Source organism: Terrapene carolina, unplaced genomic scaffold (assembly GCF_002925995.2).
Source record: "Terrapene carolina triunguis isolate 2854851 unplaced genomic scaffold, T_m_triunguis-2.0 Scaffold96, whole genome shotgun sequence".
Taxonomy (NCBI): Eukaryota; Metazoa; Chordata; order Testudines; family Emydidae; genus Terrapene; species Terrapene triunguis.
The window spans coordinates 45,173,896-45,245,984 of NW_020664447.1; the positions used below are offsets into that span (position 1 = coordinate 45,173,896).

The 72,089-nt window shown below is 40.7% G+C and overlaps 4 protein-coding genes across 4 annotated transcripts in view; 3 read left to right on the forward strand and 1 right to left on the reverse strand.

Annotated features, from left to right (window-relative positions):
- Nucleotides 1-12,759: 12,759 nt before the first annotated feature.
- On the forward strand, nucleotides 12,760-23,637 carry EMC7 (ER membrane protein complex subunit 7). The gene is made up of 5 exons (XM_024202051.3): nucleotides 12,760-13,084; nucleotides 14,121-14,240; nucleotides 17,740-17,878; nucleotides 20,625-20,705; nucleotides 23,194-23,637. Exons 1-5 carry the CDS (start codon nucleotides 12,849-12,851, stop codon nucleotides 23,344-23,346), a joined length of 729 nt encoding a protein of 242 aa, XP_024057819.1. The 5' UTR covers nucleotides 12,760-12,848; the 3' UTR covers nucleotides 23,347-23,637.
- A 19,235-nt stretch (nucleotides 23,638-42,872) lies between these two features.
- Nucleotides 42,873-46,771, forward strand: LOC112108078 (fibrinogen-like protein 1). Its single transcript, XM_024202063.1, has 3 exons — nucleotides 42,873-42,885; nucleotides 43,760-43,943; nucleotides 46,074-46,771. Exons 2-3 carry the CDS (start codon nucleotides 43,796-43,798, stop codon nucleotides 46,769-46,771), a joined length of 846 nt encoding a protein of 281 aa, XP_024057831.1. The 5' UTR covers nucleotides 42,873-42,885; nucleotides 43,760-43,795.
- A 14,751-nt stretch (nucleotides 46,772-61,522) lies between these two features.
- On the reverse strand, nucleotides 61,523-63,103 carry CHRM5 (cholinergic receptor muscarinic 5). The gene has a single exon (XM_024202048.2). It carries the CDS (start codon nucleotides 63,101-63,103, stop codon nucleotides 61,523-61,525), a length of 1,581 nt encoding a protein of 526 aa, XP_024057816.1.
- A 4,837-nt stretch (nucleotides 63,104-67,940) lies between these two features.
- The window catches only part of AVEN (apoptosis and caspase activation inhibitor), a 176,706-nt gene continuing 172,557 nt past the window's right edge, over nucleotides 67,941-72,089 (forward strand). Inside the window, exon 1 of the mRNA XM_026651294.2 lies at nucleotides 67,941-68,337. Within this exon, the coding sequence (XP_026507079.1) occupies nucleotides 68,095-68,337 (243 nt within the window). The 5' untranslated portion in view covers nucleotides 67,941-68,094. The remainder of the gene's footprint in view (nucleotides 68,338-72,089) is intronic.

Genomic DNA, 72,089 nt, shown 5'->3' on the forward strand with positions numbered 1-72,089 from the left:
TTGCACACATGATTTTCCTTCACAGAAGCTGTGCTAATTTTTCCTTGTCATATTATATTCACCTAAATCAATTACAAATCTATCTTTAATTTTTTTTCAACTGCTTTATCTGATACTGAAGTAAAGTCTGGTCTGTATTTCCCAGTACAACGTATGGAAACCTTTCTTTAAAAAAGAGGCACAGTATTGGTTACTCTCCAGCCCTCCAGTATAGTAGCTGGTTTTAATGATAGATTACATATTTTAATTAGCAGTACAGCCACTTTAATCTTTTTTTTTTTTTTTCAGAAATCTTGCATGAACACCATCCAGTCCTGACTACTGTAACTGGAATTATCAGTTTGTTCCAACATCTCTTCTTTTGACATCACAGTCTCTGACAGTGCCTCATCTTTATTACTTGCAAAGAATATCTCTGAAGTAGTTATCTCCCCATCCTTCTGTGGTGAAGACTGATATAAAGTTATCTTTTAGCTTCTCTGCAATGTCCTTATCCTGTTTGAATAATAACTCTTAGCACTTTAAAAAAATCTAAACTACTGTACAAACTAAAAATTAATTCTCACAACACCCTTGAACAATAGATAAGTATTATTAGACTAGACTAATTTAACAGCTGGGGAAACCGAAACAAAGAGAATTCAAATGAAGGTCTCATAGGAAGTCTGTGGCAGAACCAGAATTAAAACTCATGAATTCCTGGCCTATATGTAATTAGGCTGCACCATAAATTTACAAAGCAAGACTTTACAACAGACTGGTTTGTGACAAAAATTATCAAAATTAACAAAAATTAAATTCCAAAAGAGAGACTGAAGCTGAGTGCAAATACAAAGTTAGTAGTAACTACCCAGAGTTAAAATTGAAAACTGCTCATTTTGTACAGTCGGCACAAAATGAGCCCTCAGGGGAAAGCTACTTTGGTATGTCTGTATAAAGGCAGATACCACTTAATAAAGTTTGAAATAGTGAACAGGAAGGCTCTTGGGCTGAAGTCTCCAAATGCAGATGATCAAACAGATGTTACAGCTCTCAGGACTACCTACCATCTGGAAAATTATTATGAAATTGCAAAAGTTAAATGTGAAATACAGGAATGAAATCCTGTCCCCATTGAAGTCAATGGTAAAACTCTCACTGACTTTAATGGAACCAGGATTTTACCAGAGGACCACAAATAACTTCTTATGGTGAACCAGCTTTCAAGTACATTTATATATAGTGGAAACAAGAAGCTGAAAAAAGAGGAGTTTGAATACGACTCAAGCACTACTTATTTCTAAAACAAAATTTGACAAGCTCCTATTAAAAATATAGAGTGACCCAACTTTACAACAGCTTGAAAGAAAAATTCTAGATGGATGGCCAATTGAAAAAGTCCAGGTATCTCCAAGTATAAAATGTTATTGGGGCTCTGGAAATGAAACTGGTGCATATGATGGGATCCTGGAACACTGCATCTTAATACCACCCAACATAAAATCAGAAATGCTAAGATTAATCCACAGTGCCCATCTGGATATTGAGAAATACAAGAACACATCACAAGATGAACAATTCTGGCCAGGTATGTACACATCAACCACAGATAAAGTATCCAAGTGTGAAATCTGCAATAAATTAGAAGGAACAGAATGCAGAAGGAACCCTTGGTCCAAGTTTGTCACAGATGTCTATCTGAATTAAACAAGACAGATTACTAGTCACATTTTAAATTAAGCTGTTGCCCAACACATTGAGTAGCAATGTAATAATAACACACAGTAAATTAGTTCATTTGCCATTGGATTCCAGATGTATTAATAATAGATAATGGCCCAGAATACACAACAGTATCTCATTTCAGCAATTGTCTTCAACCTACCAGTTCAGGCACACCAAATCAAGCCCTTACTATTCGCAGACAAATTGGTTAGCAGAAAAGTCCACACTATAAATTGATTTTTACAAAACCCTGGCGATCCATACTTAGCATTGTTAGACTGTCACAACACACTTCACAATGCCACATTGAGAGCAACGGTTCAAAGACTTTATGGCCAGAACGATTAACAAAACCTTAGGGCCAAAATCTAACAAGCTTCTTTAGCCAAAGATAATTCACTTCACAGTAGTTGCAAAAGAACTATACATCAGGAAACTGGGACACAGAATATAACACGGAGACTGTCAAACAATTAGTCCTATTGCAAGAGTTAGATTCCAAGCAGAAAGTGGCTGATAAATTCCCACCACTAGCAGCTAGGTTGTATATCTCACATGTCTAAGAACCTGTCCTACAGGAGGAACAGAAGACATCTAAACAAAGCCAAGGAGAACAATGGGTCTATAGTTCTTGAGGACATCCAGAATGTTACTGACAATGCTTGTGCAAGGACAGAAGTAACTCATGCCCACCCAATCATTGATACTGAAAAGCTCTAGGAGCAGCTAACACAGGCTCTATGTGGTAGATTATTCAGTGGACAAACAGAATACTGAAAAAAGTACTGTTTTGCAAACAAGAAAGGGCTATGTGATCAGAGAGCCATTGAAGTGGCTTCATTTGCTCTGTTTTTGCCAGAGATTAAGTTTTCATCTGACATCATGTGATAAAAGTGACACACTGGCATCCTGGTAAGAACTTTATTTCTTCTCCCCAGTCATATGACATGAGCTAGAATTACATAAGGTGACACATCTTTCACATAGCAGGAATAAGTTTCTGACTCTGATGGTTACTGTAACAATGTAATTTAGGCCAATAAATAGCCTTTGCTGCTTCTCAAGAAAGTGACTGATCCATAATTCTAATATTATATTTCTGACTAAACCAAAGTACTGACTGAGTAAAGAATTAAACGGTGGGGGTCACAGTCTAACTTGTAGATGGCACAATTCCACTGACGCCCACTGATTTTAATAGCTTTTGGATTGAGCCTCCTAGGACAGAAGCAGCCCTTGGCATAATTTAGCATAGGGGTTCTCAACCTTTTTCTTTTTGAGTCCTTCCCTGCCCCCTCCTCCCCCCCCCCCCCATGCTATAAAAACTCCATGGCCTGCCAGTGCCACAACTGTTTTTCTGCATATAAAAGCCAGGACCCGCATTAGGGTGTAGCAAGCAGCGCAATTGCCCAGGGCCCCACGCTACAGGGTCCCTACAAAGTCAAGTTGCTCAGGCTTCAGCCCCAAGTGGCAGGGCTGGGAGCCCTGGGCTTCAGCCCCACATTGTGGGCTTCAGCTTTCTGCCCTGGGTCCCAGCAAGTCTAACACTGGCCCTGCATGGTGGCCCCCCTGAAACCTGCTCACGGCCCCCTAGGATTGAGAACTGCTGATTTAGACAACCCTAAAGGGGCTCTCCAAATTACAGCAGCCTGTGACTGGGTGCCTACTTGATGCTGACCTGAATCTATGCAATGTATAGTGCTACAGTCCCATATTCAAGATACCCCTGCCAGTCGCAGCCCGGACATGCCTCCTACTCCAGGGCTTGCAAAAGGATTTTCAGAAGAGTGACTGGGCCTGCTTTCCTCAGTTCCTTTGTGGGAAAATTCTCCCCTGGCCAAAACTGAGGCTTTTTGAGCCTCTGTAAGCTGTTCTGTCCTATTATGTAGCATACAAGAGCTGTAAGTGGTTTGAGACTCTCACCCAGGGTTTATAATTGAAACACAGACAAATCTTTTACTAGAGGTAGCACATGCAACACACCATAATAAAGCAACAGAGGGTCCTGTGGCACCTTTAAGACTAACAGAAGTATTGGAGCGTAAGCTTTCGTGAGTGAATGCCCACTTCATCAGGGTGTCTGATGAAGTGGGCATTCACCCACGAAAGCTTACGCTCCAATGCTTCTGTTAGTCTTAAAGGTGCCACAGGACCCTCTGTTGCTTTTTACAGATTCAGACTAACATGGCTACCCCTCTGATACTTGACATAATAAAGCAGAAAGGATTGCATTTTAATCATCCTGTTAGGATGTAATATATAGTATTATGGTGAGGCCACCTTGTGGCTAAAGACACAAAAGGTGTGTGTTATGTACTTTGAACTTGAATGGAACAGAAAATTAACATAGCATTTAACATACATATGATCAGATGAAAGTGTCAGATTTTTTATATTTTAGGAAATCCAAATTTTAATAGTGAATATATCATTCTAGCATTATGTGAATCATTATATGCTGTGTCTGTATGAGCAACAACAGAGCAATGTGTTTACATGTGCAGTGCACATGTACTTCCACACACTATGATTTCTTGCTTCATAACTGATGCATGATGCATGATGTATTTATTAAATTGCTGCATGTACAATCACTGTCTCTAATAGAGATAATTCTACAGTAGGTACAGGCACATGGGCTTCTCACTAAAGTAAAAAAAATGTCAATCATTTTTTCAAACATAGCAAGACACACAATACTTAGTGAGGACTATTTCCATGCCATGTTTCAAAATCTATCCATTTTGGCTGTAGTGTGGTTAGTATGTGATATGGGGTTGGTTTTTTTAAACAGAAGGAAAACATTTTTCCTTTCCCTCACCCATAACTCAAAAATTGCTAAGGGTATTTTGAAGTTGAATATTTCAGAAAATTGTGACCACCTCAGAACAGTCTTATAATAGAAAGCATTTTGCAATCTTAACTATAGCAATTGCTATTTGTTATGAAGAAAATATTAAAATATTCTCTTTTCTGGTTAAATATAGTTGTTTGTTTTCCAAGCATGTCCAATCAAAAGAGGGGAAACACTTCCCATCCTCAAAAACAGAGATGAAGTGAGAGGAAAAAATGGGGGCTGGTGAGGGAAGAGTAAATGTAGAAGACAAGAACGAAGAATGATCCCACTTTGGAAAGTGGGCATCAGACAAGGGAGGGATAAAGAATAGTCCTTTCAGAGAGAAATTACTCTGCTCTGAAACTTTTTTATGTGGTGCCTGTGTACTATGGTGATTGATGCATTAGAAATGCGAAGATTTGTTTGACTGATACAGAATTTACAAAGTGTCTAGGACTGGAAGTGGGTGTATTTTCACATCCTCAGTGAAGAGCTCCAACAGGCTTTGTACAGTATCTGAAACTGGTACGCCTACAGGAGCAAACAGGAGCACAGCCACTACACAGCCTTTGCAAAGATGAAGCATGCACTCGCTCTGCACCCACATAGGTGCTGGAACTACGGATTCTGGAGGTGCTGCCACACTTGAAGTGCTTTCCATTATATACAGGGTTTACGATTTGGTTCAATGGCTCTCTCAGCACCCCTGTGCACCCTAGCAGAAATAAAACTAGCTGGAAGAATCTGGTGTTCAGAAGAGCAAAAAGACTATAACTGTGTCTACACTCTGATATTAACTTGCTGTTCTGCTCATGTTCTTAATTTAAAAGAATGTTAGTGTTAAATGAACACTCATATAGCTGCCAGTAGATGGCACAATGATTTCTCTTAATAATAAGTTTAGAGAAATACTGTTAGTAGGCAACTTTTATTATTTCTTTTCTACTATCTGTGTAAACACCAGATCTACTTCTAGTAAAGCTGTTTGGTTGTGAGAACTGATGTAAATGAACACCATACCTTTTGTACTTCAGTGTCTAATTCTGGACTCATACCTCTATCCTCCATTTCAGACTTTACAAGTTCTTTTAAAATTGCCTGCTTGGAGCGGGGGAAAGAGAGTTGATTTGATCTCTTCACACATCTGATTAGTTCCACAAAAGAAATTACGTATTTTCTATAGTAAAAAATTGCCTGGTCCAAAACAATGTACAGTATAATGTACAGTGTATATTGCTATTATTACAATATTTGAGCTGTTATTGTAATATACTGTAGTCTTTAATAAAAGACTTCTTTCCTCCTACTACTCAACAATTTCCCGATTCCCTTCTTATCAAAGTAACCAACCATTGCTGAAAGTTTCCTTTTTGAAATAATCAATAATTGATGTTTACGGTGAGCTGTTTCCTTCACAATCTAGTCCTATCCCCTGGGAAATAGCTGTACGTGAGCTGCTCAAGAAATTAGATTTTCTACATGAGAGATTTGCCTGCATGCAAAAGTTCTTATCTCCCATATATAAAAAAAATCTGTGACTCTTTCAGAGAAATCCAGCAGTAGAATAGGAGATAAGAACAACACTTCCCCAAGGTTAGTGGGGATGACTACAACTTTAACAGTCAGTAGCTGTCTCATTGAGGATGGATAATTCAAAAGAAAAAACTGTATCAGGAAACTATAAGAGGTAGATACTATAAAACCCCTCTCACTGGTTGTATATACTGATTGTAAACAATTTTGCTGAGGAATCAGAATCATAGAATCATAGAAGATTAGGGTTGGAAGAGACCTCAGGAGGTCATCTAGTCCAACCCCCTGCTCAAAGCAGGACCAATCCCCAACTAAATCATCCCAGCCAGGGCTTGTCAAGCTGGGCCTTAAAACCCTCTAAGGATGGAGATTCCACCACCTCCCTAGGTAACCCATTCCAGTGCTTCACCACCCTCCTAGTGAAATAGTTTTTCCTAATATCCAACCTAGACCTCCCCCACTGCAACTTGAGACCATTGCTCCTTGTTCTGTCATCTGTCACCACTGAGAACAGCGGAGCTCCATTGTCTTTGGAACTCCCCTTCAGGTAGCTGAAGGCTGCTATCAAATCCCCCCCTCACTCTTCTCTTCTGCAGACTAAATAAGCCCAGTTCCTTCAGCCTCTCCTAGTAAGTCATGTGCCCCAGCCTCCTAATCATTTTCATTGCCCTCCACTGGACTCTCTCCAATTTGTCCACATCCTTTCTGTAGTGGGGGGCCCAAACTGGACACAATACTCCAGATGTGGCCTCCCCAGTGTCAAATAGAGGGGAATAATCACTTCCCTCGATTTGCTGGCAATGCTCATACTAATGCAGCCCAATATGCTGTTAGCCTTCTTGGCAACAAGGGCACACTGTTGACTCATATCCAGCTTCTAGTCCACTGTAATCCGCAGGTCCTTTTCTGCAGAACTGCCGCTTAGCCAGTCGGTCCCCAGTCTGTAGCAGTGCATGAAATTCTTCCGTCCTAAGTGCAGGATTCTGCACTTGTCCTTGTCGAACCTCATCAGATTTCTTTTAGCCCAATCCTCCAATTTGTCTAGGTCACTCTGGACCCGATCCCTACCCTCCAGCATATCTACCTCTCCGCCCAGCTTAGTGTCATCCGCAAACTTGATGAGGGTGCAATCCATCCCATCATCCAGATAATTAATGAAAATGTTGAACAAAACCAGCCCCAGGACAGACCTCTGGGACACTCTGCTTGATACCAGCTTCCAACTAGACATTAAGCCATTGATCACGACCCGTTGAGCCCGACGATCTAGCCAGCTTTCTAGCCACCTTATAGTCCACTCATTGAATCCATACTTTTTTAACTTGCTGGCAAGAGTACTGCTAAAAGAAAACCTGCTAAAAGAATGCATGCAAGAAAGAACTCTTTGGCCAAATTGCCCTCTACAGTCTCTAGCTTCTTCAATATATAACAAATGAGGAAGTAGATTTTCAGAGGAGAAACATCATCTGATGGTATCTTTCTCCATGGGCAAAAGATTGTTATCTCATTACACATCAACAATCAATGCTTGTGAAATGATGGAAACAAATTGTGGAGACCCAACAATATCTGTCTAACCTGGAATCTTTCTTGTTTCCAGTCAAGAGGCCTGGGGAGAGGGGATAGGACAAGTATACATATTTTTGTTTTCAGGTGAAGTGTTTTATTACCACAAGAAATATGAGAATGTATGAGATGACATGGACGCAGAACTGTATTTTAATTGTCAAAAAATCACAGTAACTACCCTTTTCCTGTGGTAGGATTTGAGCATTTAATGGACTGCCACTTTTACTTTCGATTAAGAGCCGATAGTTAATGTTTTAGTTTTTCTTCATATTTCTAGGGTGACTGTACATGAATTTCTATGCAAAAGTATGTCTGATCTGGTTTATCAGTCCTGGGTCATCATTTCTGATGAATATTCATGACCCAAAAGTGGTTACTTGGATTTCTTTGTCAAACAGCTTAGATGCTGTTTCTCGGTATAAACAAACTATTTGGGAGTCAACTCAAGGAGGGTTAGGCTGTTGGCTGCTTGTCCTTTCATAAAGAGGTATTTGGAGTTATTGCACTTAAAAGTCTGGAAGTGAATTAAAAAAATAACTGCTTGATTAAAGGTGAACTGCAAGCGACAAATGAAAATTAAGTCCAGATTTATGTGGCAAATGTTACTACTAACCAGGTTGCAAAGAACATTCAGCACAGAAATAAATTGTTTTTTGTATACTATTTTTCCCCTTGTGAAGGACTCTTGGGACTTCTTGGTTCATCAACAGTATCCCATAAATAATATGGATTTCATGACCTATAAAGACTATTTTGATGTTGCATTCTGGGATGTCCGAGTGATTAGGGGTACGAGGAGAGTTTAAAAAGTCTGGGACTAATAATCTTTGAAAAGAGACAATTGAGGGGAGATATGATAGAGGTCTATAAAATCATGAGTGGTGTAGAGAAAATGAATAAGGAAGTGTTATTTACCCCTTCACATAACACCAGAACCAGGGGTCACCCAATGAAATTAATAGGCAGGTTTAAAACAAACATCAGGAACTATTTCTTTACACAACACACAATCAACCTGTGGAACTGGTTGCCAGGGGATGTTGTGAAGGCCAAAGGTATAACTGGGTTTAAAAAGGAATTAGATAAGTTCATGGAAGATAGGTCCACCAATGACTATTAACCAAGATGGTCAGAGATGCAACCCCATTCTCCAGGTGTCCCTAAACCTGTACCTGCCAGAAGCTGGGACTGGGTGATGGGGTGGATCAATCGATAAAGGACCCTGTTCTGTTCATTCCTTCTGAAGCATCTGGCACCGGCCACTGTCAGAAAACAGGATACTGGGCTAGATAGACCATTGGTCTGACTCAGTATAGCCATTCTTACGTTTGTATATTTCATTAGTCCCTCTGCTGTTCAATCTGTGTATTAGACTGATAGAGGCAAAAATATGGAGATTCGGATTGCAGTATTGTCAGAATGCTAATATTACATTATTCTATGCCTCCTGATTATAGACTGTCAGATGATTATCAGACTTTCTAGCTGACAGTTTATTGAATGAGCAACAGCTGGTTGAAAAGACTCAATCAGACAAGACTGAGGATATACTGGTGAGTTGGAGAAGCCTTTGGAGCAGCTTGTTGGCAGTTTGTATGTCTGTTATCCAGAGAGTGCATCCCTCACTGATAAGACCAGGGTAGAATTTGGAGGTCACTCTTGACTGCTCTCAACATAAAGGCCCACAAAACAGTGATCAAGAGGAGTTAGAAACATTTCCAGTTTAATCAGGAAAAATTGATAATTTTTCTCACATGGAAACTCCAACATGGTCATTAATGTCTTTGTTACATCCTAGGCCACTGCAATGCACTCCTAAGTGGGTTTCTCTTTAAACTGATTCAGGGGCTATGAATAATGAAAAATGCAGCTGCACACTTTCTCCTCCGGAGAGAAGGATGGGTGTAAATTTGTGCCAGTTCTCATCAAACTACACTGCCTCCCAATACACCAAAAGATACAAATTAAAGTTATCAGTAGTACTTTATAAAGCCTTTCTTTATCTTGGCCTGGAGTCCCTCAGCCCATGTGCTTGCTTGACAGTTATAACTGGCTAAAATGGATCTGCCCTTATTTCCCAGGTTTGGTCAGCACTGAAGTTCTGGAGTGTTATCTTTTAAGAGTTTATCTGATGGAACAAAGTTGTCAGTCATTGGAATTACTAGTTCTTCCCACTTTTGTCTAAGTGTGCTAAATTTATAGAACCCACATCTCATAAACACTGCCTGTAGGACAATTCTGGGAGTCCCAAAATCAGTTGCATGGACCACACTGTGTCATCAGATTTCAAAATGATGCTTTAATGAAACATGGTGTTTTCATGTAATGTCAGATTTTGTCATTGACAGGTTAATCCTCTTTGAACAACATAATACTTGTATGCAGTGTTGTAGCTGTGTTGGCTACAAGATATTAGAGAGACAAGGTGAGTAAGGTAATATATTTTATTGGACCAACTTGGATTGATGACAGAGACAAGCTTTTTAGCTTACACAGAGCTCTTCTTCAGGTTTGAAGAAAAAATTTATATCCCAAGAGATAATGCATGTCTAGCCAGAGGCACATGGTGTAATAAATGCTCAAAATATGGACATTTTGCAGTTGTTTACCTCACCAAAGTAGTCAGCTAGTTGATTCATATTACAGACAATCAGGAGCCATTCTTTCTGGGATCTATCATTTGTGATGACAGAGAGCTTGCCTGGGGAGAGAGACTGAATATTCATGGCAAGACTATTGACTTTAAAACTGAGTCAGGAGCTGATGTCACAGTCATCTCAGAAGGGACTTACAACCATCTTCAACCTGTCCCAGAGCTGAAGTCACCTGACACAGCTCTGACTAGCCCTGGAGTTATTCTGATGTGCATTGGCCAGTTCACCACAGAAACAATGTACAAAGACAAAAGCTATGCATTCAGAGTGTATGTGATGAAAGGACCACAGACCAACATCTTTCTCTGATGCAGCATGACAGCCACGATAGACCTAGTGAGAAAAGTAAAAGAACTCGATTGACTATTTGGTGATATTGAACTTTTGAAAGGAGATCCAGTACAAATAACCTTAAGAGAGGTTTCAGAGTAGCAGCCGTGTTAGTCTGTATCCGCAAAAAGAACAGGAGTACTTGTGGCACCTTAGAGACGAACAAATTTATTAGAGCATAAGCTTTCGTGGGCTACAGCCCACTTCTTTGGATGCATATAGAGTGAAACATATATTGAGGAGATATATATACACACATACAGAGAGCATGAACAGGTGGGAATTGTCTTACCAACTCTGAGAGGCCAATTAAGTAAGAGAAAAAAACTTTTGAAGTGATAATCAAGATAGCTCAGTACAGACAGTTTGATAAGAAGTGTGAGAATACTTACAAGGGGAGATAGATTCAATGTTTGTAATGGCTCAGCCATTCCCAGTCCTTATTCAATCCTGAGTTGATTGTGTCTAGTTTGCATATCAATTCCAGCTCAGCAGTCTCTCGTTGGAGTCTGTTTTTGAAGTTTTTCTGTTGTAAGATAGCCACCCGCAGGTCTGTCATTGAATGGCCAGACAGGTTAAAGTGTTCTCCCACTGGTTTTTGAGTATTATGATTCCTGATGTCAGATTATTGTCCATTAATTCTTTTGCGTAGAGACTGTCCAGTTTGGCCAATGTACATGGCAGAGGGGCATTGCTGGCACATGATGGCATATATCACATTGGTAGATGTGCAGGTGAACGAGCCCCTGATGGTATGGCTGATGTGATTAGGCCCTATGATGATGTCACTTGAATAGATATGTGGACAGAGTTGGCATCGGGCTTTGTTACAAGGATAGGTTCCTGGGTCAGTGTTTTTGTTCAGCGATGTGTGGTTGCTGGTGAGTATTTGCTTTAGGTTGGGGGAATTTGTTAACCTTAAGAGAGAATGCTAAACCATATAGTGTACATACACTTCACAGGATTCCTATCCCATTACTTCATAAAGTGGAACCTTAGTTAAGGAGAATGGAGTGGATTTGCATAATCAAGAAAATCTCTGAGCCAACAACCACGTGGTGTGCCCCAGTGGTACCACTTACAAAGAAAAATGGAAAAATATGAATCTGTGTGGATAATAAAAGACATAATGAAGCAGTTGCGAGAGTCATACATATATCCTCCCAACACCTGAAAACTTCCTCCCCAAAGTGAAAGAAGCTACAGTATGCTCCAAACTGGATGCCTCGAGAGGATTCTGGCAAATTCCATTAGCCAAAGAAAATGTTTAACTGACTATGTTATGAACACTCTTACAAGAGACGTCACTCAGTTAGACAACTGCCAGGTCTAGAAACTGGTCTCTGTGCTCATGGCAAACTGAATGGAGAAAAAGGATGGGCCACTCCAGCTGTCAGAAAGAAAAGGAATTCAGTGCCCAGATCAGACATGATGGCGAGTTCAACATCGACATCCGCAGCGTGTTCAGTCAGAAAGAACCACCAACGACTCTACAGAGGGCAGATGCTGAACGGGAGAACTCAAGGATTCCAGCCTGACCCCAGCCAGGTAACCAAGCGTTATGCATTACGGCCGTGTAATACCCTTAACTGACCGAGCCTACTGAACTTCAGCCACAGCCTGATAGTGTAAACACTGTCAACGGTTGGGACACACCTGGGGGGGGGAGAGGTACTAGCGGGATGTGAAAAGTGGACTAGTATTGCGAGGTTCAGCCATTACGTGGCGCTGTCCGTGACGCACCCTATTTGAGCCACCCTGAGCATGCCTGGCCGAGCTTTAAAAGGGCCTGATGACGACACAAGTAGGGTCACGTCCACGCTCTGCGACCATCCATGTCTGATACAGGAACCCCACCCACCACAAACCCACCTCATGCCAGCACAGCAACGTCAACACTTCCGCCTCGGTAACCGTCACGGCCAATCGTTTCACCCCTCCAGAGCCTGTCCTCCGCCACGTGACTCGCAGGCTCGCTTCGTTCTCAACGGCGTTCCTCTGGCGCATGCGCTGTGAGTTTCAGTCTCTGGCAGCCGGTTAATCGGCTGTCCTTTTGTCTGCGCATGCTCTGCGCGGCCGCCCTCTTCCCCCTCCGCACTCTTTTGCGCATGCGTTGAACTCCATTGCCCTGTTCGGTGCATGCGCTGAGAGAGGCGGCCGTTGCGCTCCCACTTGCTCTAGCTCCGCCCTCGTTACTACCGGGAGCGGCGGCTGCTGCTGCGATGGCGGCCTGGCCGGGCCCGCTCCGCTCGGTGCTGCTGTTGCTGGTGGCGTCGGTGCTGCCCGGCGGCTCGTGGGGCTCAGAGGCGGCCGGGGCGGGGGAGTCTCCTGGCGGGCCGGGCCCTGGGGAGCGGTTTAAAATCGAGGGCCGGGCGGTGGTGCCCGGGGTGAAGCCGCAGGACTGGATCGCGGCGGCCCGGGTGCTGGTGGACGGGGAAGAGCACGTCGGCTTCCTCAAGTGAGCGGCGGAGGGGCTCAGGGAGAGGCCGGGCCGGGCCGGGGGTGCGCTGCCGCCGCTTGCCGGGGTCAGCAGGGCCGTTAGTCCCCGCCGGGTTGATCGCTCCTCCCGTGGTCTCTCCTGCCCTCTCCCTGCGCTGGCAGGGGGGGCTGGCGGGAGCCCCCCGCACACACAGCGGCGTCGCACCCCTTCGCGGGGAGGGGGCGATCTGGGGAGCAGGGGCTGGGCTGACGCTCGCCGGGCTCCTGCCGCAAACACCCCTCCCCGGCACGGGTCGCCTCACACCTCCGCACGGTACACTTGGCCGGCCTCCGGAGGCTGAGCGCGCCCTGCCGAGCCGCCTTCCCGGCTGGTCCTGTTGATGCTTTGGCGGCCTGGCCCGTGGCTGCGCCCCTCACTCAAGTCATACTACCCCCCCCCCCCGGGTTGATAGTGTAGGGTTCGTCGTGAGCGTTGGCTGGCTGGTATTCTTAATCTCTCTTCTCCCCCGCCCCCCGAATTATGGGTAGAGCGAGACCACATTTCTCACTTGTCCAGCCTTCCCAGTGCCCCACGAAGTCAGATAGGCTGTGCAGGCAAGGGACAAAGGGAGCTGCCTTCTGTTGTTCCACAGATGTTGTAATGTAGCTATCAAAAACAGGGTAGTACTAGTAGCTGGTGACAGTTGCAAAGCTTCCACCAATTTATTTCTGGCAACCTGATTGTGATGTCATCAGTGATTCCTTCGTTACTTTTTTTCCTAAACTCTTATAATATCTATTATCAGAGGGGTAGCCGTGTTAGTCTGAATCTGTAAAAAGCAACAGAGGGTCCTGTGGCACCTTTAAGACTAAGTCTTAATAGATATTATAAGAGTTAAGACTAAGTCTTAAAGGTGCCACAGGACCCTCTATTGCATAATATCTATTGAAATTTATAGTCTGCTCCTTAATGTCCCTGAATGACAATGATCAGGTGACACCACTTTTTAAAAACAGTCAGTTGTAATAGTCTCTTGTATATTGAAGCGTGATGAATCTTTATTTTCTTTCCTCAGGACAGATGGAAGTTTTGTGGTTCATGATATACCTTCTGGATCTTACGTCGTAGAAGTTATATCCCCAGCTTATAGGTTTGAACCAGTTCGAGTGGACATAACTTCAAAAGGCAAAATGAGGTGAGGCCTTCAGATTATTTCTGCATCGATCCATTTAAACCAATTTAATATGGCTGATAGTGCAGTATTAGTGTTGCTCGAACTCACTGTAGTTAGGACAGGGTTGGTACTTCCATTTTAGACCTTAGGTTTCAATTGTTTATCTCTTTTTTTCAAAAGTTATTTATAGATGGAAATTTAGGTTCAAAGGCTTAGCTTTATTTTGTTTTTGTTTTTTTTCCTCCCTATTCTTACAACTTTAACATGAGTGAATGGAAAAGATTTGGAAGAGTTTTGTTTCCTTTCACCACTTCAATAATTTATTGGGTTGATAGCAGGCAACGTGAAAGAAAATCTGCCCCTAAAACCTCTACTTCCTTTCTTTTTTGAGAGGCTTTCAGAGGTCTCCTGAGATTCTTTTCTTTCCATTTTTAGTCTGTAACCCCTTTCTCTTGGTTGGTTACTTTCTCTCTGAGTCAGGAAGATGGTCTCCGTCTCTCTGTCCCTGGAATCTCTCTGTGATATTTTGTTCATTCTCCTTCAGTCAGCCTAAAGTAAATGCACATCCTTATTCCAGGAGTGGAGCACGTTGCCATGTTAGTATGGAGAATGAAGGGCCGTACTTGTTCCTAAATTCTGAAGTGCTTTTACTAGACCATGGCACAGATCCCTGTACTGTTTGTCTGTGCTTGCCTCATCCACAGCAACTTTAGCTGTGTCCTTTGTGTGCATTACAGTAAGGCGGGGGTGGCCAGCCTGAGAAGGAGCCAGAATTTACCAATGTACATTGCCAAAGAGCCACAGTAATACACCTCTACCCCGATATAACGCGGTCCTCGGGAGCCAAAAAATCTCACCGCCTTATAGGTGAGACCGCGTTATATCCAGTTCGGGCTGGTGCGGCATGCCGGACTGGACCGGCTTCCCCAGGGAGCCCGGGCCCTTTAAATCACCACCGGAGCTCTGGCAGCGGGGCTCGGGTGGGGATTTAAAGGGCCCGGGGCTCCCCGCAGCGGCTGGAGCCTCTGGCCCTTTAAATCACAGCCCGAGCCCGGCTGCCGGAGCCCCGGCGGGGATTTAAAGGGCCTGGGGCTCCAGCTGCTGTGGGGAGCCCTGGTCCCTTTAAATCACCGCCGGAGCTCTGGCAGCGGGGCTCGGGCGGGGATTTAAAGGGCCCGGGGCTCCCTGCAGCGGCTGGAGCCTCTGGCCCGGGCTCAGGTGGTGATTTAAAGGGCATGGGGCTCCACACGAATTCGGATATAATGTGGTAAAGCAGCGGGGCTCAGGTAGCGCTTTAAAGGGCCCGGGGCTCCCCATTGCTTTACCGCATTATATCCGAATTCGTGTTATATCGGGTCGCGTTCTACGGGGTAGAGGTGTACGTCAGCAGCCCCTCATCAGCTTCCCCACTCCCAGCGCCTCCCACCCACCAGCAGCCCTGCTGATCAGCGCCTCCCCGTCCCTCCCTGCCTTCCCCTCCCTACCCAGCTGTTTCGATCAGCTGTTTCATGGCATGCAGGAGGCTGGGGGGGGGAGGGAGGGGGAAGAGTGAGGGCACGGCAGGCTATGGGGATCGGGCGGGAAGGGGTGGAGTGGGGGAAGGGCCCATGACAGAGCCAGGGCTTGAGCAGTGAGCACCCCCCCAGCACATTGGAAAGTTGGTGCGTGTAGCTCCAGCCCCGGAGTCGGTGCCTATACAAGGAGCCACATATTAACTTCTGAAGAGCCGCATGTGGCTTCGGAGCCACAGGTTGGCCACCCCTGCTGTAGGGTGTCTTAGTACACACTGGCAAGTGAAAGATAAAACTTTTGTTGTTCAGAGGTGTTGAAAAAACAACCCCCCAAAAGACAAAAGTTTTGTTGATGACAAGCACCGGTGTGAATAGCTTGCTCCTGCCGACAAACAGCGGCTACACTGCGCACCTTTTAGCTGCACAGTTGTGTCACTAAAAACTGTGTAGTGTAGACATAGCCTAATACACAGCTGTACATTATTGTACACTATTCAGCAAATAGTACAAAGAAATAGCTATCCTGTCCAATAAGAGGGATTTATTTGAACTAGTAAGATGAAATAAACGTGTTTAAATTGCACTTTTTCTTTAATTTATATGCATATGTAGCATCTTTAGCTTCACGTGTTAAGTGATCATACGATGGAAAATCCTGTTATAAGTGATAAGCACAAGAGGCGGAATAAAGGTGCCTATGGGAACTGAAATGCTTATTTTTCTGGTTCTGAAAGATTAACATTTCAAATTGAATATTGCATTAACTGAGTCTTTGCATTCAATTACTTAATGTTGTCTGTCTTATTGGAATAACGCCCCATAATAGTTCAAGATTTTGTTACCAAACTTTGAAGACTTAAACCTACAATCTCATTAGATGTCTCATCCTATTAACAACCATGACATATTTTACTTTTAAAAATGTAAAGTATTTTAAAAAAGGAATCCCGAGTTGAGGTGGGGCTATTTGTTTGTTAGATGTAATTAGAATCTGTGGTACTCAGACAGAGGCTCGGGCGCAAGTGGCTCTTTTAATGTGTCTCCTGTAGCTCTTTGCATTACATGATATTAAAACACTGTGTGATTTAACTATTAACCAATCAGGATGCTTTTATTATGTTATTAATCAGTTGTAGTTGGTAAAATAATACTTGGTCAATCATTTTGCTGTGAGAATAAAATACATATGATACAATATAAATATTTCCCCTGTCATACTGTTTCATTTACTATAGTACTGTACATTTATATTTAAACAATGAATTCACCCTACTGTGGCTCTTTTGGGTAATGTTGATTGCTAATTTGGCTCCTGAACCGCTGAGGTCTGAGTATCACTGAATTAGATTGTTCCAATATTTGTTCCTGTCGAATGCCAGACTTGAAAATGAGCTTTGGTGAATGTAATGTACTTGTTTCCCGGCACGGGGAGGGGGGTTAAGCAAACACTTCAGAAATTGTTAACATAATCCATATTTGACCTGATTATGATGAGTACCCAGAAGAATGTGTTCTTCCAGTTATACTTAACAAGCCAAGTTTACCAGTTAGCTGGTTACTGAGATCTCCATAACTGTATTGAAGAAGACCTTGGAATCAGAGCTGAATTTTTTCTGAAGCATTAATCAAATTGTCTCATGGTAAAGTTAGCTGACTAATTTTTTCTGACCAGCACTAATGTGTTAACACAAATAGTTCTTCATCAACCACTTTCCAACAAATGGTTCTACTGTTTCTGATCTTTTTTTTCCCCCTCTTACCTGCCTACTTTAAATTTTACATTTTACCGTAATTGATTAGAGGGGATATTCTTTGTGGATGGGATGATGGGTATTGCTTAAAGAGTAACATCTGGACAAATGTCTTCTGTGGTTCACACTTTCATGTAGCAGCTTGTTAAGTTTGTGGTCTTGTAACAAGCTTTGACTAGAGGGAATATTAAATAAGGATTTGTCAAGTTAGAGGGGAGGGTTTTAAAAATGCTTTAAAAATACTTATTTTTTCACTAGAGCAAGATATGTGAATTACATCAAAACGTCAGAAGTAGTCAGGCTGCCATACCCGCTTCAGATGAAATCTTCTGGACCCCCTTCTTACTTCATAAAGAGAGAGTCTTGGGGATGGACAGACTTTCTAATGAACCCTATGGTATGTATAGATGCAGCACACAAATCTATTTGCTGCTGATTTTACCTTAAAGCTTTTTAAGAGTGGATTTAGGGTAGCATCCATCCATTGCAGTTGGAACGCCAAGCAAAGAAAAAAATTAATTCTTGGTACTTGTGGAAATAGAGAAAATACATAATCAGTTTGCAAATCTCAGTAAAACAAACTTGTTTTCAGATATATTGTTGATAGGAAAAGAGGCATCTCTAGAGATGAATGGTTACACCAGCCGAACAGCAATTGCAGGCTTATGGTTGTTGGAAAATGCTTATTACTGGTAATTGGATGAAGCCAGTGGGGTGGTGATGCAACATTGACTTCAAGTGTCACCTTCTCAGCCAGCAGCAAGATTCTTTTGCTGCTTTTTTCATTAATAAGAGCAGGCATTGCAGCATTAAGCATAACTGTAATTGCAAATAACCAATACAGATGATGAGTTTTCACAGTAAAATATTAATCTCCTGTTGTATCAAGCAGTCTGCTGTTTTCCCAGTTCAAATCATGAAAGCATTATTTCTTTTCTTTACACTTTTTAAATTAGAATATGAGAACATATTAAAATCTAACATGCAGAGAACAAAATCACAATCTAGGGGGAGATCATAGGCAAATATATGAAAATATGATGCATCCTAAACACTGAATCATTCATTTTTGTATTAAAATAGGTTAAAGGAATGCTATGGCTCTCTAGGTACTAATCTTTTCTTGTCTTGGACAATGTTATAGTTGTAAATGTGATTATTTTAATTTCATAGCCTTGTTTTTTAAACAGTCTTCAAATCAGAAGAACCAAAATGCACACTACTCCTCTTAATGTTAGTCCCAAATATAAACAAAGCTGTGTATGTGCACTATGCTCAGGATGCTTAATAGAGTTTTAAAAGAATTAAGACTTGGAATAGTCTAAGATGGGAAAACCCATAGCTTAAGTATCTGCATCCATTGCAAAGCACATGTAACTGCAATATTAAATTTTGTACAACTAATTTGGTGACTAAACAGTGTCTTCAAGTTTCAAAACAAGACACTATATATGTATAGTGTGTCTATGTATAAATAAATAAATCTTTAGGTTATTGTGTTATATCCTGGGTTAATCATCATTAGTCTAGCAGGAAAAAGGACAAATCCCAACCAAAATCCTTTTAGATATTTTTAATGTCCCAGAGGGTTCCCATGCTTCAGCAGAATAGGAGGGTACTAAGGGAAATACAAGACACACCCACCATCACACACATGTTGCTGCTTTTGCTCCTCAAGGGATGTTGACTGTAGATTTAAATTTAAGCTAATTAGTACTGTCTGGATTACTTTTAGGCCTGCAGATCTTTTCATAAGCAGAGTTCTTTCTGAATTATGACAAACAGAACCTGGCAAAAGATGTGCTTCCAGTGTTTCAGGAATCCACTTCTCTTTTAAATTCAGTCTCTAAAGAATCTCAGAGCTCAACCATTTTATATACTTGGCATGCACTCTAACCTTGCTGTCTAAAGTTTATTTAAATTCTTTGCAGTTCTGCTGAGAATCCTTAGTTATGTACCTCCCTAGTGACCTGTAATGTGGCAGTGTACATATCAGTAAATCCGATTCTGTGACTGTCTTAAAACACTGAAATAACTTTTCAGGAAAATGAAGTCTTTTATTTGCTACAGAACTGCTGATGGGAATGAGCTGTGATTCCCTGAAACTCCATTTTGTTGGGTTTCTCTACCATGGAACAGGTCACAGATCCTAATGACCCCTTTTCTAGGAGGTGATGAGTTTTAAAAATTGACATGTTTCTCTCTTGTTTATTTCTTACCTTTTTACAGTCTCCCAACTACAGTCCGTTTATTAGCCAACTTTTCACTTATGTTAAAAACTTCACACCAAATGTGCACACACCCCAAAAAAGGTGTAGGTAGGATCCGAGTTGACATACATCCATCTCTTGGGCTTCCTGCTCAAGTGTATCTGAAAGATTAATCTGATAGAATTTTGGGGAAAAAACAACTATAGTTTCATTTCAGTTTTTGCCCTTTCAATAAATGAGTTTTTTTTGTAGCCTCCTCTTCCCCACACACGCATCCCTTCAGGCTATATCAGGGATTGGCAACCTTTGGCACGCGACTCGCCAGGGTAAGCACCCTGGCGGGCTGGGCCGGTTTGTTTACCTGTTGCGTCCGCAGGTTCGGCCGATCGCGGCTCCCACTGGGGGCTGCGGGAAGCGGCGCGAGCTGAGGGGTGGGAGCCGCGATCGGCCAAACCTGCGGATGCGGCAGGTAAACAAACCGGCCCGGCCCACCAGGGTGCTTACCCTGGCGAATCGCATGCCAAAGGTTGCCAATCCCTGGGCTATATCCACTGGAACTTCCCCATGGTCAGTTGCCTTTAAAATTCATGATGGTTTTTGTTGCCCTCCACACTCCAAGAGTACACTGCTTTATTGTAGCAATCAGGGTTGAAGGCTTTAGCAATATTCCATTTGAAACATTCCATTCTTTGCCAATGAATCACCAACTCCAGAATTTAAACTGAACTCTCCTACTTGGCCCCTTATAGAACTACTAGATTACTGAGCCAAATCTTCAGTAGTTTTGGAATATGGATTTCCAACTAAGACTGAATCTTCACTCTCAGGTGTTCAATGTCAGATGTCTTCCTGCTTACTGAAGTCTTTCTTAAAATATTTTGAGCAATGACTCAAACTAAGGAAATGTTCTTTGAATTTCTCTCTTTTGTTTAGGTTATGATGATGGTTCTTCCATTACTGATATTTGTATTGCTGCCTAAAGTTGTCAACACCAGTGATCCTGACATGAGACGGGTATGTATGCTCATTACGAGTGGATATCAAAAACATTAGTGGATTCCAAATTTGTAGCAAACAATGGTGATGAGATATTAAGTTACAAAAAAGAAACACAGTACAAACTGAAAGTTGCCTTATGGGACGCACTAATAGACAGCTGTCTTCATTCAGTGAAAACTGAGGCCATGTCTACACTTACCAAAGATCAATGCAGCTACCATCAATGCAGCGAGTATCGATTTAGCAGGTCTCGTGAAGACTTGCAAAATTGACCGCAGAGCACTCTCCGGTCAAATAAGACGGGAGAGCATCTCCCATTGACGCAGCACGGTGTAGACACCGCAGTAAGTCAACCCAAGCTACGTCGTCTCCAGCTACATTATTCATGTAGTTGGAGTAGCGTAACGTAAGTTGACTTACCCCAGTAGTGTAGACGAGGCCTGAGTTGCAAATATCATTATTGGGTTCTGGTATCAGTTCTATAAGCCTGCACTTGGGTCAGAACACAGAGTTTAATTTAATTATGTACTGCTATGAATTGTATTATGGTCTGATATTTTCCAGACTGCCTGCAAAAAGCAATTAATGCCCTAATCTCTCTCCACCTAGTTCTCTTGAAAATCTCCTAATTTTTACTCTTTACTGTTAAAATAAAGCATTGAAGACCCAACAGGGCTTGCTTTTGTATACTATTTATGGACTCCTCTAGGTGTGTTGTGAGGCATAAGACTTAGTGTTCTCTTCCCCTCCTGTGCCACCACTAAAAATGTATGGTTTACTGGGCTATTAACTACTCCTGGTGTCACAGTGGTGTTATGGAGCCTTAATGTAGCCATTTATTTTTAAATGATCCTAATTTATTGTCCTTTTACCATGCAAAATGCCAAATAGCGGAAAGCTAGGACAAAATGGAGATTCAAGGTGTTTACTAAATCTTTTCTACTATCTAGAAATGTTCATTGTCTGTCCTTGGGTGGCTGCTTCTTTTGGGATTCAGTTGGTTCCAACTCCTTTCTCAGAAACCACTGTCTTTAGTAGTACTTTGCAGGTGTCCAGCCCTCTTTAAAGTGGTACCTATTAAAAGCAAAAATCAGAAGGTGTTTAATGCCTCTGGTTTAACTTTGATAGAAGCTAAAACTTGAAAGTAGACCAACTACCTATGAAATGCTGTTGAAGTGGGTTAAATCCTAGAGGCTGTTTTAGAAAAAAGCCAAAACAGCAAAAAAAACAAACAAAAAAAACCCTGTTGTTCTTTATGAAGTGCATGCACTCATCCACTGCTCTGGACAGAGAAGCTACTCTCATCTTTTAGTTAACTGGGTGATTTGGCTTGTTAATAAAAAAATTCAAAGTTGAAAGAATCTTGATTGGCATTGAGATGATCTTGGAGGAATGGGAAAGAGTTAAAATCTAAGAGCTAGAATAAAATGGAAAATGACATTGCCTTAGGTGGCTACGTATTAAACCCTGCAGTATAAACCTAAAACTCATTCACTTATGAAAAAGGAGCTTTTACTACACTCTTCAACAGCTTGTTTTGTTTTCTTTGGGTGATCAGCATATTGATACCTAATATATAAAGCTGAGGTAATAGTTGTGCACTTGTATAAGTATTAAAGATAGTTATAATATCAATAGGCTACCCAGCTAACTTTTGGCTAGTTCTTACTTGAAAAACACTTGGAATTATAAGACAATTCTGAATGTTGGCATTGCCTTCCTGTCCCTCATGTATAATAAAAATATAACTAAAAAGTTATAGAACTTTGGAAAAGTAATTTAACTTTTATTAATAAAATACTTAATTTCCTTTTCTAAAAAGATAACTTGTTTGTCTTTCAAAATGAAAGGATATTTATGCTAAACTATCTAAAGCTATGGTAAGCATAGATGGATAGATGTCCTCACATTAAGATCCTTTTCTGCACATAGAAAAGGAAGACATTAAGGCAGTGGATCAGAGCTGTAAACTAGCTGTTCAGTAATTGGTAGCTATGTAAGAAATTCTAAACATTTCTGCTGGATGTGCAGTAAATACTAAACCTTTCTAAACCTTTGGGCCAAATCTGCAAAACTTAAAAATATGTAAAGTCTAGAAGAGGACATTGATCTTAAAATCTAAAGAGCTTAAATCTTAAGACAAGTCAAAATAGTATTGTGCAGAGGATCAGTGTATCTTAGCTACAGTTAGCTTTGAAAAATTGATAGTTTTTATATAATAAGTATCTGCCCTGTAAGGCTACTTGAGACATGGTTGCCTTGGCTATACTGAGTGCTTTTAGTATTTTTTTTTTTTTTTTAAGTTTCTTTGTGTAGTTTGGGGTTTGGCTGTGGTTGCACAAATAAATTATCTTAATAGTGATGTGCTCACTAGAGAACTAGTGCATAGCAACACAATCGAGGAAATTGCAAAGCTACTTAATGTGCCTGTTCAACTGATGTTACAGAAACAGCCTTAAATAGTCAATAGTTTACACTTAGATTGTCTGATTTTTGTGTGCAGGAAATGGAGCAGTCAATGAATATGCTAAATTCCAACCATGAACTGCCCGATGTCTCTGAATTCATGACAAGACTTTTCTCTTCAAAATCTTCCAGCAAGTCTGGCAGTGGGAGCAGTAAAACAGGGAAAAGTGGTGCTGGAAAAAGGAGGTAGTTTTTTCTTCCTCCTGCGCCTGAGTTTGCACAACTGTTTTTGTGTGGTATCATCTGTATGGGTCTTGCAAGTTCAAAACACCACTACTGTAAACTTGATCCAACATGAAAATTGATCTGCTACAACTGTTGTATGTGATTGTAGCTTTTTAGCCTATTTAAGCTGTTTTGTACTTGGCAGTAAGCAGAGGAGGACATGGCTTCAATCTTGTATGTGTATAAGGTCAATATCGATGATACTGAATTAACTATATTGCTCTGTAGAAAATGACATTAAAGTAATTAAATTATATGATGTGCTATACATTAATGAATAAGTTTTAATCCTTAGACAAAATCTCACTATATGTAACAACAACTTTTGGTTTCAAAGAAAGAGTTCTATTTTTAAAAATGAGCTTAATGTTTTTCTATCCTTCTATCCAGTTCTCAAGTGCATAAAGTTTCTCCCTTTAATGAAATTGAGTCATTTGAGTTTACCGAGGAAAGAACTGGCTCTGCCAGCTAGAAGTATTTGAACTGAATATACTATGTATTTGAGTTACTTTATTTTGTATGTACATTTGCTGGCTGCCAAAATCCTATTTAATAAGGTTAGTTTGAGTGGAATAGTAGTTCATGGGTTTTTCCATTTCATTTTACTTATCTAGCAGCTGCTACAAAACTTCAACACGAGCAGGCAAGCATCCTTTTCCAAAACTGCTCATGACCTCCGTCAAGTTACTTATGGATCTCCAATAGCCATACAGTAAGAGGAATGCAGCTCAGGTCCTTCCGCTTACACTGACCACACTGAATGCCTCATCTCTGAAACATACTTGATTCTTACCAGTTCTCTGACTGTATTTGCTACTAGTTTGTCTAGGAGGCAGACTTGAAGCCAAACACAGGGCAAATAATTTTACAAGTAGCTAGGTTGACTCCCACTTACATAAACTTTTAAAACTGTTTATATCAAACTCCATAATAGAACACGATTGCATTACAAGGTAAATGGAACTGCATGTGGTCGTTTATTGGCAACACTCTACTCTTCTTCATCCTGACTTGCTAGGCTGTTCTAGAATCCCTCATTCATTTGATATGAATGAAGAGAATCTTCTCAAGCTGCTCAGTGTTAAGCAAATTTTAAAGGTGATTTAAATTCAGATGCTGTAAACAGTTGACTATTCTCCACTCTACAAACATTTTGTAGAATTAAAATTATTGGAACACCTGCTTACTGCCATTAGTGGCTCTAGCTGTAATTCATTTTTAAGCTTTATAAGGAATAATTGTTTCAGGGTGAAGCAAACATTTGCAGGGACTTATGTCATGTCCCAAATATTTTAATTTAATGAAAGAGCTCAACAATGTAGCTATTCTTAAAATATCAGTTTCAGTTGCTTATTTCAGTTGCTTTTATAATTCATTTGTTTCTCATTGCCTGCTAATGTCATAAGCAGTAGGACCCATATACAATGGTTATGGTTGTTTGGTATCTAAAATGTATCTTTTCTGAGCTTTAATAACCATTTTCCAAATTGCTAGGCCAATAAATGTTTTATAACAAGACTTACCAGTGCAGCACCATACTATATACCTTGACGGGTGTTATAACATAGCCAAACTGAGGCTTAAAGTATTATGTAACTGAAAATCACTCTTTTCAACTGTACTTGGAATAAGAGGGGTGATTAAACATTAGGTTCACTCTTTTTCCATCTGTCCACACACACATTAAAGTGAGATTTTAATAAACTTGAAACTTAAGCAGTTGCAAGGCAGCATAACGTGAAAACATCAATTATCTTATTATGGTAGACCTTTATAGCTAGGAAACATAAAAGCTAGAAACTAATAAATATTTGTTCACTCTGTATATTTTGACCTACATCAGGGATCGGCAACCTTTGGCACGCGGCCCATCAGGGAAATCCGCTGGCGGGTCGGACCGGTTTGTTTACCTGCAGCAGCCGCAGGTTTGGCTGATCACAGCTCCCACTGGTGGCGGTTTGCCGTTCCAGGCCCATGGGGGCTGCAGGAAGTGGCCACCAGCACATCCCTTGGCCCACGCCACTTCCACCTTCTCAGAGACAGGCACCTGTCTCCATTTGGTGAGACTCCTGTTAGTTGCAGTTTCCTATTGAAGTCTGTTTCAGGCTCAATATGATAAAACAATAATGCTATTTGGCATGGTTTCCTCCTCCACATAAGTGAGGGCATCTGTCCCCAGTTCTGATGGTGGTATGCAGAGACATCTTTAGGGTGCTGCTGAGCTAGTCCCAAACACAAGTAGCAAATAATGCTTTTTTTTTTTTTCCCCCTCTGTCTCCAGTTGATCTGGAGATGGCATTGTTTACTGTCATATGGGGTTCTAGCCACAATGTCTGTTACCTCATGTTTTACTTGGAGCTGGCCATAAAGGTGATCTGACAGAAGCTCATTTCATAGCCATAGTACCTCCACCAAGAATGCCTTTCTCCTGCACAGTTACTGCTAGTATAATGTGTGATCTGTAGTTGTCTATTGACTGTCCAGTTTGGGGTCATATACAAATCCTTGAATAGGCCGTGAACCTGCCATTTCGGGGACTGTTTCTCACTCCATACCCCAGAATAATAGCTGCCTTTAATGAGGATATTTGAACTAACAGAAAACACCACCTGGCAACAGCAAGAGTGTTGGGGTGGAGAGTCAGTGGATATGGTACATGTTTCTACCGGAAATTATTCTGACATTCTTCAGAACAATTCCACCATCTCATTTATGGATCTTCTCAATGACCCTTTTGAGAAGTTGGATGGAAGGAGAGAAGGGAGAGCTGTTAGGGCTCATTCCATCTACTGGACATGTATGTAAGAAAATCTGGGTATTACTGTGATGGGTGATTTAGGCACTTATAAAATAATTTTGCCAAAGATGTCTTTCTGTTATCTAGCTGTGGGGGGAGAAATTTTATTTTCAAAACTGAGTTTTACATTTGTTGTGTGTTAATTTGTAATTGTCTCCTACCTAATCTGTAAAATGTGGATGATCATGCATACCTACCTCCCAAGGGTGTTCTGAAGATTAATTACTAATTTTATTAGAGGAAGGGCAGGCTGAGATTAAGACAGTGGTGAGAAGAGGACTGATATTCAGGAGATAAGGGTTCTTGATATTGCTACAGACTTTCTATGTGTTTGGGCCAGCCACTTAATATTTCTGTGTTTCAGATCCACACCTGTAAAATATAGATAATTTTTTTTCCTTATCAGGAGTATTGTGAGGATAAATTCATTAATGAATATGAAGTTCTCAATGAAAAAATAAATATAATCAGACAACATTTATATTAAACATTTATGTAGCATTTTACACATACCAAGTACTGTACAAACATTAACTAAATCAGCCCTTTACATAGTCATAGGTTGAGATTTCTAAAGCAGTCTAGCCAATTTAAACACACATCCTCCATTAACTGAAGGAAGATGCTTTGAAAATCTCAACCTCAATGGCTACTGGGTCTGTGATTGCATAAGGATTACATGTAGCAGACTGCTCATAAAAGCTACAGTGAACTCAATATCCAATTATTTCATGTTCAGTAGGACCTTTTAAGAAGGAAAATGGGGGGTTTCTTAAATTTGTGTAAAAATTTAATGTGTAAATTGTTGCTGGAGTACGCTTAATTTAGAAGTGGTTTTCCAAGAGTGAAGAGAGAGATTAGTAAGCAGTGAATATGCAGAAGCCAAAATATGTTTTTAATAGGGCTGCCGATTAATTGCAGTTAACTCACATGATTAAAATAAATTAATCACAATTTTAAAAATCATGATTAATTGCAGTTTTAATCGCACTGTTAAACAATAGAATACCGATTGAAATTTATTAAATATTTTGGATGTTTTTCTACATTCTCATATATTGTATTCTGCGTTGTAATTGAAGTTAGAAGTCCTGCTTCTTGTTCAGCCAATCCCTAAGCCAAACAAATTTGTTTACATCTACAGGATATAATGCTGCCCTCTTCTTCTTTACAATGTCACCAGAAAGTGAGAATAGGTATTTGCATGGCATTTTGCAAGTTATTTACATGCCAGATATGCTAAACATTCGTATGTCCCTTCATGCTTCGGCCACCATTCCAGAGGTCATGCTTCCATGCTGATGACGCTTGTTTAAAAAAAAAAAAAGCGTTAATTAAATTTGTGACTGAACTCCTTGGAGGAAAATTGTATGTCCCCTGCTCTGTTTTATCTTCATTTTGCCATGTATTTCGTGTTATAGCAATCTCTGATGATGACCCAGCACATGTTGTTCATTTTAAGAACACTTTCACTGCAGATTTGACAAAACACAAAAGATACCAATGTGAAATTTTGAAAGATAGCTACAGCACTCGACCTAAGGTTTAAGAATCTGAAGTGCCTTCCAAAATCTGAGAGGGACGAGGTGTGGAGCATGCTTTCAGAAGTCTTAAAAGAGCAACACTCAGATGTGGAAACTACAGAACCTGAACCACCAAAAAAGAAAATCAACCTGCTGGTGGCATCTGATTCAGATAATGAAAATGAACATGCGTCAGTCCACACTGCTTTGGATTGTTCTTGAGCACAACCCGTCATCCGCATAGACACGCCCCCTGGAATGGTGGTTGAAGCATGAAGGGACATATGAATCTTTAGTGCATCTGGCATGTAAATATTTTGCGATGCCAGCTAGGACAGTGCCATGAGAATGCCTGTTCTCACTTTCAGGTGACATTATAAACAAGAAGCAGGCAGCATTATCTCCTGCAAATAAACAAACTTGTTTGTCTGAGCCAGGGGTACTCAAACTGTGGGTTGGGACCCCATTTTAATGGGGTCGCCAGGGCCAGTATTAGACTCACTGGGACTCGGGGCTGAAGCCAAAACCTGAGTGCTTTAGCCTGGGGCAGCAGGGTTTGGGCTGGGCCCCCTCCCCTACTACCCCTGCCTAGGGTCACATAGTAATTTTTGTTGTCAGAAGGGGGTCATGGTTCAAGGAAGTTTGAGAACCCCTGGTCTGAGCGATTGGCTGAACAAGAAGTAGGACTGAGTGGACTTGCAGCCTTTAACATTTTGCAGTACTTGTATTAGGTGAATTGAAAAATACTATTTCATTTGTTTTTTTACAGTGCAAATACTTGTGATAAAAAATAAAGTGTGCACTGTACATTTTGTATTCTGTGTTGTAATTGAAATCAATATATTTGAAAATGTAGAAAACATCCACAAATATTTAAATACATGGTATTCTATTATTGTTTAACAGTGCGATTAATCACGATTAATTTTTTTAATTGCTTGACAGCCCTAGTTTTTAAAGATTGTATCACTCGCAGCTGCCGCTTTCTGTGGTGTTTTTGTGTGCGCTTGCATACTGGGACACTATCAGCTTAAAAAACAAGTTACAATTTTGTCTGAAAATTATTTAACAATTGTTATCAGAAGTAACACCTTCAGTTACTATAACTGAAATATTGAGAAAATTCTTCTGTTTATGCATGTGACAGTGAAACCCAACTATAAAAAGTCCTGATTCCCTTGTACAGTCAGTTTCCTCTTCTGTTTTTGTGGGATTTTTTAAACAGCAAGGGATCAGAGAAAAGTGTTTAAAAAACCAGCAAATGTGATTGTAAAACCACAAAAATAGACTGAGGACGTCTGGCCCATACATAATACCCAAGACTGCTTTTAATTCATTTTGTCTTAGTGGACTGGATTTCAAGTTGATTATGTCCTCTTAATTATCTTCTGCAAATTATATATAATGTATGAATCATTTATAAAATATGTATCCACCACATTTAAGAATATGTATATATAACTTTGGTGTATTTTATAAGTTTCCGAGGTCTGATTTTTTTTCAGAAGGTTAGTAAATAATGTCACTCTACACACACATTTGCAAAAGTACCTATGCCTTGAGGCTAAAATTACATCAGGACTTGATTCAGTAAAACCCTCTGTCTGGCTTCCATTCCATACTACATGAGCCATCAATTGATACATTTTTGGGTTAATGCATAGTCTTGGATGGGCCTCTGTGTGCAAGTCAGGAAAGTATTTTTTGGAGTTTTTGTTTGTTTGTTATTGAATCTGGTGCGCTGTCAGGTAGGAGCCTTGAGTTAAAATGAACTAAATTTCATATAGGCTTCAGTAGTGCTAGAGTTGCTTGTGACTTCATGGAAAAGAACTGGAACTCAGTGTTTTCACTAGAAATTAAAGGCAGTATCAGCATTTTTAAGGTACTAAAAAGGAGATTTCAGTGAGCAAGTGAATGTCTTGCCTGACCTTGATCTTATTGCTGTGGATACTTTGAAGCCCTAACGTGCAAAGGATTTTGAAATGATAAATGAGATTCCTTAATGTGTGGTGTGATATTTATCATCCTCAGCAATGTCCCAAGTATTTTGTGATTCTAACAGGTAAAAAACCTCTGCCTGAAAGATAGATAGCAATAAAACATCAATGATGTTGCCTCTCTCCTTCCATTCTCATGTATCAAGGTGGTCCCAAAAGGACTTGTACTGTGACTAGCACTGTTAAGTATATTTGTCAATGAACTGAAGGAGAGCATGGATCTGGAAATGATTAAATCCATAACTGACAGGTGTAGGGAGCATAGTAAATACAGAAAGAACAAAGTGTTTTTGAGCTTCAGGCAGACTAAGGTGAGGAGGTTTAATTTTTTTTTAAAGTTATTCAAAAATTATATACTTAGGGGAAAATTTGATTCTTGAGGCTGCTCTTCACACTAATAGGATATTGAAAGGCAAGAAAATTCAGACTGAGGCCACCAAGATGATATAAGGATTTAAGGAAGACTGAAAGAATGTAAAGGGTCTCTGATAAGTCAGATTTGGCTCAAATTTGGGTATTTAAAAACCTTAGAACAATAAAAGTATTCTCATGATTAAAGAAACATTAATTCCTGCAGGAACTAGTTTTAACAGTATTCACTGACAGTTGGTTACACTGTGTCTGGCCATTGTGCAAGTATGTGTGGGCAAGTCCCATGCATGACCTTGTCACAGTCATAGTTCCTGCACCTGGGCAAGCACATGCACTGTTACCTCTCTGTGTGCCTGGTGGTGCAAAACACCCAGATGGGGGAAGAGGGAGGCAGTGGCCATGCCTCCCCTTTTGTATGGGGTGAGGGTAAGTGGACTGTGGGTAGGACTCAGGAGATCTGGGTTCAATTTCCAGCATGGCTACTGAGTGATCTTGGGCAAATTGCTTCCCTCCTGGTGCCTCAGTTTCCCCATCTGTAAAAGGGGGATAACAGTACTCACCACCTTTTGGAAAGCATTTTAAGATCTGCTGGTGCAAAGCACTGCATACGAGCTAGGTATTGTTATACCATCCTAAAAGGCTGAGACAGCCTAACAGTCTCTGCACCTGTCACTCAGAAAAAGATTGTGCCTAAATGCAAGGCTCTACCTACATGGCACAATTTAGCCCAGTGTTTGCAACCATCCCTGCATCGTCATGCTAGTGCATGCTAATCTGAATGTGACTGTTTAGAAATGTACTTAACCAATGAAAAACTCGCAAGCCTTTTTACATTGTCAAAGCCAAGAGAAATGCAGAATGTAAGTAAACAGCATAAATGGTGAAAAGTTCATTAGACTTTTAAATGTTTTGTTTTAATAATCTAAGATGTTTATAGGGATCTGGGTAAGGATATTTGATTTTAATAAATATTTTTGTAACCTGTCATATTTTAAATCTCTTGAGCTTTAAAAAATGACATTTAAAGTGCAGTTCTACTCAGAAAAGTGATTGTAGAAATGGCATTGTAGTATTCCATGTTTATTCTGTCCTTGTGACTGCATCACAGGTATGCTGAGTTTCCAGGTAAAAAGAGGGAGGAGGCGGTTAACTTCCAATGCTGCAAAATCAATCTGGGATCCAAAGTCCTATTTTGTCATCAGTGTTACTGATTCTGCAGGCCAAATTCTGCCCACCTTTAAACTCTTGTAACACCTTTCTCTTCAAATTATGCCCTGAGTGATACTTGCACAATCTTTTGTTTTCAATACGGTTGTGAAGCTGCAATGACAGAATTTTTCCATGCAGTTGGAGCATACTTAATTCTGTTATAGATGCACAAAATAGAATCCAACCCAGCTCATCCCTCTGAAATGTGTTGATTGTGCACAGCTAACAGTAAAAATCAATAAAAACTTACTTTGCCACGCAGGTAGACCCAGATAACACTGAAGGATACACAAAAGGAATAGATTTCAAGTGTCATTTTTTTTTATCATAGCTGCATTTTGAACTGAAACTTTAAAGATGAGTGTAGAGAAGATAGGTGACTACAGGTATCAGAAGAGCAACAATATAAAAGGTGGCTGAAATTATTTATATTGAATGCTACTATGAAAACAAGTAATGGGAGAACGTTTAAAGGCACACACTTCACCTAGATACAGACGCTCCCCGACTTACGCGCCAAAAAAACCAACAACCCTATTGCTAGCATACGGAACTTTTTCCGTACGTGCAGATTTGCGTAAGTCGGATTTGCATAACCCGGGGGACGTCTGTATTAGAATACATATATCCCCTGCAGCCTGAGGGGGGTGTCTGAGCTAGAAGGTGAAAGAGGGCTCTGTAGCTTTCAAGGTCTCCCCTCCACAAACACACCTTATGGGAGCTCTGATTCCTTGTGGGTGTGGGATGAGGGACAGTAGTTAGAGGCTGGGCATCCTAGTTGATTGGCTGGTTTGAGGGGTGCAGTGCAAGCCCATTGGCTCTGCACACACAAAGAGAGATCAAATAAATCCTTTCTCCCAGTTCAGGCACTGTTATATGCCCAGATCAGGTCCCACCCATAGGATTAGAGTAGGACTGGATTTGGGGTCTGCTGTGGCTATTGTGACAGTCACCTTTTAGCTACTAGGAAGGAATTTCCCCCTCACTGCTAGATTGGCTGGCATGAGGTAGGTTTTTTGTTTTTTTGCCTTCACAGCAGCCCAGGAAGCTGGTGGGGTAGATTAGGAAGAAAAGTTCAAGCAGTTGCAACCTGGGAGGTGTCCAGTGCAGGTACTCAATCAGTGGTGAGGCCAGTTCCCAGGTCAACCAGAACTGGAGGTGGAATAAGCCGGCAGATATCCGGGAAGCTGGGAAACAGGGTTGGGACTCCTAATCCCTGGTACAGTGAGTAGACAAGCCCTTTTCCACAGCCCCTTAAGACTACAAGAGAGTGGAGGGTTGACAGCTGTGCTCCATCAGGTGGAACATTACGGAAAGAGGAATACTGCCTACTGAGCTGCGTTGGTTATCATATTTACCAAAGGTGCTCAGAGAAAGGTTAGCCACACACACAGAGGAATCCAGGCTCCTTACTAGATGTAGTATATTGGGCTAAATGATCCAAAAGATCCTTTCCTAAATGTAATATCCATGGTTGAGATTTTTAAAGGGGCCCAGTGGAGTTAGGCACCCAAATCCCATTGAAAGTCAGTGGGAATTAGATGTGTAATTCCCTTAGGCCCCTTTGGAAACTTCATACTGTAGTTCTATGTTAGCACTGAGATTCTACTGCAGAAGCTACTACTCAATTAATTGATATTTTTAATTTTCCCTACTGATTGCATACTCATAATGTGTACATGGCTTTCTTTTCCACTTTGATTTGCCCTGCACTTTACACAGATTACAAGGGCCTCATTTGACTTACTCTGACAAACATATTGTTGAGATAGTGCTGGCAAAAAGTAAGTGTATGTATTACTGGCACTTTCAACTCTTTCATTGCATCAACCAATTATTTTTATCACCAGGCACCTCCCTACTGATAAGAGGTCATCTGGCCTGAATGGGACTGGCCAGATTTCTGTGCTTTCTTATTAGCCTTTGAAGTTTATGTTGTGATAGAAGTTACTTTCTCCAAAGCCCTATTAATCTAGGTACAATAAGAAAAATACAGCAGGATTTTACAGAATCAGCCAAATTTCACTGAAAATACACAGTATAAAAAAATTCAGTGTTTACATTTTCTGCTTTAAAAAAATGAAATAAAATGTCTATAGAGCTTTTAAAGCTCTTTATGCAAAATTTTATCCTACATACCAGTACATGATACCAAAGGTCCTATTCTGTTCTCACCCCACCTCCAGCCCTGGATACATGAAACACCCTCTTTAGTAGCACACACAACAAAAGAGAAAAACAACGAGGAACTCTGTCTCTTTCTCCTTTGAACTCAATATTATTAGAAAAAAGGCTAATTGTGTAGAAAATCTACACTATCTTTCCTACTTAGTTTGTTATGAGTATTTTATGATAGGCCAAATATACCCATTGGAACTCATTATTTGCTCTATTACTATTGTCATGCAATAAATTGTTAATAGATACATCATTCGTTTTTCCCGTCTGAACTTTGTCTTTTCTCAGTTGCACTCTTGTTAGGAAACAATTATAGTTTCAAAGACTAATTGCTAGCATGATTTAAGCACTGTTTTTTTCTTTAAATAGAGTTCATACTACCTGCTTCTTCATGTATATTTAATACCTTGCCTATAGTTTGTGTCTGCATACTTTTACTGCCTAATATTTCTTTCATGTTCCAAGTCAGGAGTTCAAATAAGCTATGTAAAGACAGGTATATTGCTACAATAATCGGGTGTTTTACTGAGAATATTAAAACAATTTATCATCAGAAGTTTGAATATGAAATGATCTTTGTTTCTGCTATAACCTATGTTCCTGTAAGCTGTGAAAGTAACTACCTGCTTTCTTTATTCTTATGAGTACTTGTTTTTAACCAGAAACTTAAATTAATGCTAGATTTTTTAAGTGTGTGTGTGTGCGCACTTCATTTAACTTCTTTACAGTAATACACTGTGGCCCCAAATGCCAGTGCAACAAAAGTACAGCTGTGTTGGATTGTGTCAAAGAATTCTTTGCCCTGATTTGGTAGAGAACAAACAATATTAAATTTTTACTAGAATTGTATTAATATTTCATATTTTTATAGTATCTTCTATCTGAGGATATCAGTGTGATGCTACACAATGCTGCTTCCCAAGCAGATATTTTTCTTCTGGCTTCAATGGTAATCATCATCTCAGCCATTGAACACAGGGTTATGTCATAGAATCATAGAAGATTAGGGTTGGAAGAGACCCCAGGAGGTCATCTTGTCCAACCCCCTGCTCAAAGCAGGACCAACACCAGCTAAATCATTCCAGCCAAGGCTTTGTCAAGCCTGACCTTGAAAACCTCTAAGGATGGAGATTCCACCACCTCCCTAGGTAACCCATTCCAGTGCTTCACCACCCTCCTAGTGAAATAGTGTTTCCTAATATCCAGTTTCCTAATGTCCAGTCCAAATGAAGCTTGCAGAAATTGGATTGTGAAAAATTCATACCCTTTCATTATAGAAAAGCACTATTCTCTCCATATCCTTATGTCCTGCCTTTCAAGTAGCTGCATTTGCAGCACTTTTTCTGCATTAAGGATGGTCGACTGGCAGTCTCCTCCAAGTGATCACCACCCAAGACCCCAAGTATGGCATGAACTCCAGTAGTCGGGTAGGATTACTACTGCCCAACCATTAGGCTGACCCAACTAAAGTGATTCTCATAAGTGAGAGCTTGAGCCACAACAGTCAGATCCAGATATGAACTTTCCTAAAGTTCCAAGTTGTTTGGGTACACAGTTTTGGTTGATTCTGCTATAGAGACTGGCAACAAAGAAAGTTTATTTATTTATGCATAAATTCATTTTTTCTGAGGGGCTCATCTCCATAGGATCTGAGCACCTCACAAACATTAATGCACCAGATTCTAAAACCTCCCTCATGTTTAGGAGTACCTTACTCTTCCAACCTCCTTCGAAGACCTTCCTGTGACAGTGTGTCCTCTGTGAGGAAGGCTACACCGAGTTTCTTCCAGATTCTCTCCACACTGCTCCTTCTGTTGTTAGACAGATTGTGCAAGAGAGCTCCCAGCCACTGCTGGTATGGGATGAAAGACTCAAACTTAGATCCCTGTGTGGCTGGCCCGGAGTAGAACTTTTTAAATTGACCATTAGAGCTGGTTAAATAGTCCAATTAATGGACTGCTTTTCTACTAACAATTTATTTAATAAATACTGTTTTGAGCTATTCAGCCAGAACTACCTACATACTTACCTACCAAATAAAATAATCAATGAATAATGCAATGATTTAATCAAATAATTTATTTGACTAATTGTTTTTGGTCTTTTTATCAGTTCTTCTGAACATCCAGCGCAAAACTGCTGTTATGAAATGGAAGGAATACGTTTTTCATCTCATTCAGTATATGGTGAAACACACTCATACTGAGCTCAAACATAGTGAAACTCTATTTGCAATGGAAAAGAAACAGAACTCAGAGCTGGACACTCCCATTCCTTTGGGGTGTTCAAGTTACAGCTCCAAATCTGGACCAAATCTTCCAAATAGGATTCCGGTTTTATAAAGGCTCCAACAAAAAATTAATATTCAGCAACCTCAGACTTGGATATCTTTGAAATCCAGATACAGATTATCCAGCTGGAGTCCATCTCTAGTTCATAGGAAAGTGGAATGAAAGTCCCAAACTCTTTCAGTGTGTTGGAAATGCTGATTGTAGTTATGGTCATCATGAATCTCAGTAGGACTGTGCACATGAAAAAGCATTAGAGGATGAGGCCCATTAGCTTATAAGATCTTCAGGTTCAGGGACTGTCTTAATTTGTGTGTGTGGTATAGTGCTGAACATTTGTCAGCACTAAACATATTATCAATAATAATAAAAATATACTTGAAAATTAATTGTGAAGCATGTGCTTAAGTTCCATTGACTTCATTGAGGCTTAAACATGTATTTAAGTGTTTTAGCTGAATAAGGATGGACTTAAGCACATGCTTCAAGTTAAATGCATGCTTAAATGCTTTTTGATGAATTGAGGCCTTTACAACTATATGAGAGTTCCCACTGCATTAGAACTACTCCCGGGCTGAACTGCTGAAGAACTGAAGAAAAGAACTGAAAAGAAAAGAACCTAATATTTTAGGTTGCGAAACATGTTTTTAGTTCCCATTGCAAGTTCTGGAACATTTCAGAATTTAAGATAGAAAAAAGTTGATTTCTTAACATTTGAAATTTCAAATGTTTCCAAGAGAGAAGGGTTTGAGTTTTTTAATTTAGTGTAAAATATGTAACTAAGGTTCATCTTACAAATCATTAATGCATGTGAAAGACGACTTTTTTTCAGTGAAACTAGATATATGTATAACATGCTCCAGCAGCTTAATAACCACTTCCTTATAGTGTCAACCAAAGCAAGTTCTTCACACACCACTGCCATCTCAGAAGTTCAAGGCTGTGAGTGGAACTGTTCTTCTGTCTCACGCAAGCTGTCACAATGCCCCATACAAGTCCTAAAATATAGAAGGAATGAAAAGAAGGCAGCACAGACATTTTCTCTGAAACTCAAAAGATTAGTATAAGTGTGTGAGAGAAAGACAACATATTTTAAATGGTAGAAATAAATGTAATTTATTTATTCCATTTACAACATCAATATACAAAAATACGTTTAGTAAGCTATAAAGAAATTCTGAGTCAACTCAATGAGTCAGACCCCTATGCAGACCTGGTTTTCATGGCCCAGTTTTCAAAGCAGTCACATAGATGGTGCACCTGTGGGACTCCTCACATGAGCAAGGGTTTATTCGTTCAGACCCTTAGGGCAGGTCTACACTTACTTCCTGGTCCGGCCGTAAGCAATTGATCTTCTGGGATCGATCCCGGAAGTGCTCGCCGTCGACGCCGGTACTCCAGCTCGGCGAGAGGAGTACGCGGCATCGACGGGGGAGCCTGCCTGCCGCATCTGGACCCGCGGTAAGTTCGAACTAAGGTACTTCGAACTCAGCTACGTTATTAACGTAGCTGAATTTGCGTACCTTAGTTCGAAGTGGGGGGTTAGTGTGGACCAGGCCTAAGTTTGCTAAGTGTTATATCTGGTCTGCACTGTTAAAACTATGCTTAAATCTATTTCTGCTACCATGGTTTAACTGCCACTGTGGAAGGGTCATTGCATACAGAGGATTAGTCAATTTCTGACTTTGGAAATCCTTGTTACAAAGGGTATGTCTACACCCAGCCGCTAGTTCGGCAGCTGGGAATCAAAGTTCTGGGTTCGACTTATCGCGTCTTGTCTGGACGCGATAAGTTGAACCAGGAAGTGATCGCCGTAGACTGCGGTACTCCAGCTATACGAGAGGAGTACCGCGGCGTCGACGGGGGAGCCTGCCTGCCGCGTGTGGACCGAGGTAAGTTCGAACTAAGGTACTTCGAACTTCAGCTACGTTATTCACGTAGCTGAAGTTGCGTACCTTAGTTCGAATTGGGGGGTAAGTGTAGACCAGGCCAAAGAAAAATTGACTAGGCTAGCACCTTCTAGTCAGATTCTCCTTGAAGCTAGTTTAAGAGCTTGATGAAGAAAGAAACTGACCCATCCTAATCAGATTCCATGTACTGCAAGAGCAGACATCAGGGTATTGAACTGAACATAGAATTTGGTCCTAAGTTTTCCATATGGTTTGGACTGCAGAGAGAAGCAAACTGGAATGTTAGTCATTTTTCTTCACAGTCTGGTTAAAACCAAACAACAAGCATCACAGGAATAAATAAAACCTCCATGTACCATGATACTGTTCAGAAGAGAAATATGCTGTTGTTGAGCTGTGAGGTTATTGAAAGTTGTCAGTAGGTCAATATAATAATGGTTTACTTAAAACATAAATAAAATCTATACACCATCAGTTAAGCCACAGTAGTAAATGGAGTAATCCTAAATCAAACTGTATACATCATTTTCAAGAATGGATACTTATTTTTAAAACTTGTCCAGGCCAGAGTTGATGGAAGTGGAATATGGTCCTGCTTTTTTTCAGTTTAAACAGTAGAAGAAAATAAGTGATTATTTTAGTAGTTTTCAAAACCTTCTGTTACACAAGAATGGTTGCTTCTCTGGGAATCAGGAGATGACTACAAATTTTTTGTCTTTTATAGTTAATAATATAACAAAGCTTCCCACTTAACTTCTGCTTTGCCAGCTTGAAGGAATGGAACAATGACAAAGACTTTGAAAAAGAGAATCACAAAAAGTGGAAAAGGAGAGAAATGTGAGAGATGGAAGGAGACAGAAATAATGATGGAAGATGTGGGGGAGGAGGCGACACAAAGAAAGATTTATTCTCTTTGTTGGCTGCAACAGGAATTACCAGTAAATCATCACTCCAGCCAGTGCATTGAATTCTAAGATGCCTCTGAAGTGACCAGGGGAGAAGGTACCAAGTCCAATCCTCTCCTATGGCATCATTACAGCTGGATCTGGCCCTGTTATTAAGACTTTATTTATTACTAGATAAGGATATAGCTCTTACCAAGAGAGAGGGAGCTTATAAAACTTAAAACTAATAAGAAGTTAACTGGGTGTTTATTAAAGCTTTGGTCACCCTTGAAATCATGTTAAAAACCGATGAAGGTGTCTTTAAATTTAACTGTAAAAATAAGCAAACCTTCCCTGAACCAATCTTTTATATATTTTTGCTTAATATATGTTTGAAACAGAACAACTCACATGATACCTGGGTTGTGTTTGTATTGTAGAGGGACTGCTGCAATCTAACAATCTAACTCAAGTAGACCACAACAAGAACTCAAAATAGGGTTTACGTAGGACTTACATGCTGCATAGATCTTGTGCAGACTGGCCCTCTGCACAAGGATGGATTTTGTCAGTTATAGTACAGGCAGTAGCAAGGAGTGCACAGAATTTTGTGTGGTTTCAACAATGCTTTATTAAAGATAATGTGGAAAAGATACAGGAGGGTCAGAACTATTTCCAGGTGTAGAGAGTCGAAAAGTTAGCTCTTCAATACCTTACGGCATAGATTTTTACCCTTAATTAATATATTTCTTGATACTTCAAGTAAAATAGAATATAAGCTAAAGGTCAAACCCCTTATTCTTTTTTCTTCTTTATTTTTCTATTTTTATGTCCTGTTTAAGGCTATGCCTGATACATAGTGTTCTGTTTTTTCAGTTTTTAAATTTTTTTAAAAGGAGTTCAGTTTTTACTGATTTACACTCATTTATTAATCCACTCAAAAAAAAATTTGGTACTTATTTTTGTAAAACACTAATGCTTGTGGCCTACAGCTCTGAGATTAAAGCAGTTCCTCAGCATAAAACATAGAACACACACAGTAGAGGTTGGAAAATCAAACAGTATTAATATTGCACTATGATTGACTCACAAGGAGATGCTGTCCACCTATTTCTTTGCATCCATTTTGTGCAGTGCTGAATTTAAACAATCAATCCTCCACAGATAAAGATAAGGTAAAAAGGTAAACATGGGGTGAAAATGCAAACCAGTGCCTGAATACCAACAAGAAAATCGGTGCTTAGAAATTTTCAAGAAAAGTAAAGATGGGAGTGAAGAGGTTGCATTGCACTGCTAGTACTGCAGCATTGAGGTCAGTGCTCGCACTAACAGAATAAAGGAGCATGTTGAAAGCAAGTGACACAAGAAGCTTAAAGAAGAAAGTGAGCTTCGGGATAAACAGTCAATATCAGGAGCTTTCACCAGGGCTTTAATGAAAGAGAGGACACAGCATGATTGTGTCAATGAATTTGTGCATGCTCTTTGTTTTGCCAGATAACCACTGTTCATTGTAGAGTGGCAATTGGTGACTTTGTGCATCAATACTGTCCAGCATCAAAAACCCTTCCTAATGCAGGCAACCTGACTGGTAAGTATCTGAAAGAAAATGATAATGCTTTAGTATTTAAATTGATGGAAATTGTTGTCAGATGTTGGCTGCATGTGTGTTCTTTCTGCATTCTGCACTGGCTCTGGCCAGATAGCTCATACAGCAGGATCCAGTCGAACTTCCCAATAAGACCACAAGACTTGGTTTAGTAGCAAAGGCACCCAGACAGGTTTATTGTTGACAAAGCACGGTAATAGCATCTGGCAGACTCTACAGGGATACTAAGACATGTATGGATTCAGCTCAGTGAATGGCAGGACTTTCCAGTCCCCCCTCGGTTGGCCAAAGACACTCCCTCTGAGACCCCTCTTTATACACCTATACAAACAAGTTATGTATTATCCCTCTGACGTAGTTAGTTACCACCCCTTTACCTTGTACATTTTGGTTCGATCAATACATGTCTGTCCATCACACTGTCATCCTGACCCTATCTTTAGGAGGGGTCAACATGTTCCTGTTATCTTTGGGGAGTGTATTTTACCATATTTGGTATCAGGATGTTCTGGTACCACCCTTCTGGACTGTGTTTGAGTGAGTGTCCTGTGCCTAGTACTTCTCAAGAATGTGTGTGTTTTTGCAATACCAGCCCTGTTCCTGCCAGGTTCTGTGAGCTTGCATGCAGGCAGAGCCTGACTTCTGCTCGCAGCCTGACTTTTGCTAACTTTGCTTTATATTAGCAGGGCCTGACCCTACTTTAGTTCAGGCCTCAGGCCTCATACTGGGCCTCTTATACCAGGCCTCATGTCTCAGGCTCTCTCTTTCTACTATAGAAATGTGGTGTCTAGTTTGATTTTTGAGACCATACAAATATTGGCCTTTTGTTTTCATGTTTTTATTTCAATGCAAATAAACCAGCATTGTTTTGTGCTGACGTGACATTCATCCCCTCAGCTGACACATGTTTTGTCAATGCAGCAATAACTGACATGTTTGAGATATACCTACTAACTTGGGAAAATGTGGCCACAACTAACATTGATTCTGCTTCCTACATGACTAAGGGCATGTCTACACTACCCGCCAGATTGGCGGGTAGTGATCAATCTATCAGGGATCAATTTATCGCGTCTAGTGTAGACGTGATAAAATCGATCCCCGATCGCTCTGCCGTCAACCCTGGAACTCCACCACGGCGAGAGGCGGAAGCGGAGTCAATGGGGGAGCGGCAGCGGTCAACTCGCTGCCGTCCTCACGGCCAGGTAAGTCAACCTAAGATACGCCGACTTCAGCTACGCTATTTGCGTAGCTGAAGTTGCGTATCTTAGGTCGACCTCCCCCGTAGACCTAGCCTAAGTTTGCACGGGAGATTAAATTCAATCAGAAACCAGAGCTGCTATATATTACCTGTCCTTCTCATCTGATTAACGTTGTGATGTCAGTAATACTGCTACAGAAGAAATTAAAGACATGAAATCTTACATCGCTGGATTCAGGGCTATTTTTAAGCATTTGCATTTTTAAGGCAAACCTAGTGCAGAGCTGACTGCCAGTTACCAAAAGCTGCAGGAGAAACATATGGTGAGAAAACCAGCTGTTTCCAGAATCCTTCTGACCCCGGAACATGAGAAAACCCCCAAAAATATTCAAAACCTTCAACACAATGCTCAGCAAGAAATGGGAGACAATCATGGCCAGTAATCTGAACCCCGAAGTGTTTGATGCCAAAGATTCTTTTTGGAATGTCATCCAAGTGTTGCACCCCTTCCTCAAGGTGAATTTTGCAGCAGATTACTAGTGTTAGGCCAGTGTTTCAACTCTTTGCCACTAAAGATGAAATTTCAAATCTGAAAGGGGAATTTACTATTTACATGAACATGCCTAATCCTGACAATGTGAAACTGGATGAGCTAGTTTTTTGGAACAGTCAGCAAGACACATTTCCCAATTTCAGCAAAGTGGCACAGCGAGCTTTGAGTGCACCCCTGGATCTATTTCAAAGTTGGACTACCTCCAAGACAGCAAGAGGCTCAACATGAGTGAGGATACTTTGAAGAAAATTATGTGGGTGTATGCAAACCAGGATTTCTGGAAAAACTAACAGCTCTGAGAGAGACAAAAAATATCTTTGTATATAAAAAAAAATGTCAGTTTTACTGTAGTAAAATGTTTATTGTTAATTTCACACCCCCCCCCCACCCCTCCGATTTTCCCTTTTTTTTTTTTAACCTGATTTCATCCTGGGTTTAATGTTTGGAAAATAACCATTGAAAAATTCCCAGAATTTTTTTTTTACAAATAAAAACTGAAAATGTGGAACACTACTGATACAGCAAAGTGTATGCTTAACTTTCAGTATACACTTTACTCATCATGGAAGTCATTGAGACTTAAGTATCTGTTCAAAATGAAGCAGGTGTTTAAGTGCTATGCTGAATAGGAATGAACTTAAGCGCTTTGTTGCATTGGGTCCTAAATGTCCACTGTTCTCCAGCATTCTGTACACTCCCTAATCACAGAGGTTTCAGTTTTAATGGTGGCATTTTAAGCTTCATGGAACTTTGTAGGTTCTTAGTTCAGATGTGCTTACTTGCAAATGCAATGTGTCCGAGTAAAGTCCACTAGTCCAAGAACACACAATGAAATCATGAAGATACACTTTTGCTGGCCTTCTGATTTTGAGATAGGGCCGAGCTGTTCACCTGGACTTCAGCAGCAGGCAAAGTACAGTTCCAAAGAATTAGCTCACTGCTTTGTGCTCGGCTATTTCTTTCTCAGGCTTCACTTGAAACGAGAGGTAAGCTGTTTGCCTGGTGCTCTCTTCTTTAGTTGTTTTCTTAATAATTTATAATGCAGAGTTTTCTCTTAGATTTGACTAGGGCCAGTAACAGTTACTAATCTAGGAGTCAAATAACCCAGGGAGGAGGGGAAAATGTGACTATGGAAAAGACTTTATTTAACATATTGAATTCTGACTGCAAGAAACACCTTGTGGTTTTATTTAGGGAAAGCCTGGTTGAAGGGGAGCCCTTTTTGCTTTGTTTATTCAAGCCCCAAATCCACAGGTTGCTTTTCTTCACCTGACCTCAGCCTACCTGACATGTCCCTTGAAGCCACAGGTGGAAGTTTATACAAATTATAGTCCAAATGTGTTTAAGTGAGCTCTGGTGCCTGAAAATATTCTCAGCAGTTAGTACACCATGCTATCTAATACCGCTTCATGCATAGAGAGCAAGTGGAGCTGGTGTTTTGCATGTGCTAGCTCTTCCTTCTGTCCCCTAGTACCAGTACAGATCAGGTTCAGGGAATACCGAGCGTCAGATCTGATAAATGTGAGACATGCTTTTTAAATTTAAACTTTGTCATTACATTATTTTCTATCTGTTTTTATCACATGCAAAATTGTGTTATGTCGCATTGACTGGTATGGTGTAAAGGAACAAGATGAGCTGTATTCTAAGTGATGGGATACAGTACTACACATCATAAAAATGATCTGTTAGAAATGCAATGGGACACATTAAGAAAGCAGGGAGTGTGAGAAGTGAAAAGCCTGTCTTGGCATAGACTGGCTCTGTTGAAAGCAGGTGTTTCTGTTTCGCCTTCAAGAGTTTTTTCCTGCAAGTAAAAAATCATTTAATTTTAAATGTCAGCCTGTGTTATGTTTTTAGTGTGTATCTCTGCAGAGGGATTGACTCAGAAGAAAGATGAATTTGAAAAGTTCAGTGGGATTTATTCTGCTGTTACTCTTTAAATGTGCAATGTGGACAAGTGCTGAAGAAGCTGTGGTGCTTGCTAATGCCCACCTTCTCCCTCCAGGAGGCTACCAGAGATTGAGTAACAACAATGAGAAAGGTACTCAGCAAGAGAGGGAGTGGCGGGGATGTATGCACTATTTTACTTTATAGCCTTTACTATCTTTTTTTCTATGACACTCACTACCATAGTCTTTGAGTACTTCACAAACATTAATAGGCATCTGAAGGTCAAAGACTGTACTTAATAATAAATGTTCATAATACTAGTTAGAACTTCTATAATGCCTCTTATTCACAGATCTCGAAATATATTAAAAGTCTAAAACCACTTTACTTACAAAGGGTTTTAGTCCCTATCTTTTCCCAGAATGTGTTTTCTTCCAGACGCCTTCTTGGTGTTCAGTTCTTTAGTGTCCCTCTGGTCTGTTGATGGTCTCAACCCTGACAAGCTTCAGTATATTAATTGATCTTTCCCTGAGAAAAGGAAAGACCATAGATGTATGGTCAGTGCAAGGACTGTTAGGGACTTCTATGTGGACAGAAACATGGGGCCCAGATGCTGTGAATTATGTCATCCTCTCAGAACACTATTCAACAGCAGGTGGAGGACTCTGATAATCTGGAGATAGAGTTTACTGGAAGCCAGATTCTCCTTGTGGGAAAAAGGAAATGCTTTCTGGGAGAAGCCATCTTTGTGAAGTACTCATATTTTGGGTGCACAAAGCCATCCTTTTGTTTTGTTCTAGAGAGTTGGGCAAAAGGGGGTCTTTTCTGAACTCTCACTTTGAATATTTAGCTGTGGGCAGATTTTTCTTGTTTGATGTTTGATAAATCTTTGGAAAACATGGCTCACCTGAATTATCTCAGCATCTCAGGAATACAGTTCTCCTTTTCATAATAACCAATTAAGTTCTATACACCACACCCCAATTCCTATCAATCAGTCTGTCAAAACTCTACAGTAAGCACCAACTAAGGACTGAAAACCCCAGTTCTGTAGTAGTCCATTACTGGTGCTCTGTAGGTATTTTTCACAAACATTGTCAACGTATCTCACTGAATCTAATACAAATAGTATATAACGTAACTGAGTTCCTTTCAACTTTATTCATAGAATAATAGTATATCTGTGAAGTACTGTCTATTTTAGTTCATGTCTGAGTCACTGGTTAATGGAATAGATATTAAATAATATCCTTTCCTACAAAAAAGGAATTGCTGAGATTTATATGCATGCTTTTTAGCTAAAAAACCAGACATTATGGCTTAGTCTCAGAACTGCTTGAAATCAGCCTGAGTGTAACCAAAGGTTCATTTGTTGCCTTAACAGAGCCTTATCAGTAATTTACTTAAGACTTATTCACAAAGGATGAAATTCACCCCTCTGCAGCTGTCCAGCTCAAGGTCTATATGCCACTTTTATCCCACCTAAGCCCTTGGCAGCATACAAGTCCCGCTTCAGCCCATAGATTTTGATATTCACAGTGAAGTGAAAAGAAACATTTTTTCATCTGTTTTCCTGTTATTGGTGTTAAATATTTTGTTAGCTCCCCTCTGATCTGTATCTATAAAATACTGGGAACAAATGGCCACACCTTGATGTAGTTTCATGAATACAACACTAACTAAAATCAATTAACCAAAATCAGTGTCAAGATCTAGCCATTTATAAATGAAAAAATCTGTTTCCAAAGTGAATTTCTAGGTTTGCTACTTTGTTCTATATTTCTGCATTTGTGAAAGTTGTGCAAATATTCCCTTCATAAACCAACACTGGACATAATCATTAGAATTTAATATAAATGCTCTTTTTTGCCAATTCTACCTGTATTCCTATCAGTAAAATAGGATTGCATTCCTGCTATAGAGTTTGGGTACTGATTATATTATACAGGGGAGATTTTCAGAGACACAAAGGGTAGCTAAGTACCATACAGTCATTGAAAGACAATGGGAGTTGAGCAAGTAATTTCTTTTTTTGCCTTTGAAAATCTCCCTCACCATCTGACGGGCACATTCTGCCCTGACCATCTGCTGTGTGACTTCCATTGATTTTAGTGGGTGTCCCATGTATGGACTGAAGTCAGTATGTGACCATACTATGTCCTTGTCAAATACTGATAGGACAATAATTTATTCATTCTGAAGTTAAAAGTACAGAATTTTGAGAGGTTTAGAAGTTGAGCAGAGTAAAATGTTAAACATACTTTTCTTTTCCCCCCCATAGAATATGCAAGGGATTGTTATGAGATTTTTCAGCATTCTGAAGGAAGCGCCAAGGATGGTCTTTATGTCATTCAGCCAATGAAAGATCCTATTGTTGCTTACTGTAATATGCAAGATGGTGGGTGGACGGTAATTCAACATATTACAGCCAATAGCACTGTGGACTTTGATAGGCTATGGCATGACTACAAGTATGGATTTGGCTCAGTTCATGACAACTACTGGTTAGGGAATGAATATGTGTATCAGTTAACTAACACCTCAAGGCCATATACACTTAGGGTCAAACTCGTAGACCTAAATGCCGAAATCAAATGGGGAGAGTATGAACCATTCAAAATTGAAGATGAAGAGTCTCAATACAGGATCAGGCTTGGCCTATACAAAGGCAATGCTGCTGATGCCCTGACCCAGGATACAGAAGCTTATCTCCATGATAATCAGAAGTTCACTACAAAAGACAGAGATAATGATAACTATTTTCAGAATTGTGCCAAACTAGAGTACAATGGCATTCCAGGTGGAGGGTGGTGGTATGATTCTTGTGCCGGAGCAAATCTAAACCGCAGGAATGTTATATACTGGCAAAAAGACTGCAATAAGGAACATTTATGCAAGTTTGCCTGGATGATGGTCAAGCCCACTGATCATGGCCAGTGTCCTAACAAGGCTTGTCGTTGTGAAAAAGATGAATTGTAGATAATATTACTACATTATGAGGTGAGACAATAAAATCAACTTCTAAAAAATCTCTCTTCAAGTGTTTTCTTGATCTCCTGAGTGGATTCCATCAGTTCAATTTTTTTCTAGTCTATAGCATAATTACTTTCTGTGATTATTTCTTCTAATTTCAAAGTAAAGATGAGCTCACGCTACAAAATTCAGGGACAGACTTTGAACATTCCAAAGTTTTTTCCATGGTTTTGGTTCCACTTATAGCAGTGTTAAAGTCAGGTGACAATTTCAGATCTGGATCTGGATTCAGATTCTGAATCTCTCCCAAAGTTCAGGGACATTTAGAGCTGGGGGGGTTGGTACATTCCTCTCTCTAATTCAGACATCAGCTGATTTGATGTACTCATTTTGGACTCTTCTGGTACCAAATAATAAATGCACTAATAAGTATGAGCAACTATTTCAATTATCACCATTCAGGGCATAGAGAGGGAAGAATAAATGATAGATCTGTGTGATATCCTGCCTGAAGACAAAGACTCAGGTTTATTTAGTGTCTTGTTCATTTTATTAATAACCTTGAGGAGAGAAGTAAACATGCAGATTCATTAATTCACAGATAGCCTATGTGAATCCTAGATTCATTATGACTAGGTCTGTCAATTAATTGTAGTTAACTCACGCAATTAACTCAAAAAAATTAATCACGGTTAAAAAAATTAATTGTGATTAATCACACTTATAACAATAGAATACCAACTGAAATTTATTAAAGATTTTTGGATGTTTTTCTACATTTTCAATATTGATTTCAATTACAACACAGAATACAAAGTGCACAGTGCTCACTTTATATTATTTTTTATTACAAATATTTGCACTGTAAAAATGATAAACAAAAGAAATAGTATTTTTCAGTTCACCTCATACAAGTACTGAAGTGCAATCTCTTTATTGTGAAAGTATAGCCTACAAGTCCACTCAGTTCTACTTCTTATTCTGCCAGTCACTCAGAATACAAAGTGCACAGTGCTCACTTTATATTATTATTTTTTATTACAAATATATGCACTGTAAAAATGATAAAAGAAATAGTATCTTTCAATTCACCTCATAGAAGTACTGAAGTGCAATCTCTTTATTGTGAAAGCATAGCCTACAAGTCCACTCAGTCCTACTTCTTATTCTGCCAGTCACTCAGACAAACAAGGTTGGTTACAATTTGCAGAAGATAATGCTCCCTGCTTCTTAGTTACAATGTCACCTGAAAGTGAGAACAGGCATTTGCATGGCACTTTTGTAGCCAGCATTGCAAGGTATTTATGTGCAAGATATGCTAAACATTCATATGTGCCTTCATGCTTTGGCCACCATTCCAGAGGACATGCTTCCATGCTGATGATGGGTTCTGCTTGATAAAAAATTGATTTGACAAAACGCAAAGACGATTCCAATGTGAGATTTCTAAAGATAGCTACAGCACTCGACCCAAGGTTTAAGAATCTGAAGTGCCTTCCAAAATCTGAGAGGAACGAAATGTGGAGCATGCTTTTAAAAGTCTTAAAAGAGCAACACACTGATGCGGAAACTACAGAACCCAAGCCACCAAAAAAGAAAATCAACCTTCTGCTGGTGGCATCTGACTCAGATGATGAAAATGAACATGTGCCAGTCCACACTGCTTTGGATCATTATCAAGCAGAAGCCATCATCAGCATGGAAGCATGTCCTCTGGAATGGTGGTTGAAGCATGAAGGGACATATGAATCTTTAGCGCATCTGGCACGTAAATATCTTGCAATGCCAGCTACAACAGTGCCATGCGAACACCTGTTCTCACTTTCACATGACATTGTAAACAAGAAGTAGGCAGCATTATCTCCTGCAAATTGTAACCAACCTTATTTGTCTGAATGATTGGCTGACCAAGAAATAGGACTGAGTGGACTTGTAGACTCTAAAGTTTTACATTGTTTTATTTCTGAATACAATTTTTTGTACATAATTCTACATTAGTAAGTTCAACTTTCATGAAAAAGAGATTGCACTACAGTACTTGTATTAGGTGAATTGAAAAATACATTTTTTTTTGTTTTTTACAGTGTAATTATTTGTAATCAAAAATAAATATAAAGTGAGCACTGTACACTTTGTATTTTGTGTTGTAATTTAAATTAATATATTTGAAAATGTAGTAAACATCCAAAAATATTTAAAAGAAATGGTATTCTATTGTTGTTTAACAGCACAATTAATCGCACAATTAATCGTGATTAATTTTTTTAATCGCTTGACAGCCCTAATTATGACATGAATCTACTATAGATCCTCCTAAATATTCAGAATTCAGTCCTGCCACTGTATAAGTTTTGTGCTCAAAGAGCTTGCAAGATTGGGACTATAGTCATGACTCTCATCTACCAACCACATATAGTACATCCAGTAATGGGACTAGAACCAGGCAGAAACACAGGCCTCTACCAAGTTATTTAAAGAAACAGCTCAACTGCCTTGGCCATAAGAGAGGACTGATATGGAAATGTGCAGATCTGACATACTGTATGCAGTAGAGGGCGGCAACGTACATATATGCAAGTCAGAATATTTTCTTCTTATGTGAGTATTCATATTTGCATTTGACATATACATGATTGCTCATTTTCATGTGTCTTGCAAAGTCACCGTGTGTGTGTGTGTGTGTGTGCGCGCGCGCGTATATGCAGTTGCTGTGTTTACAAGATGCATATCGGTGATCACTGCATACCAGAGGGCAGAATCAAACCTTTGCTTTTCATCTGTAGAAAGCAATATTTCAATACTTAAAATTGTGTCTTCCTAAATCTTACCTCACATGGCTTCTCTCCCCTGTTAGTTCCCTCCCCGTTCCCTTTTTTATGAGCCCAAATAGGACTAAATATCCAACAAAGGGTATTCTTTTATTTTTATTAGACCAGCCCGAGTTAATGATCTTATCAGCCTTTCCATTAGAAAGTCCTATATTCTGGGTTTACAACACCTATAAAATTCTCTCCAGGATGAAACTTGGTGATCAGTTTTAAAAAAATTGAAAACAAAATGGTAATTTTTGAGTTGTTGCAATACAATGCAAAAAAAAAAAAATCTTTACACTGTTACCTATATTTCTCTGTTTATTTCTGTGTTGTAGTCTTGCTTCATTTTTAAAATGAAATTTTGCAGGATATTATTCCATTATAGAGACAATGTTAAGGGTGTTGCTCCTCCCCTAATTCATGATATATTTCTAGACTTTTCTTTTCTTCACATTACAGTAACGCCTCACTTAAAGTCGTCCCGGTTAACGTTTCGTTGTTACGTTGCTGATCAATTAGAAAACATGCTTGTTTAAAGTTGCGCAATGCTCCCTTATAAAGTTGTTTGGCAGCTGCCTGCTTTGTCCACTGCTTGCAGGAAGAGCAGCCTGTTGGGGCTAGCTGGTGGGGGCTTGGAACCAGGGTGGACTGGCAGATCACCCATCAGCTCCCCGCTCCCCTAAGTTCCCTGTGCAGCAGCCACCCAGCAGGCTATCAATTGCCGGACAATTCAGCTGTCCCTACCGCCACTGCCGTGTGCTGCTCCTGCACCCTGCCTTGGAGCTGCTCCCGGGAGCCTCCTGCTTGCTGTGCAGATGTGGGGGAAAGAGGGGTGCTAATGACAAGGTGTCCCCCTCTCCCCTGCTCCTGCCCCCCTGCTCCTTTACCTCATCTCCACAGAGCAGGGGGGGGACATGACAGGGCTCAGGACAGAGCGAGCTTCCTGGCAGCAGCTGCTGTCTCAACTTGCTGATCTACTTAAAAAGGCAATGTACTTAGAGTGGGATCAGCGTACTTAAAGGGGCAATGCACATCTCTCTCTCACACACACGGCGTGTGTCTCTGTCTCTCTCTGCCATGCTGTCTCCCCTCCCTCCATTCGTGCTGCCTTATAGAGTGTGAGACTACATTAACAACAATGTGTTAACCCTTGAGGGCTCAGCCAAGTGTTAGTTCATCATTTAGCAGTAAGGCATTCCCTGGGAAATATCCCACCCTCTTCCATCCTCTGACTTCACTACCTCAGCCAAGCTTCACAATCATCATTGCTGAGTACGGTATTAAATTGTTTGTTTAAAACTTATCCGCTTTATATCTGCAGATCTTTTTGCATATCGCAGATCGGATGTGAATACAAATTTTGTATCTGCGCAGACCTCTAAGTATTAGCCTTATTTCACATTTGCTAGCTTTGGATGTTGTTACTCAACTTTGACATTATTTAAACACAGGCATTTCTCTTGTTATGAATATGAAATATAATGTTACTGAATGAATATGAAATACGATGTTCTTATCTATAGACCAGGGGTCGGCAACGTTTGGCACACGGCTCGCCAGGGTAAGCACCCTGGCGGGCCGGGCCAGTTTATTTACCTGCTGACACGGCAGGTTAGGCCGATCGCAGCCCCCACTGGCCGCGGTTCGCCGTCCCGGGCCAACGGGGGCGGTGGGAAGCCGCAACCAACACATCCCTCGCCCGCGCCGCTTTTCGCCGCCCCCATTGGCCCGGGACGGCGAACCGCGGCGAGTGGGGGCTGCGATCGGCCGAACCTGCCGCGTCAGCAGGTAAATAAACTGGCCTGGCCCGCCAGGGTGCTTACCCTGGCGAGCCGCGTGCCAAACGTTGCCGACCCCTGCTATAGACATTTGTTCTTTAACAGTTATTAAACTATTTTTAAATTAATCACTTTAAAAAGTATAAAGAAAAGTATTTATCTTACAACAATCTGGAAAGTTCCTGTTTTCTTGTGCATATGAATAGATTTGTCTTCACTCAGTCCTACTCTGCATCACCAAAATATCTATATGGCATCTACAGCTTCCTTTTTGTTAGTTTTTATTGTTATTTTATGCACAACATCAGTGTAATAATTAGAAGATCTTTTGTATTACTTTGGAGTTTTCCATTAAAGATGCTTACTCATTAGAGGTTGGCAACCTTGTACTTTTCAATTTAAAATGGAATCTTTTCATGGAATTTCTTTAAAATATTAGAAGTGTGATCATAATTTCCATGCATATTAACTTAAAGCAAAGAAATTACAGCACCTTTCAGGGGGGATCCATAGGGGATAGTTAGAGAGATGAGAAATAGACTGTGAAATGAAGTAGCTAAGCAGTAAGAATTATTTTTCACCATGTACTGCAAAGGAGACCAGGAATTAAAAACACAGGTGAGGTCTGCAGGAGATTGGTTAATGTAATTCACATGCTTATATTGCAGTATCTGATGTTCAAATAAAGGAAGAGAAGTAATGGGGAGGAGAGATGGATTATAGTTGAGTCCTATGTGCATATATACATGCAGAGAGTGGGCCAGGGCAATTTAGGAAGGACAGGAGGGGTGTGGTAGCTACTAGATATGTTCAGTGGCTGTTTCCAAAGCTGTACATACAGTTTCAATTAAGGGCAAGCATTCTCATAGGTTCCACACATTCACCATTTGTGAACTGGAGCTCAAACGAAAGAAAGGTTACAAGTATGGGCATTAGAGACAGCACTGTGAACTCAGTGGCTGATTGATGTAGGACCAAGAGATGTGTCTGCTATGAGGGCTGGCTCTCAGTACCTGTACTGCTCAGGGCCGCCCAGAGGATTCAGGGGGCCTGGGGCAAAGCAATTTCGGGGGCCCCTTCCATAAAAAAAAGTTGCAATACTATAGTAACATGTTATTTGGAAATGTAAAAAATAACCAGTGAAATACATTCAAAAATCAATTTTTAATAATTTGAAAATACACAAAATACATTATTTAAAAACATGAAATGCTTTAATGGTATGTATACATTTGCAATTACATAATGGACTGTCGCTGGGTGATGGTGATGGTTGGTGCCAATGGGCTGTCACTGCCTGGGGGTGGCGCTACTGTTGCCCAGGGCTGGGTGGGGAGCTGGGCTCTGGGTTGGGGGGTGCCTGGCTCAGAGGGACTGGGCTCAGAGCTGGGGGGCGGGGCGGGGGGGGGATGGGGTTGTGGGGTCCCTGACTCAGAGGGGCTGGGCTCGGAGCTGGGGGTCAGGGCTGCGGGGGGATGGGGTCGGGGGGTGCCCGGCTCAGAGGGGCTGGGCTCGGAGCTGGGGGTCAGGGCTGGGTGGGGATGGAGTCAGGGAGAGCCCGGCTCAAAGGGGCTTACCATGCCGCTTACCCCCGCCTCCTCCCTCTCCCAGAGCTTCAGTGAGCTGCGTCCAGGAGCTCCTGCCGCTCGGCCCGCCGGAGCTCACAGCCCCTTCCCCTTACCATGCAGCTCTGAGCGGGAGGACCTCAGGCCCCGCCTGAGCCTCGCCGCTGCAGCGCTGTCCAGGGCCGCTCCTGGACGCGGCGCGCTGAGGTGCCGGGGGATGGGGGAAGGCGGAGGCGGGGGGAGCCTCCGACATTCTCGTGGGGGCCCCTGCAGGGCCTGGGGCAAATTGCCCAACTTGCCCCCCTCTGGGCGGCCCTGGTACTGCTTTGGAATAGGCTACAGATTCCCTAGCTTGCTAGAAACTGAGGAAACAGTCAGCTTTTAGCTCAGGGACTGGAATTCCTGCTGCCTGTAAGGATCTTTGTATTATTGTTTTGCTGAAAATAGTCTGAAACGTTTGGTGGGGAACTGTGAGGTTGCCATTCTCCTCTGGCTCTGGAGAATCCAAGTGACACACACACACACACGTTTTTGAGGCCACATTATAGAGACTGAGAAATCATGTCTGTGAGACGATTAGTGGGCGCCTGTATTGTGCACCAAAGTATAAAAGTGAATATGTTTTGTCAGAATCATGCAATTAAGTGTATGTAACAGCAACAAAGTGGGGATGTCTGCATAAGGAACAAGAGATTTACTGCCTAATAATTTTCATAGAAATCATGAAAATAGAATCATAGAAATGTAGGTCTGGAAGGGATCTCCGGAGGTCATCAAGTCCAGCCCCATTTGCTTAATCAAGTATGCCTCGGTGTTTGTCTAATGTCGTCTTACAAACCTCCATTGATGGGTATTCCACACCTCCCTTGGAAGCCTATTCCAGAGTTTAACTACCCTTATATTTAGAAAGCTTTTTCTAATATCTAACCTAAATCTCCCTTGCTGCAGATTAAGCCCATTATTGCTTGTCCTTCCTTCAGTGGACATAGAAAATAATTGATCACAGTCCTCATTACAAAAGCATTTAATATATTTAAAGATAAACTGAGGGGGAACCTGATAACTTCTTTTCACAAAACTAAGCCCAGTTTTTCTAACCTTTTCTCATAGGTCAGCTTTTCTAAACCTTTTATCATTTTTGTTGCTCTCCTCTGGACTCTCTCCACTTTGTCCACATCTTTTTTTTAAAAGCATGGTATCCAGAAGTGGACACAGTATTCCAGCTGAGGCCTCACCAGTTCTTAGTAAAATGGGACAATTACTTCTCATCTCTTACATATAATACTCCTGTTAATTCACTCCAGAATGATATTAGTCTTTTTAGCAACTGCATCATGTTAGCTGATATTCACTTAGTGATCCACTATAATCCCAGATCCTTTTCAGCGGTATTACTGCCTAGCCAGTTATCCCCCATTTTGCAGTTGTGCATTTGCTCTTTCCTTCCTATATGCAGTACTTTTCACTTGTCTCTACTGAATTTCATCTTGTTGATTTCATACCAATTCTCCAATTTGTCAAGTTCCTTTTGAATTCTAATCCTGTCCTCCAACGTGCTTGCAGCCCTTCTGACCTTGGTGTCATGCACAAATTTTATTCAAGTGATTCATGAAAATAACGAATAGTACCATACCCAGGTCAGACCCCTGCATGACCACACTAGATACAGCAGCCCAGTTTCACAGTGAACATTGATAACTACTCTTTAAGGGTGGTCTTTCAACCAGTTTTGCACCCACCATATAGTAACTTCATCTAGATCACATTTCCCTTGTTTACTTATGAGAATGTCATGTGAAATGCCTCATCCACCTCTTCCTCCTGATTTGGTGGTAAATAGTGGACCCCTACCATGACATGACCCCTGTTATTTTGCCCTTTTATCTTCACCCAGAGAGTTTAATTTGGTCTGCCTTTCACCTCCTTCTGGACCGCAGAACAAGTGTATATATTCTTGACATCTAATGCAATACCTGTCTTTTTTCCCTGCCTGTCCTTCCCGAACAAACTATACCTCTCTATACCAATATTTCAATCATGAGATTTATCCCAGTACATCTCATTGATGCCAAATGGTATGACCTCAAAGATGCTATCTTGTATGAGCCCATTTGTCTTCCATTCAAAGTTCCTGGGTAATCTAATATTTACAATACTTGTTTGAGGTTGAAGCCTACGCCAGGGATAGCTTCTGTCCCTAATTCTCCACTACGTTCAATCTAGCAGTGGCCACAGATTGAATTTAGTGGATTAGAGAATCCAGCCTTTCTGAGTTTTAGATAACTTCCTGCTCATCTCTTTGTAGTTGGAAATGTGCAATATGAAGTCACCTAAGTACTAATAAGAGACACTAGACTTCAATTAAAATCTGAGAGTGACAATAATGTGAGATCTCACACCATGGCATTATATAGAGGAATATGAGCCACCAGAATCCTGCCAGAGCAGCAGTGTTTATATGTAAGTAGGCCTTATGTAGACTTTAAGGCCAGAAGGGACCATCATGATCATCTAATCTGATCTCCTGCACATTGCAGGCCACAGAACCTCACCCACCCACTCCAGTAATTGACCTGTAGCCTCTGGCTGAGTTACTGAATTCCTCAAATCATGATATAAAGACTTCAAGTTACAGAGAATCCACCATTTACACTAGTTTAAACCTGCAAGTGACCTGTTCCCTATGCTGCAAAGGAAGGCAACCCCAACTCCCATAAAGTCTTTGCCAATCTGACCCGGGGGGAAGTTCCCTCCCAACCCCAAATATTTATATGCTAGTAAGTATATAGTTAGTAAACCCAGTTATCTGAATCCCATTGTATTGATGTGGTTCCTTCATATTACATTTATTGTATAAAGAATAAAAGATACAACACTTGGCGATGAGGATGGGATTCTAATCCAGGAATACAGTGAAGCAGAGAGTGATTGCAGAAACTTAGTAAAAGTACAAGGGAAACTGGAGCCTACAGCCCTTGGGATTCAGATTTAACTGCACATTTGCATAATATTTTAAAGGTTAAAAATGTCTGGTTGTTTGGGGAAAATAGACTTCTTTGATTGCTCAGTAGAGAACTAGCCTACTGGTATTAAGAGACTGGAACAGTATATAATTGCTAATAGTATAACTGATGAAAAAAATGGTGGTTTTACTGAGTGTGATGAGTATTAAAATGTATAACCCGCTATGTAGCCTAACCTATTAAATCCTCAGACAAAATATTTGCTGAGATTGTTGAAATTCTACAAACTCATCTCTCCCCAAAGCTACTGGTGATTGAAGAGTGTTTCTGCTTTTATAAATGGAATCAAAAAGAAAATGTAACAATTTCTGAATATGTAGCTGAAGTCTGGAAATTAAAAGAGCATTGACAGTTTGGAGGGAGTTTAAGTGATGAATTAAGGGATCAGTAGAGTGTGGTATGCAGAATGAAGCAATCCAAAACCAGTAATTTACTGAGACTGATTTAACTCTAAAATGTGCGCTAGAAATTGCAGTATCAATAGACAAACTAACTGGCACAAATTGAACCATTGCCAGTGACAAATGCCACTGTAAAACACAAAACTGAAAGTGATCCAGTACTGGCTAAAATGTATGATATATAATGAACACAAACAACTTCTAGCTTTCTTTGCTTGAAAAGAACAGTTAAATACATATATATCAAGGTTGCCTAATGTGTAGTACTAGAGTGGTTATTCCTACAAATCCAGGCCATATGTATTCCAAGAATTTGATGAAGGCCATTTGGGAATTGTAAAAATGAAAGTCCTTACCAGGAATTTTGTGTGGTGTCCACAGATTTCCACACATGTCCACACATGTGAAGGAAATGGCAAAACAATGTCAAGTTTGTCATCAAATGTAATACATGCTTAAACATGCTCCTTTGAATCCTTGGGAGTCACCGTGGTAATGAATCCACATAGATTATACTGGACCACTTATGGGACATACACTTTTTTAAATTGCAGTAGATGCTCATTCTAAATGGCCTGAAGTATTCTGTATGAATTCAACTAACTAACTGCACATAATGGAAGTGTTAGGATTATTGTTTTCATGGACAGAAGTTTCTGAATAGATTATCAGTATGAACAGAACTCAATTCACCTCAGAAGAATTTCAGCTGTTTAACAAAGAAATGGTATCAAACAGGTTACATCAACTCCATACTCTCCTGGAACACATGCTTTTTATCTACACATTCAAGCAAGCAATTCTTGAAAATTCAGATCCAGATTTGGATTTTAGAAATCCCAAAGTTTTGGAGGGTATTTTGGATTTAGAGTTTTGGCTGGCCCATAATATAGATAGGAGCCTTTTGCAAAGTTCAAATCAGAATCTGGGTTCAAACGTCAAACTCTGCTGAAGTTTGAGGGTTTGGGGGTATGGGTTTTTGGTTCAGCTCTACTTCCCCATAATAAAAGCACCCAATTTTGTAATGACTTTTCTCTAGGACAATAACAGCATTTTCCAGAATTACATGGTATTCTTTAATTGTTATCATGGGTTCTCATTTATCAAATTTAAACCACTTACTGTGTCTCATTGATGTTTTTACTTTTTGCTTGTATCAGGTGGAAAGCTTCTTCAAGTGTGACTATCCTTAGGAACATTTGTTCTTAGACATATTTAAATAAGTTTGACCTGTACAATTAATTTTAAATTGTTATGTACCAAATGTGGCTAGAAAAGAATGTCACAATTTTCTGGAAAGTGCCCAGAATAAGTAATACTGAGATTAGATGTAATTAAAAGTAGCGATGAGGCCTTTTCATGATGCTGAGTTCTATTATAGGATCAGAATCTGAATTTCCCCCCAAGTTGAGGATTGAGATGGAAGTGTTTGGAGCAGGATTCTTTTTTGAAGTATATATTTACATCTGGATTCAGAACCATGTGCCCCTTAAATTCACAGCATTCTGATCCAGGTCTCAGTTTGGACCTACCTCTGAATAAAAGAAATGGGAAACAAAAATGACCCCGTGGAAAAATCTTTACAAATGTAAGAGAGATTGATCTTTCTTCTACAAAATGTTTAAACCAATCTGTGGATTCCTATAACATGGGTATGATTCTCTATTGAATCCTATAGGTTGATTTAAAAATTCTAATGAAAAGATAATTCTCGATCAAATTCTATAGGTTAGTTAGAATAATTTCTGTAGATCTCTTTTGGTTTCATCCTTCTTAAATTCAACAGGACTTTTCCACAAAAGAAGGATTTTTGAGCCCAATCTAGGCCCTGCTGTGTCCTGAGTTCCTCCCACAAAAAGGTGAATATATGCCCATTTTAATTAGATATTCTATGCTAGAATTCTGAACATCTTTCAAGTCTGCATCTTCAAACAGAATGAAATTTACAGAAGAGTCACGACTACTTTATTTGATACTTTTTAGGGGAAAGGGATTGAGAGTATATGGAAAGAGAGAGGAAATTATGACATTTATTTTGAGTAAGAATTAGATCCTCAAAAATATTCATGTGCGATTGGACTGGGGAACTCTTACTTAGAGATATAGAAGTTTAACCAAAAAAGACCTCTTTACAAGGTCCCTAGTTCATAACCAATTATTAAAATTAATGGTTGTGTAAAGCAGTGGTTCTCAAACTTTTGTACTGATGACCCCTTTCGCACAGCAAGCTTCTGAATGCGACCCCCCCTTATAAATTAAAAACACTTTTTTAATATTTAGCACTATTATAAATAATGGAGGTGAAGCAGGGTTTGGCGTGGAGGCTAACAGCTCACGATGCCCCATGTAATAATCTCGCGACCCCTTGAGGGGTCACGACCCCCCCCAGTTTGAGAACCCCTGGTGTAAAAAATCATTAAAAGAACAGGAATCCAGATAATGTAAGCTTTTTAGTCTACATTAAGTTTAAAAGAGAGCTTTACAGAACTTGAAAACAAGGTATACTTAACTACTAAATTATGTTTTGTTGAGGTTCATGTTACCATACTACATAACAGGAAAGCATAAACATCCTATATTTCTTTTATATAATTCCAGGTATTTACAATGTACCTCGCGGTTCGGTAGTGTAATGTCTCAGATGCTAGCAGCATAGTTTGAGCACATATTTCACAATTACATTGAACTGACATAGTTGCATCCATCACTGTATAATCTACCTTATACATCTATTCAGCACAGAGTCCATAAACATTTACAAAACACTCTTGTTTAACAGAAGCCAAAAAGGGACAACAAAAAATATCCCATTTAACTTCAGAAGTAGAAGCCAATGCTTTACTTTAGCAACAACATTGCAGCTAGCAAGAACTCGTACAGCCTTATACATTTTGCCTTTACTATAGTTTTGTAAAAAACACAGATGTGCACATTAATATTGTGTTGAATCAAACACACTACTTATGTGTTTGATCCAATGCAAAATAAGATGAACCCGCTATAATAGCCACTCACTATACACAGAAAAAGCTCTGGATGGTGACAGAGGTAAATCAACAAAAGGGTCTTTATAAAAACCCATACTTCCCTTTAATAATCATATGCTAAAGTACCAGAAATAACTGGGACAATACAATGTACTTCAAAATCAATCATGTTGAATTCAAAATACATTTTTTCACATATTGCTAGCTTTTCATTGACATATATTTTCCCTCTGAAAATTAGGAATATTTAAAAAATTACTTACACAGTGGTCATTTACATGAATTAATTGGATAGTTATGGAAAAAAACATGTCTTTCATGATAATTACCATTAACTAAATTATATGCCAACTCCACTAAAAACAAACTTTACTGAAAACAATGACAAATTCAGGATAACTAGCATGAAATCTGCTGCATTATCTCTGCACTGTGCAAGTATTTCATGTCACACTGTATTATCATATTAAGTATATTGTGAGATGAAATATGGAGATGGGCCCAAATCAAAACTCTAGATCCAAATACCCCTGAAGTTTGATAAAGGCTAGCTAGATCTGGATCTGAACCCTGTGACTTGGGCTCATCTCTAGTGCAGTATTTGTAATTCCTTACAGGACCTTTATTTTGTCATCTTTTTATAAACACTTGTTTATTCTCAGTTTTTGATTATACCCTCTGATTTCTGTTGCCATTTCCTTTGTTTCCTCCTGAGTTTTTTGATACTTGATTTTATTACACTGTAGTGAGCCAGATCATTACCCCACTTCAGCAGCTTTGTGCTGCAAGTGGCTGTAATGACAGTGAATCCATCTATATGAGGACTCCTGCCAAACAGAATCCTCCATGCAGCCCAGAACCACAATACCATCTCGAACACCCCATCCCTCCTTTCAGGAGAGGCATTACTGGGGGATCCTTAGGCCCCAGCAAACCTCAGTTTCTGGAACAGCCCCTGGGGGCCTGCACTAACTTGCACCTGGGCTCAGGGCCTGCACATGCTGGCCCCAGAATCCAGGAGCCACAAAGATGGTTAACAGTCACCTTTCCCCCAGCCCAGCAGTTCTACCGGCCCAGAAGATCTGGCCAAAGAGAACATATAATTCCAAACAAATTAGTTAGGCAATATTTGTAAAGTTCTTTGAAGATCAAAAGTGCTGCATAAGTGCTAAATAATATTAAGATTAATATAGAAACAATCAGAGGTGAGTCACAAAAAATCCTGTTTTCATCTCCCAGCAATACCAATTTTCTCAGTATTTTTAATAACTTCATGATATATTGATGACTGCATGATATCAGTTTATATTTTTCCTGTGTTCTGTATATCATTAAACTAAAGGTAGATTTTCTGGTAGGGAGTAGTGGAGTTAAAGAAGAGATTCTGTTTTGTACCATCACTTTGTACTGGTATAGTGACTTAAAAAAAAAAACCTTCTGATATATGAAGAAATACAAATTCAGAAATTTCTGCTAACTACTTGTTTCCAGGTGATACTAACTTGTATGACAGCCTTGGTGTGGGCATTGGGTTCTTAATATACAAACGACATTGTGTATTACACCAACTATTAGCCCTCCCTTCACTCAGAAAAGTTATCCTACAATAGAACATTTTCTTAGCATTACACTTGCCCTCAACAGATTTGCCCATTTGGGATCCAAAGGATCCCCCAACGCTTTATTTTGGGCACTGCTGTTTTCACCTTTAAAGGTCCTTGTGCCATTTCATCAGGCTATGGAATTGTGTCACAAGGGAAGTAGTGCAAGGTCCATTGCTAGGGATATATAAAACTAGAATAGACAAAACACTAGAAAACAGTCTTGCAACTGTAGGGAGATGGACTGGATGACCTAACAGGTCTATCCATCTCTAATTTCCAGGGGTCTGTGATTCACTCTACTTATTCTCTGGCTGAAAGGGAACACCACAGGCCCCTAGGATGTTGACAGTAATGCAGCTCCATTGAGTGACTGCACACACCCATACACAATCATAGCAGCTGCTGCTTTCCTCTTGAACCCATGCACAAGACTCTCATTATGCAAAATTTGGCTTTTCTGTGCAGGATTTTTTGTCCCCAGACATGTAAAGCAACAACTTTGAAAAGAAAGAACTGCAGCCAATTTACGATGCGTGAACAATGTCACTACATACTTTTTATGTTTTCCTCTCATTGTCTATTACAATTATAGCAGTTTGGTATTACCCTGCCAGTACAACTTCTCTTCCACCTTTTTCTTTTTCCATTGACAGAAGAGTAGCATCTTAAAAGTTTTTCTGAAAGTTTTGTTACAGAGAGCATAACAGATAGGGTTAACAGTGCTATTCACATAGCACAGCCAATATCCAAGATGCCACAGAGTTAGAGGAATGCAGTCTGCGCAAAATGTGGAGACCAAAACCATTATATTGTAGGGAGTCCAAGTGATGATAAAAGCTAGAAGAATGGCACTTAAAGTCTGGGCTGCTTTGCGCTCCTTTATAAGGACCATTCTTTTCCTTTTAGTGATTTGGTTACTTAAATTTGGATCCATGCCTTTGATGGAAGGGTCCTTTGATAAAGCAGCAGAACAAGTAGTTATTTTTACTTTTCGGCAACCATTGTTGGTTTCCTGGGTGCCATCAGCCTTAACCACCAAGTGGAATTTATAGGCCACACATTTTGGACTTTTTTGCGCTTGGCTTTTGGCTGGAGATAGAAAGTATTTCTGGGTCTCAAAATCATTTTCCATAGGCTGGTCTTTGATAAAAACTTCCTTATTCTCCTCCTCATTAAACTCTTCTTTCTTATCTTTGGCTGGACTCTTGTAAGTTACTTGAAAAACTGAATCAGTGGCAGGTTTGTCCTCCTCTTCTGAGGATGCGTAGCTGCTGCAGGTGGTTAGCTGGTCTGCCTTAGACCAATCATTACAAGTATTTGGTGTTTGAGGTACTTTTGCAGTGGCTGAAGTGCTTCGACTGGATGAAGACCATGAAGCCTGACACCTCTCCCTTTTGGCTAAATTTTGTTGCTTGCAACTAAAACAGGACTTCAGAAGAGCTTTCTGGGGTTTTATCATCTCAAGCTCTGCCACAGACTCAGAGCCTTGAAGTTCAGCAAGGTCCTTGGTACGTTTCTCAGTCTCTTTATAAATGCGGCAATATAAAATAGTCATCACTGACACTGGGATGTAGAAAGCAGCAATTGCAGTACCGAAGGTGATAATGGGTTCATACAAAAATTGTATCTGGCATTCTTCAGATGGAACAGTTCGTTCCCCCACAAAATACTGCCAGCATAAGATTGGTGGTGCCCACAAAATAAAGGAAATTAACCAAGCTAGACCAATCATAATGCCGGCCCTTTTGGGTGTGCGCTTAGCCCTATAGGTTAGAGGTCTTGTGATGGAAAAGTATCGATCAAAACTGATAACTAGCAAGTTCATTACTGAGGCATTGCTAGCTACATAGTCCAATGCTAGCCACAGATCACATGCCAGACTTCCAAGAGACCAACGGCCTATTAGTATATAAGATGTGTAAAGATTCATAGAAAATATTCCAATGATGAGGTCTGCACAAGCAAGGCTGAGCAAGTAATAATTGTTAACAGTTTTGAGTTGACTGTTGACTTTGAATGATATCATTACAAGAATGTTTCCCACTATGGTTATTAGGCTTACAATCGCGGTGACACTGGCAATTGCAATGACTTCCCAAAGGCTATGCCCTTCTAACTGTTTATGGTTAACAGAACTACTGTTTACAGTGGTTGAATTTACTTCCATTCTTGTTCTTAGTGTATTATCATCAGGATATTAATGTCATTGCAGAATGTTTTCTGTACTCGATAATATTTTTTGAAGACACCTGTAAAGAATAAAGGGGAGAGAGAGAATGCAGCTCATTAAACAGCACTGGACTTTCAATAGACTTATTTAGCACAAAATATCAACATTTTAAGCCATTGTATATTTATATAGAATGTTAGAAACAGTAAAAAGGTTATTTTAATGTTTTAAATAACACAAATTGGTTCAAATGACTGTTTTTGCTGCAAATAAAACATTATAATCAGATTATTTTCATGATTTCTTTGCATTTTGATTGCTGTTTCCACCATTCTACTCATAAATTAAACATGCATTTTAGGGAACTTTGCTTTGGTAGCATTCTGTAGCATTCTGAAACAATGCTAAGTGCAGCCAAAATAACTACGGTTTCATAAAGTATTCAGTCTTGTCACCCCTTATCTGCTGAATATTTTAGTAGGGTACAGGGCACGTTCTTCGATGCACAGACATTTAAGATTCACAATACAATGAGACAGGGATTCATAGTATTCCTTTTTGAATGTAGTGCACTATGCGTCATAATGTAGGGATATTAAAGAAGGTACTAACAGTGATTCCCCCAAGTGACAGTGACCCCCTCATAATTTGTCCCCCACACTTTAAAATCCAACAGTTTCACCAAGTACAAAAATCTCTTGGGTCTTCTGTTAAAATTTGTAAGCTACTGTCTGTAGAAACCATTGATTATATCTATCCTGTGAAAAATACTTTACTACTATGTAAAACTTACAAACAAGTTAACTGACTTTGTTCTTGAAGTAATTGATACAATGCAAACAAACACTATAAGCCGTTAAGTGACTTTCACTTCATTCAACAGCTCCTAGGAGAGACCCCCATCCTCTGTGATTAAAGGGCCGGGAGTCTCAAATGAATTAGCACACACCCTGAAAGTGGTGGAGACAGTAAATTAAAATATGGTTAAGGTATGGAATGTATGCTGATGAATGCTTGATATACATGGATGGTTAGGGAGGTGCCAGCCTAGAAAGGAAGTATCCATCGGCCGAAGAATGTGTCAAGTGGATGACCAGAAAACCCCCGGAGGGTAAACTGGGATCCACCCCATCACCTGGAAGGATGAGAAACACAAACTTTGGACAGTGTGGAGCCACCAGGAATGTGCCACTTTGGAGAGGAATGTGCCATCTGCTGATTGAATCAGCAACAGCAGGATGAAACAGTTCCCATAGACTAACATAGGAATTAATTCCTATAAGAATGGACTCTAAAGACTGATGACTTTGAGTCTTTGGTTCTGCTGCCAACCTCCAGGAGCATCAGGTGCATCTGACACAGACTCGGCTCCATCCTCATGACCAAGATACCTGGCCAGTAACTTGGCATGAGCAACTTCTAGGCTGGTAACTATAACACCTATACAGAACTTGAATGAATGATTGTGTGAATGAACCTCTCTCTCTCTCTCTCTCTCTATATATATGTGTGTGTGTGTGTGTGTGTATAAGAAATAAGTAGTCAAACAACGTTGTTTACTTTTATCTTTTGCTTTATCATTATATTTACAATAAATGTGGCATCTTTGCCTTATCCCTCTTAATAAGATCCTGCTGGTTTTTATTTTATTGGTACAACAATAATTTCAAAAACAAATTAGGAAGATTCTGTGAAGAAGCCAGTGTTTGGGGAACCGTCAGGAGAACTGAGGGTAAGAGTGGGGTTGGTGAGTTGAGAGCGTCTGGAGGAGGCAGGAGGGGAAGATGCAGTTAGAGATGCTTGGGGAGACACCAGGGGAGTATTTGTGTTAAAGAGGTTTGGGGGTGCCAGGGCTTAGATTAAAGAGCTAGATAGAAGAGTGGTTGTGTGGTTGAGGGATTTGGTGAGAGAGAAGAGAGCAGTCACAAGGTTTTGGTAGAGGTGGGAAGAGGGTTAGACTGCACATAGAAAGGAGATGGCTAGGTTGGAGGGGAGTCAGGAGGACAACTGGTTCTGGTCTGGGTAAGGGAAGACTGAAAGAGGAGTTGCTCTGTAGTAGCAACTTCTCTGCTCTAAGTAAACAATTAGTGGTTCAAGATACTTCACTCCCTGCCTCCTCCTTCCCTCTATTTAAAAGACTAGCAACTCAAGCCAAATATGGGAGAAATAGTACAGAATACTATGGTCTGGAATAGTGGCTGCAGGGAAGGGCTACACAGCAGCCTTGCACCTTGGCACTGGCTTGTGGGTCCCCAGCCACTCTGCACTCCATCTGCATATAGTTCAAATACTCAGACTTTATACAGGTGGATTTAATCATAACAAATAAATAACTTGTACTAGTAGGTTTGGGGCACACTGCAAAAATATACAGCAAACTATTACACATCGCCATGTGTTTTATATTCAACAGCATAATTCTCAGCTGAAATACACACTTTCAAAGTGGGACACAAGTGTTGCATACATAGGTTCCATGAAATAACAGTATGTTGTAATATTGAAATGCCCTTAATATTTGTATTACTTTGAGCAATTTAGCACCAATGCTGCCCATCTATATCCTGGGGTGGTGTTAAAGTGTATTTTGAGGAGGGGGCAAATAAAAATGTTGTGCCCACTATCTTTTAAAATCTATTTTATACTTTTGAAATAAAACTCCTTGCATAATATTCATTCATGAAATAATGCTCATTGTAGTTAATGGTGTTATTCCAGGGATGAATTTGGTTGCTTGTATTTAGGACATTAGTAAAATTGTTCTGGTTTTGAACTACAAGGAACCTTCTCACCTTGCACAGTCTACATAATGGCCATTCATAATTGTAGTGTCTGTGCTCAACAAGCAATGGGGCTGCTCCTTTTGTGCATCCCTGAGGGCACATAATGCTGCAAAGTGGGGTGGTATAGAGGGAAAAGGTGTGTCCACAGCCCCAACCTCACTCCATAAAATGTTAAGTCTGGCACTGTCAGTGTAGTACCGCTGTACACTGGACCTCTCAAAGAGGGATTCTATCTCCCCAAATTGTGCAGTTCCACACTGCTGTTTACTTGCACCAGTGGATAAATGCCATAATTGCCACCGCTGGTCGCGATTGCGATCGTGGCTTTTTTTTTTTTTTTGCTTGGGGCGGCAAAAATGCTGGAGCTGGCCCTGCCCTGACCCCAGCAGCATGTCAGCAAATACCTGCCACACTTTGGCAGCCTTGGTTATTACTTGCAGGGTGACCTCCAACGCACTCTCAGTCCTGGATTTCCCCCTAAAAACGTGTGTTCTGCACTGTCTAGCCATCTCCTGGACAGTCCAAATATATTAGGTCTGTTGCCCTGTAAGGGGATCAACACACAACAGTCTGCTACCTTAAATGAAGTTAACCGAACAATTCACAATACCAGATTATTTTAATTAAAGAATAAAAGAACTTTAGTTAACTATAGATAGTTTTTGAGTACAAGTAATGAGGCATTAAGGTTAGAAACACCACAAGAAAAATAAAAATGAAACCCTTTCTAAACTTAACAGATTAGATTTGATTCAAGGTGAAATTCCTTAACACGTTTCCAGTAACATTCCTGACCAAAATCTCAGGCCAGGATAGACTCCCAAAATCCAACAGCTGTCTTTTGTCTTTTTAGGTGAAAAGAGAGAGATGGACAGGGAGAGATACAATGGGCTGTTTTGCCCCTCACTTTTATAATTCAGTCACCCTTTGAAATGCATTTTCCGGAGAGTGACCCCCTAGATAAAGTTCTTTCCAGCTGAGAGCAAGGAGGTATGGCATCTAATGGGGGAGAAGTTTCATGCTAAGATGCAGATCTGTTTGTTCCTTCCACTCTTCCTTGTCAAAGAATGGCTACTTGATAGGTGATGGCCCATCAGTTTTGATGTCCCATGGCTAGAGGTGTCAACTTGCCCTTTGTCTTTGAAAAACAGATTTATCCACTCCACAGACTTGTCCGGTAAACACACTTCAGTCATGATTTCAGCATATGTTCATAACTTTACATATAATATTGCTACATACACTTCACCATGATATTACTGACCAGCAAATGATACCTTACAAGGCATATTTTATACATTACAATAGTATGTAGGGTGTGAATACAGAGGTCCATTCTGTCACAGTGGGTTTAGTGTACTTGTGGCAGCTCACTATGGTTGTTTGTGGTGTGCAAGCATTAATGTGGTTGTGATATGTGTGCCATGGTTGTGTTGTGTGGAAATTAATACTGATACGGGTCTCAATATGTTACGTCAGGATATCGTGTGTAGTGAAGGTGCTCACTAGCCTGTTGGAGGTGCATAGGTGGCTCGTGTTTACGTTGTGTGGGGAGGTTTAGTGTTACGGGTTGTGTGTGTGCAAGAATGGGCCAATGGTGGGGTTTGGTGTGTTGTGTAGCCATTGTGGAGTGTGTGTGCAGGGAATTTGGTGAGTTGTGGTTGTGTTGTTGCATGGTTTAGCTGTTATGGGATTTGCTATGCTTAGTTGTAAGGGTCTCAGTGTTGTGCTGAGTTAGTGGCCACCATGATTGTGTTGTGCTGTGTGGGGCCCCTGTGATTATGTTGTGTAGGGGTCACTGTGGTTGCGATGGGCTTGGTATGGATGTGTTGTGCAGGAGTCACTGTGTTTGTAAGGGGTTTGGGGTGGTTTTGTTGTGCAGTGCTGGGCTCAGGGTGGTTATTTTTGGGGGGGATGTCACTGGTTGCGAGGGGCTCGGGTGGTGGTGGACTTGGCGTGATTGTGTTGTGCGGGGGTCACCGTGGTTATGAGGAACTCTTGTGCTATTCGGTGTTGAGCAGGGGTTGCTGCGGTTGGGAAGGATTTGAGGGGCCGGAGTGTTGTGCCGTCCCCGTGGGAGCGGACCAGGTGCCCTCTCTTTCGGGCCTGCCCGGTGGCGGTTTCCGGAGGCGGGGACCGGTGCGGCACGGGCCAGGCCGGCTCTCGGCTGCACACGGCGGCGGGAAGGAGAGGAGCTGCCGGGCCATGCAGGCGGAGCGCGGTGGAGGCGGCGGCCGGCCCCGGCGGGGAGGCTGCAGGCAGGGCAGGAGGAGGCCCGGCGGCGGGGACACAGCAGCGGAAGGCGGCGGGGACGGACCCAGCCGGGGAGGCGGGGGCCGCGGAAGAGGCGGTGTTCATGGGCACGGAGGAGGAGGCGGGGGCCGAGGCAGGCGAGACCCTCGGGGCAGGGGGGCAGCGTCTCCCCTCCCTGCTCGCTACCACAGGCGGGTAAGAGGGAGCAGATACCGCGGCACGCGCCCTCCCTAGTCCGCCCCGGGAACGGGCTGCTGCAGCTACCACAGCAGGCAAAGGCCCCGCTCGGCCCTGCTTGCTGCTCCCTTCCCAGGACGCGCCCTCCTCGCTGACTAGACGCCACTGGGCCCCCAGCTGCAGGCTGGGCTGCGAGGGGCGCCCTGCAGGAGGGGAGACGTAGCGCCCCCCTCTCCCCTGCAGTGCTGGGTCTGAAAATTACCCCGGAGGTGGTCGCGAGCCGAGCCCGGGGTTGGACTCCCCCGAGCGTGTTTTGTGAGACTCCGGGGAGGGGACACGCTGTGCACCGCTTGAAATGCAGATTTGGATTTCGTGGCGTGAATCCATGTCGAGTGTGACGCTGAAAAGTGCCGCTTCCAAGAACACGTTTGTTTGGCAGAGTGGGAGGAGGGAGGCACCAACTACTGGCACCAGTGATTAGCTGCAGAAGCTGAGAGTACATTGTGCCCTCCCCGGCATATCACACGTCACCCACCCCTTTGACGTAAATTCTGCTTATGACGTTGTGCTGTAATTTTGGGATCAATGGTTCAGTATTTCTGGTTCTTATACTGTGGTTCTTCATCATGCTGTCTGGTTAATCTCCCAGTTAAATTGTGAGTGAGCCCCTGACTACACTAAGCAACAGAGAGTCCTGTGGCACATTTAAGACTAACATGTATTGGAGCATAAGCTTTCGTGGGTGAATGCCCACTTCGTGGGATGCATGCCTGACTACACTAGTATTCTGGTACCGTGGGGAGCCAGGTGTAGATTACACTCTGAGCCCTTAGATGATGTGATGATTTAAAATGTTGGTTTCAGCTGGTGTATCAGCTGTGTTAGGGCTCCCACCATTGCTTATGCTAGTATATGCTAGTATATGGCCTTAACCCCAGTCCTGCAATGTAATGCACAAATGGATCCTTGTGCAGAATCAGGGCCTTAAAGTATAAAACGAAATTCTTGGTTGGTGCCATTACTTAAAATGTATTCACTAATAATTTAATTTGTATACAATATAAACTTCCATGGTGATACATACATAAAAATGACTGGACTCTCTATTTTGAATATTAAGTTTTGTTTTTAACCCTGGGGCATACAAATGCAGGTGGAATAAAAGCACTGTGCAGCACCTGCAATAATTGAGAAAACCAATAGCTTTGGCTTATTTTGTGCTGGATCCTGCAAGAGTACAGACAAGATGAAATAGGAAGTAAAGCGTTTTGACATCTACTGCAGAGAATATAACAAAGATAACTGCCCCATGATAGGGCTTGTCTACAGGGGAAAGCGCTTGCAAAATTTATTTAATTCAGTTAGTTGAAGCTATTTGTGTGTGGGAGGTGTGTGAGCGCATGCATGTGTGTGGCCTTTAAATAACAGTTTCAACCTTTATATTATTTCTTTTTGTATCTGGATATTTTTGTATATATTCCAGTATTGTTGATTATTTACAGACAGTTTTTCTAACTTTAAAGGGAAACAGTCAACCTAAAATCACATTTCTGTACCAATTTTTTAACCTGATATTTTTGGAAGTAGCCCCCGAAGGTTTACTATAACTAAGAGAACAGAGAGAGTTTTTTAGTTCTCTATTTTCTCAGGTTGTTTACTTTGTGCATTTGACAATACTTTCACTATTTTATTGATAGTTATACTTTGTATCAAGTGCACTAGCATGATGACATCACCCTTATCCATGGCCGAGAATATAGTGAACAGTGTCTTTAAGAGCCCAGTAATCCTCATTTTCTTCCCCAGGCTCTTTAAGAGAGTGTTTAACAATAAGGCATGGTCTACACTTAAAAATTAGATCAACTTTGCTATGTCACTCAGGGCTGTGAAAAATTTCACGCTTTGAGTGCCATAGTTAAGTTGACTGAACCCCAGGTGCAGACACAGCTAGGTCGATGGAATGATTCTTCCATCGACCTAGCTACCACCTTTTGGAGAGGTGAATTAACTACATGGATGGAAAAACTCCTTCCATCAATGGAGGAAGCGTCTCCACTACAGTGCCACTGTAGCGTAGCTGTGGCCTAAGGCTTTGTCTTCAGTAGAGAAATTCAATTTTAACCGTGGTTTGCTCTCCTAACACACCTTATATTTGCTCACAAAAGTACTCCCAATGGTGTATGTGTGCGCCAACTGTAGTTTGGATTAGACTTACTTCCAGCAAGACTAACCACTGTCAGTATCCTCTATGTTGTTCTGTTACGTCAGTGCCAGTGGGACTGAGATGGATTGTGTGATAGCACCAACAGCGCAAACAGTGCTCCCAGAGCTATCCCATAATTTCCCTGCCCATGTGCTTGGAACTGGCAGTTCCCCTTTGGGTACTTTGAAGACCTCAAACCAGGCCATCCCCGATCCTTCAACCAGCTCCTGTAGCTCCCTGGGACCTGTGGGGAGGGAAGATCTTGTCCTGTTGGCTCTTAGTTTGCTAGAATCCACAGAAGTACTAGGAATATCTGCCTCCTCCAATCCCTTCTGCTCCTACCAGGTCACTCTAGATGCTCCTTGCGGCCCATGGAGGAGCCCTGGGGAGAGAAGACTATACTCTCCATCCCAACCGTCCTGGTCAGGCATTTTGGGAGAGCTTTCCTGTTCAGATTAGAACCATTTTAATGTGGTAGATCTTGAACCTGAACTACTTGATGTTTCTTAAAAATAATTTCAGACCTGTATTCTTACACAGAGTTTAAAAATACATCACAAAGTCAGAATATAAATCCCTTGCTTAGAAAACTATTGAGGGTAAGCTATTTGATATTTGAATTCCTTCTCGCTGTTGGCATTTCAGTCTCTAATATGGAAGTCTCTGTTGTATTATGCCTGCAATTATGGTAAACCTAGGTGAGATCTATTAAGATTATGTCAAATTAAATTAAAGTCCGATTTTTTGGTCTGCTAGCCTACTTCCATGCAGATGAGAGATGAAATGCAAATAAAATTACAGGAAAACAGAGACCAGCAATTCAGTAAACCTATAATAAAGTACACTTTTATGAACAAAATTGTTTCATATACTGAGAAACATGTAAAATCTGCTTTTCTAGCAATTAGCTTGCAGCATTTAATCACTTGCTATATTATCAGTAATGTCATTAGTCAGCTGGATTGACTTGAAAACTGTTATTTAGTCACAATGTTATATGCTTTTAACATCTTAATTATTAGAAGATGGAGAACATTAAGCCGCTAGAGTCCTTGCCCTCACTTAATGTTTATATAACCAGCTGTGCCACTTTTGGATTCTGCAAAGGCCCACTAATTCTGTCAAGTCCAAAATTCAGTTTCCCATTCTGTGGTGGATATTAGCATTGAAGGGGATAACAAACATTCACAGAGTGCTAATTGTTATGAATATTGGAGCCATTCATACAGTCTGATCTGCATGGCTGGAAAGCTGTACCTGCGAAGGCCTAATGACCACAAACATGAAATAGGAGGCAAAGTCCTAAAGCTTTTTGACATCTACTGCAGAGAATATAACAAAGATAACTGCCCCACGATAGGGTTTGTCTACAGGGGAAAGCACTTGCAAAATAAGGAAGGATGTGAATTTCAACACAACAGCTATTCTATACTAATCCCCCATGTGGACAGTCTTGTTCTGCTTATTTATGTGGGGACACTCAGGAAACTTAAGGTGAATCAAGTAAAGGAGTGGCGTCAATAAAGTTAAAGTGCAACTATTTAAAGCACTTCACTCCTGAATGAGA

Bases quoted from the DNA above. Each gene is read 5' to 3' on its own strand.
- EMC7 (XM_024202051.3), top strand. From the start codon at position 12,849: ATGGCGGCCTGGCCGGGCCCGCTCCGCTCGGTGCTGCTGTTGCTGGTG. The intron at 17,879-20,624 runs GTATGTATAGAT...TCTTTTGTTTAG, and splicing joins ACTTTCTAATGAACCCTATG to GTTATGATGATGGTTCTTCC. The intron at 20,706-23,193 runs GTATGTATGCTC...TTTTGTGTGCAG, and splicing joins GTGATCCTGACATGAGACGG to GAAATGGAGCAGTCAATGAA.
- LOC112108078 (XM_024202063.1), top strand. From the start codon at position 43,796: ATGAATTTGAAAAGTTCAGTGGGATTTATTCTGCTGTTACTCTTTAAA. The intron at 43,944-46,073 runs GTACTCAGCAAG...TCCCCCCCATAG, and splicing joins GAGTAACAACAATGAGAAAG to AATATGCAAGGGATTGTTAT.
- CHRM5 (XM_024202048.2), bottom strand. From the start codon at position 63,103: ATGGAAGTAAATTCAACCACTGTAAACAGTAGTTCTGTTAACCATAAA.